Below are 72,089 nucleotides of genomic sequence, written 5' to 3'. Positions count from 1 at the left end.
TGACAAGCAATCCCACGCTCTGCGCTTGTCCGGACCTCAAATGACTTCTGCCTAACATTCAGATTATTAAACCACCTAACATGGAGTTGTATTTCAGCATTCTGGCAGATAAAGCATAAGCCATAGCAAACAGCTTGCAATATAATGTTTTCAGCATGGAGGCAAATGACAACATGATGGATAGTCCCAGACTGTACATGCTAGGGATGGGGCTGCCCATTACCTCCAGCCACTGACGCAACAGGCGAGGCCACCCTTGCTGGCTCAGAAGCACTTTCAGCAGTGGGCAGTACCTCAAACCTGTTGCGGAGGCGTAAGGGGTTCAGCCTTGCAACCAGCACCAACTTTCACCTTCTGCCCAGGGATTCGCCATCAGGCAAGTGTCGACCAGCAGAGACATCTGAATCCGAGGGCGCAGTGGCATCAGAGATCCCAAGTGATGCTACAGGTTCCCAAGGTGCCAAAGCACTCGCCTCAGATGTCCCAATGTCACCATGGCCCTGGGCAACTGCCTGGAGCCTGTCAACCACAGTTAACACGGCTTCCAGCTGCTTATGAATGGTGGCCAATTCCCCCTGAATACATACACAATAGGCGTAGTCCCCATCCATCCCTAACAATTATTTCTTTTCCTCTCTTTTATCTCACAAGCCACTCAAAACAAACAGATGACTGACAACTATGTGAATTTACACTATACCGGTACTAAAAAGTGATGCTAAAACTCTCAAATACTATAATACACCCAAATTTGTAAATTAAACTATGGAAGTACCCAAAATCACGCAAAGAAATTAAGAATTAAACTATGAAACAACTAAGTGAGCTAGGAGTATGATTTGCTGCTGGCTGCTGCTTATCCAACAGTGGCAGGGAGCTCACAGTGATGGCCACTTAGCAGAAGCACTTGAGTGACTGCTGGATGTCACACATTTTTAATCTTGCTTCCAAATCTTTGATGATACTGGCACCAGTTACTTCCCTCTACCCATTCCTTGTCTTCCTGTTCTTGAAGAACAGTTTTGGTATGGCACATGGGATGTAGTCTGGCATCTGTGTGTGTTCAAGTGCTGCTATTTGGATACTCAGCTCTTGCATGCTGACCACCAGCTAATTAGTTGTTAGCACACACACGCTGGAGGTAATGGGCAGCCCCATCCCTAGCATGTACAGTCTGGGACTATCCATCATGTCATTTGCCTCCATGCTGAAAACATTATATTGCAAGCTGTTTGCTATGGCTTATGCTTTATCTGCCAGAATGCTGAAACACAACTCCATGTTAGGTGGTTTAATAATCTGAATGTTAGGCAGAAGTCATTTGAGTCACAACATGTGGATGCAATTTTCTGGGAATAAATCTGTCTGTGCCAACAACTCAAGTTCCTTCAATAACTGTTTGGGATATTTGTCTCCTAATTATTCATCTCCAAGTAGTCTCTGAGCCATATCTGCACCATCAGTGAGAAATCTTTGATGAGACAGTTTTTAATTCAATGTATCACTGAGTTTGCAAGAGTTCTTTCACTTGAACTATATGTGTTTCATTTAAGTATGCCACAGTAAAGTCAAATGAATACGCACTATCCTTGACGCTATGCTGTTGGAAAATGCTCTTTGGTTGTTGAACCATAATCTGGTTTTGTTCACCATAATGGTGGCAATTTGAAGTGGGTAAGAGTCATACCCTTAGTTGGTGTTGTAAACGCCCAAAAGTGCTGAACAGTTGATAAATTTACGTCAGAGTACTGTATGGTTGGTGAGCTCTGCTATATTACCTCTTGCTTGACATAAGTTTTGGTATTGACATTAGTCATTGAGTAGCACTTCTGAATACACTTGCATTCGTTTTATTGGCTCGCCACTGTGGGACTTTTGCTTGTAAGGTATGTGGACACCTACTCTAACTAAATAAAACACTATCTTGAATAATCCACCTTCATCTCACAATAATTAAACATTGACAAAAGCATGTCATAACTGAGAACTGTGCTTCAAGCTGCTAGAAAAAAAGATAGTAATCTTAAAGATATTACACACTAAGTATGCTTCATTGTCCATGACTGATAGGTCGATCATTGAGTTCTAGATTAGATTAGTTTTTTGTTCCATAGATCCATGCTGAAGATATCCTCGTGAATGTAGAACATGTCAATTTTTTTTTTTTTTTTTTTTTTTATTCAGTTGGGAGGAGCACACTACAGAACTGCAGAAACGCCTTAACAAATCTGTATTTGCAATTCAAGTGTTAGCTGACATAAGTCACTAGAAGGGCATCCCTGGCCAAAAGAACTCTGCTAACGTCAAACAAAGGCCTTAATTTGAGGAAGAAATTTCTGCATGGTAAGAAAGGAGACATTAACAGGAGAAATGGAAATGAGCGTACTGCATTGTGGGCTGTGAGTCCCCCGTTCGGGGAAGTTTGGCCCAGGGCAAGTACTTATTGCAGTTGATGCCACATTGAGCGACTTGCATGTCAGAGATGGTGATGTAATGATGATGAGGACAACACAACACCCAGCCCCTGAGCAGAGAAAATCTCCTGCCCCAGCCAGGATTCAAACCCGGGCCCCTTGGCGTGGCATTCCGCCATGCTGACCATTCAGCTAATGGGGGCAGACACTGTAGGAGAACCAGAACAGAAGAGAGTCAAAGCACGTGAGATGTGGTGCTACAGAACGATGCTGAATACTGGAACATCTGAGAATGTATGTTTGGAACACAGTATTGTATGGTAGTGAATTGTGGACTGCAGGGAAACCAGAACAAAATAGAGTTAAAGTATATGAGATGTGGTGCTACAGAAGGATGCCGGGGATGGGGTGGACTGATAAGCTAAGAAATGAAGAAGTTCTCCTCAAAATTGCTGAAGAGAGAAACATATGGAAAATACTGAGAGGAAGAAGGGACAGGATGATAGGACGTGTGTTAACACATCAGGGAATAACTTCCATGGTACTAGAGGGAGCTGTAGAGGGTAAAAACTGTCGAGGAAGACAGAGATCGAAACACACATCAACAACAACTGAGTGAGGATTTAGGGTGCAAGTGCTACGAAGTGGTTGCACAGGGCAGGAGTTCATGGTGAGTTGCGCCAAACAGTCATAAGGCTGATGAAAAATACAGAGATAGGTGTGTGTGTGTCGGGAGGGCGGTGGGGATGGGGGAGTGAAACAGCTGTCTAGATCTAACCAGAAGCCCTGTATACAGATGAAACACTGAAACTTCCTGGCAGATTAAAACTGTGTGCCAGACCAAGACTCAAACTTGGGACCTTTGCCTTTCGGGGGCAAGTGCTCTACCACTGAGCTACCCAACCATGACTCATGACCCATCCTCACAGCTTTACTTCCAGCAGTACCTCATCTCCTGTGAGGATGGGTCATGAGTCGTGCTTGGGTAGCTCAGTGTTAGAGCACATGCCTGCAAAAGGCAAAGGTACCAAGTTCAAGTATCGGTCCAGCACACAGTTTTAATCTACCAGGAAGTTTTATATCAGTGCACACTCTGTTGCAGAATGAAAATTTTGTTCTGGAGATGAAACACTGTCTATCACCAATCATGGCCAAATTCTGTGGCTGGAGATCTAACAAAGGAAGATATTAAGAAAAATCCTAAGCCCACACTCCACAACGACAAACTAAACCACATCAGGAATGAAACCCCATACCAAAAAATTCCGACACAATGAGGAAAATAAGAATTGATTTTTATGGATATATCCTCAGAATGAACCCAAATTGACTACCCCAAATTTTTTGACTGCTTCCACAGCAGAAAAACCAAACTAAATTCATTTAAGGAAACAGAGAAGGACTTGTGGGAGTATCAATCATGATGCACTCTCCAGAGACCTTCTGCCACAACAAGAGAATGATCCTTGAACCATACAGAGAGTCTTGATCCGAGGCAGTTGCATATGTTTGTGTTGGCTAATAAAGTTTATGTAAATGTATACACTGCAATTTTTATTCATGGTGGTTATAAGTACCAGCTCATACTCTGATCTATCCACATTGATGCTCCATGTCAGTCATGAAATGCAGAGTTCTTCGAATTTTTGCCACTTTTCATCATGACAATACGGCTATCACTATCACAAAACATTCTGACCAGTGCACTGCATCTGGATTGCAGTGCAGAATGTGAAGTGTTCTCAGTGTACATAAAAAGTGTTGAAAACCAAGAGCACCGAGAACTCAAGACTTGCCCCTACCAACATCATCAAACCTTTGATACATCAGCAGTGCCTACCATTTATGAATCCATTCTCACACTGTGAGTAAAACTCCATTATTAATAGCGTTACCAGTGGACAATGATCCCAGAATGTTTGTAGGAACATTTTCACACCATCTGTGCTTTCTGCATTGTGTATACAATGGGAACATTTCCACAGCACCCCGCAACAACCATTTGTGTGTCACAAACAATGGCAGGCATGTTGCCTCAAACTAAGGACCTGCTTTTAGATTTGGAAGACAGTGCGTTTATGGGCAGTGTTCCTGTTCAAAACTTAGTGCAACATATATGTGACATAAAATGTATGTCTCCCACATCTTCCCCATCATGAATCACAAGCATCTAGATACTCACCATTCTGCTGCAACAAACCAGGCTCTATGCATAATCGGCAGCCTCCTTGCCTTCCGCAAGAGGCAATGTTGAAAATTCAGCCTTCGCTTTGCGTCTGGAGCTTAGTACACACCTCAAATTGCCACCTTTTGATGTCGCCAATTCCACCTTGTGGTTCATCAAGATTGGCAATTATTTTGTGGCACGAGGAGTCCTTGATAACGATGCTAGATGCATTACTTAACTCTGCCATCTAGTGGGTCAAGCAGAAATCGTTAGTGATGTCATAATGTCACTGCCCCAAATGAACAAGTACAACACAGTAAAGTTCGCAATCCTACAATGTGTCTATGTACCCCTGAACAACAAATACAGAAACCTATGTCCGATCAAAAGCTACACATCTTGCGACATCTCCAAGCAACCATGGACTGTGTCCCCACGCTGGGCATGGTATTATGGAATCTAACGATGGTTAAACTACCATTTGGACTACAACTAGTCATGATTATGAATGAGTCTGAACCTCTTGACAAACAACTCATGCTAGCCAACCTTACGTTCCCCATCATCCATTACCATCAATTAATAAATGAGAATGATGACATGACAGGCCGCACTCAGATGTTATCGTCTTCAATTCCAACCACTGCCATCAGAGCCAGCTCAACACAACCTGAAGGTGACATTATATCTCCACATCCAGCACCAATATGCCACAGCAAGAACACCCTGCCCCTACCACAGGACAAGGAAATGCGCAGTGACACAAAAAAACAAATGTGAAATTTTATTAATGCAAGTGAACACTCCAAATGTTAATAATTCACAGAAAGGCACAGCAGTTATGGAACAACAAACACCAGAAATAAGTGAAACAGCAGCAGCACCTTCATTATCAGTAGAAGCAGCAGCAGTAACAGAACCAACAATGACTGGAGCAGCAACACAGCAATGCTTAAGGAGGAGCCAAAGGAAAAATACATCTGTGTCATTCAGTGATAATTTTTTATGGTTTCAAGCCAAGAAGAAAATAAAAATGTGAAAAACCAGCCTGCTAACTCACAGATAAGTCACAACAACATCCTATTTTTAAACATTCAGGGTCTTGAAAATAAAGTTGAAATTCTGGATGAGTCATTGCCACAGAATAAGTATTCTTTTTTATGTATATCAGAACATTGGCTTAAACCAGAACAAATACAATACTATGTACCAGAAGGTTATAAATATGGAAACAGTTTTTGCAGATCTCAGTACCGTAATGGTGGTACTGTTATCTATGTTTCAAATGAAATAGAGTGTAGAGAACTAGATCTTGGTTGGGCATGTGTAGAGAAACACTTTGAAATTACCGGGATCATATGTGATATAATGAAACTTATCATAGTATGTATCTACCATTCCCCTGACTCAGATGATAAAACTTTTTTAGATAATTTAGACAGTGTACTCTGCTACATAACGAAATGGAAACAGTATGTAACTGTAATTGGGGGAGACTTTAATTCAAGCTTTGATGTAACATGTAACAAACCCAGTGTAAATAAGTTACTGAATATGCTGAGGCAGCACAACTTCCATCATGTAAATTCAGAACCAACAAGACTACAAGCGTGCTTGGATAATGCTTTTGTCAACTGTGCTCGTGATATGTACTCCACCAAGGTAAAGGAGTTTGTTTTCTCAGACCACTCCATGTTAACAGTAAAGTTAAGACATTTTATAAAAGGAGATGAGAGCAAGGCTGGACAAAAGTTAACAAAATCTAATACCTTAATATTAACAAAACACAATCTCATAAAACTAACACACCAGTTGAGCATAACAAACTGGGACAAATTATTTCAAAACTGTGATTCCAGTGCCCAAACAGTTTATGAAACATTCCACAATTACTTAACAGGTATTTTAAAAGCCCATCTTGTTCAAAAGAAATACCATAAAACAAGAAAAGGTAAATTTTGGTACACCAAAGAACTGGAGAATCTAAAAAATAAGCTACTGCTGTTGAAGCGCCTTGCCAAAGTAAACAATTGTAATGAAATTAAGGATCTTGAAAAAATCACTAAGAAACTGTATAAGAAAGAGTTGCAATTAGCGAAACTAAGATACAACACAAATTTCATAAAAAATAGTAAAAACCAATGCAAAACAGCCTGGTCAGTAATTAATACTGTTAAAGGTGAAGTCAGAAACTTCGACAAGACAGTCCCAATACCAGCAGATACATTCAATAAATATTTTGTAAGCTGTGCTGATGATATCAAAAAGCTGATCAGTAAACCCAATGTAACGTATATAGATTATCTGAAGAGAGCAAACCTAAATCATAATAGGGCCGGATCATCATTGAAACACTTCAGAGAGGTATGCCAACATGAAGTTCTTAAAATAGTCAAAGAAATGAAAAATTCATACAGTACAGATATTTTTAATATGTCAAACAATCTATTGAAAGAAATCATACATTACATTGCAGCACCATTAACGTATTCTATAAACCTGTGTCCCATAGAAGGGTTTTTTCCTGATCCTCTCAAACTATCCAAGGTAACTCCAGTCTTTAAGAAGGGTGTCAAATCAGATCCTGCAAACTACAGACCAATTTCACTAATTCCAGTACTAGGAAAAGTCTTTGAAGGCATAATATATAAGCAGATGTATGAGTACCTAGAACTAAATGGTATGTTAAGTGCATCACAGTTTGGTTACAGAAAAGGAAGGTCAGCTATACATGCCATAGAGCTCTTAGTCAGAGACATTCTAGCAGCATTTGAGGGCCATGCGCACGCACAGGTAACCTTATGTGATCTGAGCAAAGCTTTTGACTGTGTTGACCACTCACTTCTGCTCTCTAAACTTGAGTACTATGGAATATGTGATAAAAGTTTAAAACTCATCAAATCATACCTCTATAAAAGGAACCAGGTGGTGAGTTCAGGAAGTCATCTGTCAAACATACTCGAGGTTCAACATGGAGTGCCACAGGGATCTAAATTGGGACCACTTCTTTTCCTTGTACACATAAATGACTTACCAGGAAATATAGATGTAAAGACATATATGTATGCAGATGACACAACTTTTCTATCTGTAAACCATGTACTTGATAACCTTGTAAGTGATATGAAATTGGCAAAAGAAAATGCAACATCATGGTTTAATGCCAATGGTCTGCTATTAAATGAGGAAAAGACCCAGAATATGTGGTTCAGTCTATCAAAGTCTACAAAAATAGAAAAACAAAAGGCAAAGTTTTTAGGTATTGTGCTTGACAATAGTCTAACATGCAACTCTCATGTTGATCACATAGTGGTTAGGTTGTCAAGAGTTATATGTTTGTTGAAGAGACTGATGTGTTGTGTGACATTTGAGTACGTAAGGACAGCGTACTTTGCCTTTTTTCAATCTGTTTTAAGGTATGGGTTAATACTCTGGGGAAACAGCAGAAAAATAAATGAAATTATGGTGATCCAGAAGAAAGCAATCAGAGTAATGGCTAAGGTAGATAATAGAACACATTGTAAACCATTGTTCACTAAATATAGAATTTTAACAGTAATTAATTTATATATTCTTGACAGTGTTAACTACATACTTGCTGAACTACCTAATTTAAGTGTAACAAATGAAAGACATGGCTACTATACAAGAACGTGTACTTCTCTGCTGTTGCCACAAAATAGATTAGCCAAAACTAACAATAGTCATAAGTATATGGCAATTAAAATATATAACAAATTGTCTAAAAATGGGTCAATCAAGCCTGACAAATTATTTAAAGACAATGTTCATAACTTCTTGTTAACCAATCCATTCTATTCATTAGAAGAATTTTTAGAAATGCCTAATATCAACTTAAATGTGTAAAAAAATTTTTTTTTTTTTTTTGTAAAATTAATAAGTTAAGTGAACTGACGAAGTCTATTGCATGTAACAATGCTGAATGACTAATAAAGAATCTGAATCTGAACCTCTTCACAACTGTTATTCTGATGGTTTCATACTGCCTTTAGGCAGACAGCTCAGCAAAACATAGTTGCCTATCACCCTCGCATGTTGCACAGGCTCATGTCACTTCTATGGCACCCCTGAATGAATGCCTCTTCATTCGAAACCTAACTATGAAACAATTCTTCCTTGTGGATATGGGCTCTGATCTCAGTTCCTTACCCCATGACAGTACACCCAGTTTTGATCCATCATTGACTATTAGTCTACACTCCACAGATGACTCGGATATCTCCACCACCGCATACACTGTTCAGCTTACATTGGATTTACAATGCACAGTTTGTGTCATGGATGTGTGCAAGCCTATTATCAGCATGGACTTCCTATGCCATTGCAAACTTTCACCCAATGTAGTGCATATGACATTAACACACCACACTACCATGGCTTGGGTTTGAGGATGGTTCTCTAAGATTTCACCTATTACACATCATTCTGCAGGACATGTTTCTACACACAAGTCTATGACAGAAACAAATTGCCAGTGCATCTCTACAATTCAAAGCATTATCTCTACTCAGCAGCAATACAATGACTGCTTCACAGAAGCATGACTAATTCTCAATGAAAATTCTGACCTCTACCACCACATCAATGCATCAGAAGCTGAACTTCCAACAGCACACACACATATACTTGAGCTTGCTTCACAAAGGCCAGCTGTGACAAATGGGACGCAACCCCATGCCACACACCCACCTCACACTTACAGCCAGATTTCATAGGCATGCCATGTGCAAATGCCGGATGTCACCAATCACTTCAAAATGGTCACAGCATACAAGGTGCCTACTTCCTCCTCGTTACCTGCCACATCATCAGTCTCAATACAGCACTCAACTCATGCCACAGCCATTGGCGTTCCCTGACAACAACGCACACCTCAAGGTCAGTATGCCATTACCTGCAGTGTTAGTAAATAGTGCACTAGCCACTATTGGATACTCCAAAAAGGACTGCAGACATTTGTTATCTTGCTTCACGGTAAGTCCAAGATAATCTCCCTCTCCAGTCTCAATTATGACTGGGTCCTACAAGACACTCTGGATGCATCGCATCCCAAGGGCGACACTATTGTCAGCCAAAGCACATTCAAGCTCTGTTTGCCACCATCACAGTCATCTCTTAATGACTGATCTAATGATCTACCACCACACCCAACTTTGCTGTCCAGGTCACATTACGGCCACCCACAACATCCCCTGCAGCACCTGGTGCCGTACCACATCTACAATCTATTCATCAATTATGACAATCACTCAGGAAACGTGCTGGCCATGGCTACTCAAGCGCCAGCCGCAACACAACCAGTCAACCACACCTTCACCTCCTCACCTACCGCTATACCCGACGTCGCACCACAACATATGCAAGGTGCGGCCCCCACAAAAAAACGTCCTGCCATGTCTCCCAATGTGTCAGCAACGACATGATTGCTCAAGCGCAGCTGTGCCGACCACACATGAGGACGCAACTAGCCCACAGAGCTCTACATTCCCGGCGGAGGGTTCTGTGGGAGCATCAGTCTCCACACAGTTGCCAGAGACCCTGGGCCACGAGAAGAAAAAGATCTTTGGGCTGTGAAGAGAGTGGGTAGTACGACCTGAGTCTTGGTCTGAGTCAGTTGCGTGTGTTCTTGGTGGCTGATAAAGTTTACGCAGATGTATCTACTGCATTATTTATTTATGGTAGTTGTAAATATCAGGCCATCTAGTGATGAGGAGCTCGTGAATGAGTCGTTTAAATGAACGCTTCACTCCAGTGAAGTGTGAACTAACCACTCAATTTTAATGAACTGGTACTTCAAACTCTCCACAGATAGTACACTCCACACTTTTTTTCTAGTTCGTTCACTCACTCTCTTCCCCTCTCCCTCTCCCACTACATTGGCGCTACGTCACTCATTCTCCCTTCACTTCAATCCTCCCTGTACTCCCTGTCGACGAATCGCGCGGTGAAATACACCAAGAACAGCAGTTGCACTTTCCTTTCACATAACCTAAATCGGCGAAGAAACCCCAAATTTCACTACTTTTACGCGATCGCGTGTTGCTAGCCATTGTATAAGCGTGAACAGACACAAAAACTGCTTTCGAATAAAATAAAGAGGGATTTTACCTGAAATCGTACCAGTGACTACAGGTGACAGTTTATGTTTTGAATTTAGAGGGTTATTATTCTCAATAAAAATAAAATCTCCAGGAAAACTTCTGAATAATTACTTAACGTAGGTATATAGACTTTGTGACAGTGGTAAACATACTCATTCTATTTTGGATTAAATTTTAAAAGGAACATAAATTTTGACTGCATTTCGTTGGTAGCCCTAGTTTTCAGTCCATAAATACAACAAATAAGGTTTCACTTGGCAGATGAAGACTCTTTTTGGTGCTTCATGAGGAAATGTCGAGCAAGATTAAACGTAATACCTTCTTTATATGTGACAGGCTTCTCTGTTTCTCTTTCCTTTGTCCCCTTCGACCATCCTGTATTTAAGTTAACTCAGACGCTGTAAGACGCAAAACGTTGCGTGCACGTTACTGCATAGTTCGGCCATCTGTTGGTAAAAATATAAAGTATTACGAAGCTTTATTGTACGAGCGAGGCGAAGCGAGCGTGGCCGCGGCTGAACGGCGAACTGGGCAACTTCGTCAGGCTTCCGTACTTCATGAATGAACTACTTCATTTGAACGCTTCACGGCAAAGAGTGAAATGAATGAAGTACTTCACGGGAATGAACGAATTCGACCCATCTCTAGGCCATACTACGATCTACCCACAGACGTAAAAGAACTCCATGTCACAGAAAATATGCTCACAAATGAAAGCGAAAAAAAAGTAACCCAAGATAAGAGAGAGAATATTCTAGTGAAAATCAAAACCAAAGAATACTCCAAATATCTGTAGAAGAAAGTAAAGCCAGATCAGAAAGAATGAAACAATACTGGGCTAACAGTAATGCAAAGATCATTAAAAAGTGACTGACGTAGCGTAGGTGGTGGTGGTTAGTGTTTAACGTCCCGTCGACAACGAGGTCATTAGAGACGGAGCGCAAGCTCGGGTTAGGGAAGGAAATCGGCCGTGCCCTTTCAAAGGAACCATCCCGGCATTTGCCTGAAACGATTTAGGGAAATCACGGAAAACCTAAATCAGGATGGCCGGAGACGAGATTGAACCGTCGTCCTCCCGAATGCGAGTCCAGTGTGCTAATCACTGCGCCACCTCGCTCGGTGTAGCGTAGGTCTACCTCATAGACTGATAAAAGAAGAACATACTAATATTTTCAAAAACGTATGCTTAAGTTTCTTGGACTACATCCTCACAATGTATTTCCTCGGCAAGAAATGTGCTGCATTGTATGCTAGAAAGAGATATATTACAGTGCTATACCTGAGCTTCTTTACGGGCAGAACTATCTAACGTATTGATTTAACTTATCTGGCAGCAAACAATAATTAGACTTTCCTTATTTCTCAACAATAAACAAAGCGAAAATATGCAAAATATACCAACTCATACACAATGGGAAATGCTTCCACCAACACGGTGAGTGTCAATCTAGTATGCACAAACATTACTTCTGGTGTTAGCAGATCATTGTTGCTTGTTTGAAATCACATATATAGGTCTTTGTGAGACTAGGGCATGAAGTGTTCAATGTACTCCAGTTTTAGGACTCTCCAGCAGTCAGAACTGTACCGAAACAGTTCTACATCATTGGCAGATCTGCCGAAGTTGCCCGCCCCCACTCTTGTAAAATTAAAATAATTTCTTTCCGTAGTTTTTCCTACAGATTTAGCAAATTTTGTGAATTTGTTAATGGATTTAACGAGAATGCAGCTTTATTGAAAAATGTAACTGGAATCAGTTCCCATGAACAGCAATCTGTCGTTTCACTTGTACTTTGAAAGTCATGGGTCGAAATGCTGCTGTTTGTCGACGACGTTATCTGAATGCAATCCTGTAAGTAATCTGAACATTTGTCACAGAAGAAGCTCATGTTTCAGAGCAAAAGCACTGGCTGTGGGTGCGAGAATATTATTGCGGTCTGAGGTAAGGCTCCTTCTCGTAGGCAGAATGTAGGAACAAGAAGGACATGTAACCTAAATGTACCTCTCCTGATTGTTAAGCCAGTTTTCTTTCTTGCACTTTTTTCCGGGCAGTTTTGCGCCCCCTCTTTGCCTGCGCCCTTGGCGTGGTCCTATCTGGCCACGCTCTCGACACGGCCCAAAGACGTTGTACGACCCTGTCTGCCGTGTTATGATCTGAACTGTACCCGGGAAAAAGGTCGAGTGCTGTGCCTTGATTGTTGTGTCATCAGTAAACAGTTTTCACAAGCAAGTTTACAGCACGCATATGATCAGATCGATAGTCTACCCAAACTCTCGTTTCGCATGCCATGATATAAATTCCTCAGTCTTATTATTATAGAAGCAATAATTCGGGTACCACATTTTGACATATAGTTTACGAACTCTTGAATCAAGAATTTCGAAAACAGACATTGAAATTCCAACAAGACAAAAATTCATATTATCTTGAGACGTTACAGATTTAACCTAGTATCCCACATTCTAAGAGTTGCTTTATGTCGATAAATCTTGGTCATACTGAACAGCTTTGTATACCCTAAAAACTGACGGAGCATTTTGATTATATAAAAAAATCATGTGATTATAGTTGGCGGAAATCTCTCCTACTATCGTGAAAACGCTGTTTACAAAAGAAAATTGAGGTCACTGCATTTAAAAGAGAGTTTACAATTCTTTTAAATAAGGTATTCTACCTTTCAGGTACTGTTACGTTGTCGGCCTGCCACGAACCAACTTTTTCCACATTTTAATTTTCCCTATTGAGGGGACTGGACAGGCCACTGAGAGATTTCAAACTTTATTTTTTCTGTCTGGAGAGATTTCTTCCACTGAGAAATTCAAAGTATACACACTTCCGTTATTTACTGTTACGGGCGATACAGGACATCCAAAGAACTAGTAAAGCTAGGAGATTTTTAATGCCTTGGCCGCAAGTGACATTACTGGAGACGTCTGTTATTATTCTCACAATACTATCTTTGGCGAAATTTCGGTTCTGCTGCTGCAGTTGAAAATGTAGTTCTGCGGAAATTCACAATCGTATTGTTAACATTAGAAGCTGCTGGTTGGTAAACATTTACAACATTTTTGCGTATTTCAGTTGTTTCGTGTGCTAAATACGTCGTCGCAATATGCTTGATAGGCTGCTGTCATGGTCGGACAAATTTTAAGTCGTCAGTTGCCGTTACGCAGTTTACGTACAATAGCAGGTTAGTGCGACTGTTATTGTAAGAAATGTTATGAATTACAGCCGTCACTGTGTAAAATATGCAGTGTAGTTATATGAAACTTGCTATGTTTTTCTTCATAAAACCATATATAATGGTTTCAAAATCTTGCAGGTTAGCAGCTCCTATGACTCACTTCTTCGCTCTTGTTGCTGTAGGTTGTGTTTTTTACTTGAGCTTCAACCGGCAGTTCGCGATGGCTTGGAGGTCTCACGGAAAAAATAACAGTGACATGGTCCGCAATTTACGCGGTAATTATTTCAGTTTCGCAGTTGCGCACCGGCATTCAGTAATGTGTTTCTAGAATATTTTATTGTATATTGTTTGTCTGTGCAGCTAATGGAATAATTCGTAGTAAGATTGTGGAAGAAGTTATGGAGCAAGTGGACCGTGGAAAATACGCGAAATTTAACCCCTACATGGATGCACCTCAAGGGATTGGTTATGGCGTCACTATCAGCGCCCCTCACATGGTAATTTGGTACATTATATTCCTACTCTAAAGGGCAACCTATCTGTCTAGAATAATACTAAAATTTACGTACTTTTAAGAAATTACTAAGCATAAAGGTTTGTGCAAACAATATGTACCTTTTTACTGTTAAAATTCGATCGGTAAGCAGCGACATTCCATTTATTATTGAAATGTCGTGATTCAGCAGTAACAATACGTTTGTGTCGCTATTTTGTGTTCGTAAGGCAACATTGTTTGGTTGAGAGAAAGTAGTATCTGTATTTTGTTGCCACCCTCTTCCTTTATTAACTGCAGTTCAGAGGTATCACCTGCCAGTGTGTTACAATATGAGATTTTATCATTCTACATTAGCTACAAGGTAAGTAATAACTTCCGAATTTAACATAATGCTATTATTCTTAAAGGACTGTTTCATCTCAGATCATACATGTCAATAGCAAATGTGTCACATCTTTATTTTAAAGTTTTCTGAAAAACATATGTGTTGAAGTTCCCGAAGACACCTTTCCAAAATTAAAATATTTTGATTTTGTGATGCTTTGCTAAAACTGTAGACCCCTCTACATGAGAGTATTTGTAAAAATGTTAAAACAGGAGTAAAAAAAAAAAAACATGATTATAAAAAAATTAAAAGTGATAGAGATTTGAAATTATTTTTAATAAAAACTTTGTTCAATACTGTCAGATGTAATTAACCCATACACACTTTTGAGCTTTTTTTTCGTATTTCGTCTGGAAAAATGAGCTACGAAATTCTGTAACTCTCAGCAAACTTCACAAGTATGTTTTGAAAAGATGAACAGTCACTGGATGTTAATTGTCATGTAAAGTTATAAAGTGTAAAGACTGCTAAATGTGAGCTATGATATTAATGTTGGAAATTCTTAAACTGCCAAAAGTATTTTTATACAAAGATGAGAGAACTTTTTAAATAAATTATTTACTGTGAAACCCACAGCCTGAATATTCCCAAAATTGTGTTATGTTGGTCATTGTACTAATGGAAGGTACATTCAGATTGGGCAATATTTTGTGGTGCATAATTTGTTAAACCTAACTAAGATAAAGGGAAATACGGAAGCGTCCGATCCCACCCGTCTGCTTTGACCCAGGACGTCACAAATATGGCGGAAACAAAAACAAACACACACACTTTCCACAAGAAGCCTAATGACGCCAACGGGACAAGCGCGGGAAGTGGGGTGTTTTGGGTGGGGGGCAAACTAAATATAAACAAATTTAGACGCCTTGCGTAGCTACAACGTGTAAGTGAAGACAGCCATGCATGAATACCCACCCACCTCCCCAGGGGTTGTAACCCCTGCAATCCATAGAAGATAAAGATGCTTCAGTAGCTGATTAGTATTTTTTGTCTTTTTTTAAAAAAATCTCACGGGATAGAACGAACAGATCAGAAAGATAAATATAATAAACTAAAACATAAATTGGAGGAAACAGATAATTAAAATAAGTAATAAGTGTTTTTAAATTGTAAAAAAAATCTCACGAGATCGAACGAACAGATCAGAAAAGTAAATAAAGTAAGATAAAACAGAACTGGAGACAGCCACACTCAAACCAAACTCCGCGACGTCATGACGTCACACTCGACAACACCCTTACGTCACGGGTCAAAGCCGATGCGTGGGATCGGACGCTTCTGTCGACCCAGATTAAGTCCTGGAACTTAAAAATTTTAGTTGATTGCTGAAATTGAGTAAATGTAATGCAAAACTTCTATATCATAGTCAGAATAAGTACTTTACATCATTAGAAGTGAGTGGGAAAACAATGGTTCATTTTGTTCAAACATTATGTTAAAAAAATAGATGTAGAAAATTGCTTTGTGCACACACTTTTCTGGTTCCTATATTACTCACTTTTTTTTGTCATAATTTATGACATTACTTGAATTAAAATTGCCTACACTGTAACAATCAATGTTACACTGTTGAAAAGAGTTCATATATTTTTCCATCTGTTCCACATTGATCTTGTATAGCCGAACTGAATTTGCACATGGACAAGGGTGATTCAACAAGAGCAATGCTCGGGAACTGGAAGCTGCACACTGAACTGTTGATGCTGGCCATTTGAAAGAATTTGCTGGAACCATGAGATATCATAAGGAGACGGTTACACCTTGTAGCACATGCGAGATACTAATTATTTGTCCCACGCACCACTGCTTGTCACAGAGACAAGAAATGGAGTTACTCACAACAAAGTCTTCTAAAATATACTGAGGTCTCTGAATTTCACACACAGTGACAGGTTGCATTGCATGGAGAACTGTTCTTGGAATGTATATGCCACTCCAGGCTGCAACCCAGTAGGGACTTCACTGAATTCTTACCAGTGGTATCATAGTAGATTATCTTTTTTCCAATTCCCCTAATGTACGTTCATTTAGAAGCAAGAGTTCCATGTTTTGTAATAGTTTTGAAATGACCTATACGAATCCAATAGCACCTCTTATAGCATTAAGAGCTTCACGCTGGAGATAAAATCTTGTTGCTAGATGTATGAGGTCCCCGAGGTTCAATCTTAGGTCCACTACTGTTTCCCATATATTAAACTATCTTCTGTCTAGGATACAACAAGCAAGAATTCAGTTCTTTTGGCAGATGACACTAGTATTGGAATCAATCCAAGCATACATACAGAAACAGCAAAAAAGTTCTTCAAAGTACTAGTTTCTTGTAAATGGTCTCACCCTCAATTTTAAAGCGACACATCATATTCATTTTTGCATATCAAGAGGTATTTCATCAGTGACGAGTGTAACACATGGTGAGGAAATAATGAATAGCGTAGAAACTTCAAAATTCTTAGGGGTCTATATTGATGAGAATTTAAATTGGGGAAAAAACACATTTTGGAATCCCTAAGGCAACTTCGTTCAGCCACATTTGTGCTTGGAGTTGTTTCAAATCTTGGGGAGAGACAAATCAGTAAGTTAACATATTTTGCATATTTTCATTCGATAATGTCGTATGGAATAATGTTCTGGGATAGCTCTTCTTTAAGAAAGCCCCCATAGCACAAGAGTGCTGTAAGAATAAGAATAAAAGTAAAATCATCTTGTAGGCATCTGTTTAAGGAGTTGTGCATTCTGACTACTGCTTCACAGTATGAAAGCAAACCTGTTGCACATAAACATTATGTATATTGACCTTGGTTTCAACAACTACTGGGGGTATCAGCATTACATTGCTAAAAAGCAATAGTCAGAATTTGGAGCAGCAATGCTCAAGTCAAAAATAAAACAAAACATTGTCGCCTTTGCCATGTGTAGCCAGCTGGGAACATCAAGACAGTGTTCTTAAAGTTTATGTGCATCCAGTTGACTGTTTAATCTTACATTGAAACTAGTATATGGATGTTGTATAACAGCCATTTTCAAAACTGTAAGGCTTCACTCTATATTTATTCCCTCATGAGGTTTGTTGTTAATAATCCACTACAGTTCAAAAGGAACAATGAGGAACATAATTACAACACCAGAAGGAAAAACTATTTATTACTCCACATTAAGGTTTCTTTAGCAAAAAAGGGGTACACAGTGCTGCAACAAAAATTTTTGATAATTTACCCAGTGATATGAAATAAAATTTGATAACTAACTGATAAAGTTTCTCCGTGGCAGCACCTTCCATTCTGTAGAATCTGTTGCAGAATTTCAATTGTTGTTACGTGTAAAAGGTGGTGGGTAGGAATTACTAACTCACATATGTATGTCCTTTTGTAAAAATAAATAAAGTCTTAGAAATGTTCAGAATGTAACAGTATGTGAATGTTAAGTGATTCATTCCACATCATTACAATCTATCGTGCTGAATGATCCATGGAACATGTAACCAACAAACAAACGTTACAGAGGCCTCGTGCCCCATCACATGCACTTTTCCGATGACCTCTTGTAGAAAATATGCATTTTTTTTTTCTTTCCCCTGTACAGTGTTTTCCAGGCTCATAAAGCTGAAAGCGGTTTTTAAAATTTGATGCTACACCTTCAGTCACATACACATGTTTAGGAAATATATGACCTCTAGATGCTGTATTGTCAATTATCATGCTGCCAGCATAGCATGCATGTGCACTGTCATGAATGAGGTCACTGACAGTAGTAAAACTGTGTGATGTTCCAAAAAAGTGAGAAACCTCTGTGAATATTCACATTTGTGATGTGTGCCAATGGAAACATGGAACTTCATTCTGCAAAACATCAGATAACACTTCAGTGGTCATCCCTTAAACACCAAGACACACTGCACACTCTTCAACCATTTCTCTTGTGGCTCTTGACACCTACGCAAAAACATCTAAACAAAAGCATCGGGTCACCATCTCTGTGTACTTCTGTCCTGTGGCACTGCTTTTGGTGGAAAAAATAAGTTTCAGATTAGTGTAGTAAATACATGTGCATACTTCCTTCACTAGCTGGCATTTTACACATTTTGGTTGTAAGGAGAATTATTTTGTGAGACCACTTTATAAATTTGGGTTCTCCTTTTCCATTAGGAGATTGCTGCTTTTACTGATCTTGTTGTGTATCATTTTGCATTTTTAACTTTTTCACAATTTTCATTAACAGAGTAAATATCAGCCTGATTTGGCATCACTTGGGTAATATTCCAGAGCAACGTTAACCATATCATATTGCAATGGATGGTCACAGTAGGAATCTGACATGCCCAGATACCTTTTTTAGTCTTCATTTTATGAGCTTTCGAAGTAAATAATGTGAGGAAGTGGGTATGTATTTCTGTTTCTGCTGTTTTGCGTAACTATCTGGTATCAGAACAGTGTCGGTAATTGTACCTTCTCAGTATAGGTGGGTGCCAAGATAGCAGTGTCTAGGTTTTTCAGTGCATATATGACTACCTTCGGTTTCTGCACTAAATGCATCTACATTATACATTTCACAAAGTTTTGAAGATGTTGCTTGTGTAAAACTTATTTCGATTTCTTCTACTTTTCTTTGTACAAACTATTTTCTTCTTTTGCGTCTTACCTTGTCTGGGTGTTTAAGGGATGGAGGGGGGGGGGGGGGACATATGAGGGACTGAAACAGAAATGCTTACATTCAATGCATCAATAACTTCCCAGGAATATAAACATCTGCACTGTCTTCTTCAGTTTCACATTCCAGTGACTGTGATTGTTCAGGTGGGTTATCACTAAGTTTCTTGTTGGAGTGAGTAACTACTAACACATTAACCAAACAATATACATTTTGTGAGAGAGGTTTTAGAGTAAATAATTAAAAAAAACATAGAAATGCACTTTTTTAATTTTTTGTAATAAATATTTACATAATATAGATAGCTATAACAGAGAAGTGTTGTTTATATCAGTTGTCCCTGGTAACAGAATAAGGAAGTTCTGTGACTTTCCAAATTAGTAAAAAAAATTAAATTTTTTTGTGTTTACTACTTAGGTTTGTAAGTAAAAAGAAAATGCATAAGTAGGTATTTGTGTCAATTAAATTTGAGCATTTAAAGAGGGAGCTTTGAAACAAAACATCTGCCAGTTCTCTATACTATCAACCTTGGTTAATTAGTTATATTTCTTTTTAGTTCTGTACTGTTTTAAGAGTTATTTACAAAATATACATTTTTCGAAGAACTATACCATTTACAAAAACAAAGATAAAATGAAAATATCCTGTTTCGTAACACACTTTGTACAGAGGTCTAACTTTTTTTTTTGAGAAACTGACATGCCTTATATGATTTGAGATTAAATTGCCTGACTGCATTTTCTAATTACGTTTATTAGTGATCTATCCAACAATGTCTTGACAATCACATAAGAAGATCATAAATCAACCTGCTTCCCCCCTGCAGGTCCAAGGGTTCAAGGGTTAGAATAGGCCTGAGGTGTTCCTGCCCATCGTAAGAGACTACTAAAAGGAGTCTCACACATGTCGGCCTTTAAGTGGTGGTCCCCTGTCTGGTTTGACCTCCATCTTTCTAAATTTTCTTGAAGAGCGAGCCAATTGGTGAAGGGCGCCTTACATGGTGCATTGTGTCTATTGTGCATTGAGATCTTTAGCCCACTTTCTCGTCATTGCATTGCAGTCCCCCTCATTCTTCATCTCTTGGACGAGGACAGCTTCCTGGGTGTGTTTTCCACCATGCACTATGCAGTGTCGCTTTCTGTGCCGACGATGACCATGGACTTTTTAGCATCTCATCCAGCATGGTAGCCAGTCCATTGTGGTGGGGCCGCCATGTACCCTGTTGGTTGTAGCCCCTTACAACACAGTGATCGCTCTTTTGATACCTGTGCCGTTAACTCCCCACGTATGCCATGGAGTACCTAGATGCCCATATCCAAGGGGCATCGGGACTCCCGGCAATGGCCATCCTGCCAGGTGGCCCTTGCTGAGGCTGGGTGGCACCTATGTGGTGGGCCCCTGGTTGGAGTGGCTGGCATCAGGGCGGATGACATGCCATGAAGCATAGTACGTCATCTCTTGCTGGTGGTCCGCCGCCTGCAGTCTCTAAGCGGGCAAAGTCTTAACTTCAATGCTAAGAAATATTACCCCAAATTGTTCCCTTCCGTGGCCACACCATGGGAGGAATGCCAGGCTAAGGATGGCAGCGAAGATTATTCGCTCCGGTACCTCATATGTACGAGAGTTGATGGGGAATCTTTCATGTCCATGAAGCCTCAATTTTTTATGGAACATTTGGAGGACAAGTTTGGGGAGGTGGAGGGCTTGTCCAAAATGCACTCTGGATCAGTCTTGATAAAAACAGCATCCTCTGCTCGGTCAGGGGCATTATTCACTTGTGACAAGTTGAGGGCTGTTTCTGTTACCATCATGCCCCATAAGAGCTTAAATATGGTCCAGGGTATTACATTCCACCGGGACCTTCTTTTGCTGTCTGACAATGAGCTATGCGCCAATTTATAGGGGCGAGGTGTTCATTTTGTCTGGCATGTCCATCAAGTCCGAGGGATAATCAGGTTGCCACTGGTGCCTTCATATTGGCTTTCGAGGGTGACACGTTGACTGAGAAGGTCAAGGTGATGGTCGAAGGCTGTGACGTCAAGACATATATCCCTTCCCCGATGCAGTGCTGGAAGTTCAGCCATATGTCTTCCCGCTGTACTTCCAGCGTCACATGTCAAGATTGTGGATGTCCATCACATCCCAATACTCCACGTGCCCCACCTCCCATCTGTGTGACCTGCAAAGAGCCTCATTCAACTTGCTTGCCAGACTGCAGAATTTTACAGAAAGAGAGGAAGATCATGGAATATAAGACCCTGGACCGACTGACCTACACTGAGACTAAGAGGAAATTTCAGCACCTAGAACCTCTGGCTTTGACCTCCTCTTACACCGCCGCTATGAGAACAATTGTTGCCCCATCAGTTCCTCGCATTCCTGTCGCGTCTCAGAACCAGAAGACTACACCTGCCTCCTTGATGGTAGGGGGTACTTCCCTCCCTGTTGCTCCCGCACCACCTACTTCTGGAGCAACACCCCCCTCCCCCACCCCCTCCAACCATTGGGGACATCAGTCCCCACTTCTGAGCTGGAGAAGCACGAGTCTTCTTCAGCTCATCTCACTAGGAAGGGGTCCCTTGAGTTCAGTGACAACCTGTGTGATAGTGACCATTTCCCCATCTTCCTGCCACTGCCTCGGTGTCAGGCCCATGGAAGCCTGTCCAGATGGGCTTTAAACAAGGCAGACTGGGAAACTTTCATGTCTGCTGTCACTGTTGAATCTCTCCCACATGGTAACATCGATGTGATGGTTGCGCAGGTAACTACAGCAATTGTTCTGTGGCAGAAAATGCGATTCCTCGCTCTTTAGGATGCCCCTGGCGAAAGGCAGTCCCTTGGTGGCAGCCGGAAGTTGCTGAAGCAATTAAGGAGTGTCAACGAGCTCTACAGCGACATAAGTGGCATCCTTCCCTGGAGCACCTCATAGCCTTTAAACGGCTCCACGCCCGCATTTGCCGACTTGTCACATGACAGAATCAGGAGTGTTGGGAGTGATGTCTCCACCATTGGGTGCCACACGTCACCTTCCCAAGTCTGGGCAAAGATGAAACGTGTTTTCGGGTACCAGACCCCAACAGGTGTTCCTGGTGTTAACTTAAATGGTGTGTTATCTACCTATGCAAACTGCAAACATGATTGCTGAGCACTTTGCTCGAGCCTCTGCCTCGAAGAATTACCCCCCAGTCTTTCACTGCATGCTTCATTGAATCCTGTAACACCTCATTTACAGAGTGGGAGCTCCTCAGTGCCCTTGCACATTGCCCTGACACAGCTCCTGGGCCAGATCGGATCCACAGTCAGATGATTAAGCATCTCTCATCTGACTGCAAGCGACATTTCCTCGACATCTTCAACCGATCTGGTGTGATGGCATCTTTCCATCGTTCCATCGCAATGGCGGGAGAGCATCATCATTCCGGTGTTCAAACCTGGTTAAAACCCGCTTGATGTGGAAAGCTGACTGCCCATCAGCCTCACCAACGTTCTTTGTAAGCTGCTGGAACATATAGTGTGTCGGCGCTTGGGTTGGGTCCTGGAGTCACATGGCCTACTGGCTCCATGTCAGGCCGTCTTCTGTCAGGGTTGCTGTACCACTGATAATCTTGTGTCTGTCGAGTCTGCCATCCAAACGGCTTTTTCCAGATGCCAACACCTGGTTGCCATCTTTTTTTGATTTACGAAAAGTGTATGACACCATCTGGCGACATCATATCCTTGCCACATTGTACGAGTGTGGTCTCCAAGACCCGCTTCCGATTTTTATCCAGAATTTCGTGTCGCTTCGTACTTCCAACGTCCAAGTTGGAGCTTCCCATAATTCTCCCCATATCCAGGAGATTGGGGTCTCGCAGGTCTCTGTATTGAGTGTCTCTCTATTTTTATTGGGCATTAATGGTGTAGCAGCAGCTGTAGGGCCATCTGTCTCACCTTCTCTGTATGCAGAGGACTTCTGCATTTTGTACTGCTCCACCAGTACTCGTGTTGCTGAGCAGCACCTACAGGGAGCCATCCACAAGGTGCAGTCATGGGCTCTAGCTCAAGGTTTCCAGTTTTTGGCCGCAAAGTTGTGTGTTATGCATCGTACTGTTCATCCAGAACCAGAACTTTATCCTACTGATGATCCACTCACTGTCGTGGAAGCATATCGATTCTTAGGACTGGTTTTTGATGCCCAATTGACTTGGCTACCTCACCTTCGTCAGCTTAAGTGGAAATGCTGGCAGCACCTCAATGCCCTCCACTGCCTGAGCAACACCAACTGGGGTGCAGATCACTCTATGCTGCTGCAACTCTACAGAGCACTTGTTCAACCCCACCTCGACTATGGGAGTATGGTTTATGGTTCAGTGGCACACTCAGCATTGCGTTTACTTGTCCCAATGCACCACTGTGGCATTCGCCTAGTGACAGGTTCTTTTATAACGAGTCTGGTGACCGCTGTCCTTGCGGAGGCCGAAGTCCCTCTGTTGAAGGTTAGACATGCACAACTGCTCGCCAGTTATGTTGCACATGTTCTTAGATCTCCTGCACATCTGAATTACAGTCTCCTTTTCCCACCCGTGGCAGCCCGTCTCCCCCATCGGCAGCCCAGGTCATGGCTAATGATTGCAGTTTGCATGCGATCCCTTCTGTCTGAACTGTAGTCCTTCCCTTTACCACCTATGCTTGAGGTCCATTCACGTACACCTCTGTGGTGTACACCTAGGCCGCGGCTTCGCCTGGACCTTTCACGTGGCCCTAAAGACTCAGTTAACCCTGTGACTCTCCGCTGTCACTTCCTCTTGATTCTCGACATGTAGCAGGGCCATGACGTGGTTTACACTGATGGTTCGATGGCTGATGGTCACTTTCGCTTTGCCTGTGTTCATGGAGGACATATAGAATAGTACTCCATGGCCGATGGCTACAGTGTTTTCACTGCAGAGCTGGCGGCCATATTTCGTGCTCTTCAGCACATCTGCTCAAGCCCATGTGAGTCATTTCTCCTGCGTACTGACTCCTTGAGCAGCCTACAAGCTATCGACCAGTGGTACCCTTGTCATCCTTTGATAGCGACCATCCAGGAGTCCATCTATGCCCTAGAACAGTCCAGTCATTCAGTGGTGTTTGTCTGGACCCGAGGTCACGTCGGAATGCCAGGCAACGAACTTGCTGACAGGCCGGCAAAACAGACTACGTGGAAACCGCTTCTGGAGATGGGCATCTCTGAACCTGACCTACGTTCTGACTCACGCCGCAGGGTTTTTCGGCTTTGGGAGACAGAATGGCACAACAGTACACTTGTCCTCCGCCGGCTCCGCATTGGCCGTGCTTGGGCGACCACGGTTACCTCCTGCACCTTGAAGACCTGCCTCAGTGTTGGTGCGGCACCCGGTTGACAGTGGCCCATCTTCTGGTGCACTGTCCCACTTTGACTGCCGAGTGACGGAATCTTGGGTTGCTGGACTCATTGCTGCCAATTTTACCTGACAACGCCTCGTTGGCTGATTTAGTTTTGCGTTTTATTTGTGAGGGTGAGTTTTATCATTTGGCCCCCTGTGTCCTCCACCGTAGTGCTTTTGGGGTGGATGTTTTAATGTGTCACAGAGTGGCTGGCTTTTCATTTTTATTCTCGTGGTCGGCCAGTCATCTGCTCTTTCGTTTTTACCCCTTCTAAATGTTCTCTCTCTGTGTGTTGTTTTTTTTTTTTTTTTTTTTCTCCATAGTAGTGTTGGTTGTCCTGTCGTTCTTCTGGTTCTTCCTTTCTCCTGTTATTGTGCTGTATGTCTCCTTCTTTCTTTTCCTCTTTTCCTTGTGTAATTGTAGTTTGGTCCCCTTCCTCCACCCCCCCCCCCCCACCCCCCTCAGTAATTGTAGTTTGGTCCCCTTCCTCCCCCCCCTTACCCCCCCCCCCCCCCCATCTTTTAAACCAACCAATCGACCTGCTTGCCCAATAACTTCTGAATTTTTTTTGTCATAATATACTATGGAATGTTTTACTTAGGAGCTGTTTACTTCATAGAGAATCATCTCCTCGCCTAAATTTTCACAGCAGACCAAAGTATGGCACATACCTACATGAATAGACTCTCTTTATGGTGTCATCATACTTGACTCGTGTTCAGGAGGATAACAGTTCAAACCTCCACCCGACCATCCTGATTTAGGTTGTCCATGATTTCCCTAAATCACTTCAGGTAAATGCCAGGATAGTTCCTTTGAAACGGCATGGCTGACTTCCTACCCGGTCCTTCCATAATCCGATGGGACTGATGGTCTTTAGTAAGGCAGTCCTACTTATTGCTGAAGGTATACACTATGACACAGAGAAATTTGTTCTTCATAATTGTATTACATTTAAATTGAGTTATGTTTAACATCCACTTTACCAAGTACCTATCCTCTGCGTATGTTCATGAATCAGTAGTTGTTATGTGGGACTGTAACTATGGTTGATGTTGAAGTGACCTGAATGTTGCGTAGGTGGTGTTCCCTAAAACTATGAAACAGGATGGGAAATTCTCAAACCCTCACATAGGATATACTTCTTGACCCAGAAGTCATGAATGATTACATACCATGCTCAGTAAGTGAACTGAGAAACAAAATTAAGGGGGGTAGGACAACGGGCTGTCTTGGAGCAGGAGAGGCACCAGAGGACATTTTAATTTCCACTGTCTATACTTTTACAAGTAAATTCGTAAAACTTTGTCAGCATGACCAGGAAAGATTCAGGATTCACACTCGTAGCAGCGGAAGTTCAGAAACATAACAAAATAATTTTTTTACATGTGAAATTTCATCATTTTTTCACTTACTATTAGCTGCATTTGTTGCTATCGGTACACTTTTCTTCATAAGTAAGAGAGAATGTTCGATGAATTTTGCACAGCATACAAACCATACTTACAGGTGTCTGAAACTCTAGAATCTATTTGATTTATGAAAAAATGAATGAGCTGTTACGTTTTAAACTTTATGTTTAGAAAAAAAATCAAATTTTGTAGTTAATTATTTCAATTTTTACGACAGTTTTTAATAGATTTGGAAAATTCTAGAGGTTCATACACCTGTAAGTATGGTTTGTATGCTGTGCAAAATTCATCAAAGAATCTCTCTTACTTGTGAAGAAAAATGTACCTATAGCAACAAATGCAGCCAATAGTAAGTGAAAAAAATGATGAAATTTCATATCTAAAAAAAAAAAGTTATTTTGTTATGTTTTTGCTATGAGTGAATCCTGAATTCTTCCTGGTCATGCTGACAAAGTTTTATGAATTTATTTGTAAAAGTATAGACAGTAGAAAATAAAATGTCCTGTGGTGCCTCTCCTGCTCCAAGTCGGCCCGTTTGACGCCCTACCCCCCTTAAGGAAAATGACATATATGCATCAGATGTGTTTGCTGCTAAACTCCTAGAAAGGTTTCGAACTCCAGAACTGTAGAGTATTGTTGGTTGGTTGGGTGATTTCATGTTCTATTGATCATTTGCATGACAAATTGTAATGTGGAACAAATCATTTTATCACATCGCAAATTACTTTGTCAGTGTGGCTACATGTTGATCATTCACAAGTCTCTCTCTACATTATATTTCACTAATACAGGGTGCGGCAGAACCGACTAAGCAGTTTTAAGGAGCTGTAAAAAGTAAATCTGATTGTATAGAGAAAAAATGTTTTTATTTTTAAATTGGTACTATATAACATTTTACATTCATTTAGTTTTGAAAATAATGTCCTCAAGATGGTGGCTATTAGCATTAATACATTGTTGTGGGTGATCCCTGAAGTTTCGAGCAGCTCTTGCACACACAGTGCGGAGTATGGCATTCACTTTGTCAATAATCTGCTCTTTTAACTCTGGTAGGGTGTGAGGGTGGCTTTTGAAAACCTTTTCCTTCCTATATCCCCAAAGAAAGCAGTCACAAATGCTCAAATCTGGTGACAGCGCAGGCCACCCGACATCACCCCTTAAAGAGACAAGGCATCCCTCAAACATTCCTCTCAAAACATCAAGTGAAATTCAAGATATGTGAGCAGTAGCTCCATCCTGTTGGAACCACAAGTCCCCCAGTCCATGTTCTTCAACAATCTAGTCCATTCTGGGTTGCATGAAATTTTACAGCATTGAAGCATAACATGTGGAATTAACTGTCACGTTCACTCCTTCCTCCTCAAAAAAGTAAGGGCCTACCATACCAGATTGTGATACGGCACGCCACACTGTCACTCTAGGTGAATGTTGCGGTCTTCCATGAATAATTCGGGGGTTATTTTCAGCGAAAGTTTTGAGTGGAATGTTGAACAGTCGCTGAAAAGCTCATTGTGTAGCGATCACAGATATGTTGTTTCCATAATAAGCGCGAACGGCAAAACCACGATGTGCACTGGTGCAGACCATGTTGGCTACTGAAAGGGGGTCAATGACTGAACGAAGGCAGACCACGTGCAACTGCCTATCCCCACCACAGCCCCAGCGGTAATCGATAGAAACAGAATAGTCGGTTCTGCTGCACCCTGTACTTGTTCCATAGACCACGAATATGACATTCTGTAATGAACATGTCGGTTTAATTCATCTGTTGGATAAGAGGAGTTGTCATTCTGAAATTCTTTTAATTTGTTTTTAAATGTTGGTTGGCTACCTGTCAGACTTTTAATGCTATTTTTCTCAAATGACCAAAGATTTTTATGGCAGCACGGTTTCACCCCTTTCTGTGCCAAAGTCAGATTTAACCCAGAATAGCGAAGATCATCCTTTCCTCTAGTGATGTAGCTATGCACTTCACTATTATTTTTGAATTGGGATGGGTTATTTATAACAAACTTTGTATGTGAATATATGTATTGTGAATGTCTGAGTTTCTTACATAAATGTCTGCAAGGTGGTTTTTGTGGGCTCCAGCTATCATTCTGATTTCACACTTCTGTGCAATGAATACTTTTTCTCTTACTGATGAATTGTCCCAAAATATGATGCCATATGAAAATAGGCATAATAGGCTATTTTACTCTCTTGGCTCTGTGATCAAAAATTGTGGTTGCAGCATTGTGCACCTTTTTTGTGCTTAAGACAACCTTAATATGGCATAATGAATGTTATTTTCTTCTTCTGATATTGTAGTTATAAACAACATTGTTCCTTTTGAACTGCAGTTAATTGTTTACATAAACTTCACGAGGAAATAAGTACTGTAAAGCAGTAGACAAAACGCGTAACTCCTTAAACAGATTTCTACGAGATGATCATGGGTGAGCACCACATTTTATTCTTACAGTGCGTTTGTGGGCAATGAAGACTTTCTTTCTTAAAGATGAGTTACTCCATAACATTATTCTGTGTGACATTATTAAATGAAAATATGTCAGTTAATGATTTGCATCTCCCCAAGATTTGCAATGATTCTAAGTGCAAATGTTACTGAACTAAGTTATTTTAGTAGTCTGAAATATGTTTTTTTCCTGTTTAAAATCTCATCAATATGGAAACCCAATAATTTTGAAGTTTTTTGCCCTAAATTATTCATTTACCATGTGCTACAGGGCTCTAGTACATCTAGATGTGCAGAACTGAATATGTTGACTTAATAAAACTGCGAGTGAGATCATTTGCACAAAACCAGTCACTCATACTTTCCAAAATATTGTTTACTATTTCTTCTGCTTCTCAAATTTTGTAATTTTTTAAAAGAAGTTTCTGTCAACCACTTAATTTCATTTTTAATTAATGTTTGAAATCTGGTATTTTTCCTGGTAAACTCAAAATTTTTATGGTGATACAAATCTTCAGAAAGAAAGATAAGCAGGTGTCCAACTACTGACCAGTTTTTGTTGTTCCAGTATTCCAGTTTCTAATGTACAGCCAGCTTAATAAATATTTTATAAGCATGTTCTCTCCAACAGCCAATCTGTCTTTTAAGTTAACAACTAGGTGTTAACTGCATTTTGAAAATAAGGACCTGTTTGTCATACTTTGTGATCTCACTAAAGTCTGTATACCATTTAGCACTACACCCTACTTGCAAAACACGAAGTTTATGACACACACAACCCAACTTTAACTGTAATTAAGTCCTGTTTAAACAACAGGAGACAGTCTATCTTTATTCAGAATAGATGCTAGTTGCTGAAGGACGTTCAGACTGGCATGCCACCTAGCTTTTGGCTCTTGGTTCATTTCTTTCCATTATTGCAGTAACAATTTACCTTCCCACATAGGAGCTAATACAGTAGTATATTAAGCAGATGACACACTGCTTTACACATGCTGCGCCACCATAAAATTGCGGCAGGCAATTAAAGAAAAATTAAAACTAACAGTGAAGTGGTTTTATTCTAATGAACTCCTTTGTAAATGATAGATTGATACTTTACATAAAGATGACACGTTAAGTTGCAGATAGGCTCAATTAAGACACTTACAAATAAGCTTTCCACCACAGTCTTCATTAGAGAAAGAAATGGAATTAAATTGAAAGAACATCTGTGTAAAATTAAGATTATCAGTTGTGTATAGGATGATTAAAGCTTTTGCACTGTTAAGTGGCCAGTGGTTAATAAAGGGCATATTTACGTCTCCAAGACAAACACAGTGATGTGCTGGTTTGTCATGCAGGTTAGATTTTACCTCATAAATCAGCAATCCATCTTATCTGATACGCTCTAGGTCCATAACCTATTGAACGTATCATAGTGCACAACTTAATTTACAGTAAGCAACTGGCAGGCAAGAAACATACAATATTTATTTTTCCCTTCCATATGTATTCATTTCAGAGATGCTATGTAGTTCAGTAGTGCTTGAAATTCATCGTCATAGACTGTGTTTTGGATATTTCACTGTTATGTGAGACAACTGATTTTGCAAGAGAAGAAATACATAGCTTGTTTACATAAGTAACATTTACTTACATTAAATGTAATCTGCTTTTATAATTAATTTATTTATTTATTAATTCAGCTGTTTGATGCATTAAAGCATGACATTTTGATTGTACAATGAAATTTACGGAGTGTACTCTAGAATAAAGGTCTAGGTCAGGGCTAGTTGTGTACTTAACTGTGGTTGTGCGGGAATCCTATCAATACTTTCTGTGAGATATGGTGAGAAGGAAAGAGGGTGGGACAGCTGCTGGGTCCACACAGCCAATGAGAGAGCAGCGAACAGTTAATGCCTGTAGTCAAATCTTTTGACATACATACATACATATTCTAAAGGCTAATTCTTCGTCAATGCAATGACTCTCGTCTGTCATTGGCTGTTTGTTTTTAGTTCCCTTTTATTGTCTGATCTTATCCTTTCTCAGTGTCTTCGAAATACCCTTCATCCTAGGCCGTCTTATTCCTGTCCTTCTCACTTCTTCTTGTTCTTCTTCTTCTTCTTCTTCGGCACTACAGCCCTTGGTGGGCCTTGGTGTCCTCAACAATCTTCCTCCATATATATCTCTGTTCTCAGCCTTTTTCTTCCGTTCAAGGATCCCCATCTTGGCAAGGTCAGCCAGCATGTTGTCCATCCATCTAGCTCTTGGTCTGCCCTTCTTTGTGGTGGAATACAGTATGGCATTCATTATTCGTTTGGGTATCCTGTCTTCTGTCATCCTTTCCATATGTCCTAACCAACGTATTCTTTGAGATTTGATAAATTTCACTGCATCTTTCCCTTGTATAAGCTCTTGTATTTCATGGTTGTAACTCACTCTCCAACCTTCTGCCTCTCACAGGCCCATAGATTGTTTTTGTAAGATTTTCCTTTAAAATGCCCTTAGGCTGTTACTGTCTGCTTCTGTCATTGTCCACATTTCTGATCCATATGTGGCAACAGGTCACACAGTGTTCTAGAATATCTTTAGGTTTTCATAATAGGCTTTGTTTCCTGCTTGTTAAATAATGGAAGCATCTAACAGCTTTGAAACATTTATCAGAGATCTTCAGGTCCTGTGGTGTTCTTCTAGCTTCAGAATTGGACAAAACCATGTATTTTGTCATTTACAGTAAGTCGAATTCTTGTTCCTTCTGCTTCCATTTCTCCATATATTTCTTTAAGCGATGTTACATCCCTTGCCACTATGACAATATCATCTACATATGCACCTATCTGGCTGGACTTCATCATTATTGTTCCTTTTTTATCTACTTTTTGTATGATACTATGCAGTTCAAATGGTTCAAATGGCTCTGAGCACTATGGGACTTAACATCTATGGTCATCAGTCCCCTAGAACTTAGAACTACTTAAACCTAACTAACCTAAGGACAACACACAACACCCAGCCATCACGAGGCAGAGAAAATCCCTGACCCCGCCGGGAATCGAACCCGGGAACCCGGGCGTGGGATACTATGCAGTGCTAAGTTAAACAGGACTGCAAAGAGGCCATCATCCTGTTTCACTCTGTCCTCAAAGTCAAACTGCGTGGTCATTCTGTTATTCACTTTTACTTTTGTGTCCTTCATTGTTAGCTCGATTAACCTTCTTAGTTTATCAAGGATACCCAGTTCTTTCAGTCCTGGTCTATTAATACTATTAAAAACTTGTTTAAAGTCAATGAACAGGAAGTGGAGATCTATATCATATTCATAAGGTCTATTAATACTATCGAAAGCTTGTTTAAAGTCTATGAACAGGAAGTGGAGATCTATATCATATTCATAAAATTTTTCCATTATTTGTCTAACAACAAACAGCTGGTCAGATTTACCTCTGTTTGGCCAGAACCCACATTGGTATTCTCAGAGTATCTTTTTGGTGCACTTCTTTATTCTTTCATTGGGCAGTCCAGAGAAAGTCTTATATACTGCACTCAGTAGTGTTATGCCTCTATGGTTCTCACAATTGAGCTTTTCTCCTTTCTTATTCCAGTATTCCACTCCTCCGGCATGCTTTCATTATTTCACGTCCTAAAGGTCCCCCCCCCCCCCCCCCCCCCCCCACACACACACACACACACACACTACCAACCAATTTTATTGGTTGTGACATGATCCCATCTTCACTGGGTGCATCCTTATTTTTTAGTTTATTTATCACAGTTTCCACTTCCAGCATTGTTGGGTTTTGTGTCTCATCTCTTTCAATTTCTCTTGCCTCTGTGTTCTCTTCCTGTTTCTGTGTACCTCTTGGGGCCTGATCTGAGTTTTTGTTGGGTGTATCTTCAAAGTATTCTTCCCTCCTTTGCAATATTTCTTGTTCATCTCTTATTACCTGTTTCTTGTTCATCTCTTATTACCTTGCCGTTTCTGTTTTTGCATGCATGTTGTTTGTGTTGAAAATCTTTTTCTAATCTTTCCCACAGCATTATAGAGAATTTCTTCGTTTCATTCTGTTCCTTTAATTCTTCCATCTCTTTAAACTTTGATTTCAGCCATTACTTTTCCTTTTTCTTGCATATTCTTTGGGCATTGGATCTTATTTCTTAGTACACCTCCATGTTTCTTCTTGTTTCTCTCTGTATCATTGTCAGTCTTGCTGCATTTGTATGTTCTATACTAGCCTGCATTCATCATCAGACCACTCATTTCTTGCATTTCTTCTCATCCCAACTACATCTCCTGCTGCCTCTTTCACCGCTTTCTGGATCTTAGTCCATCTCTCTTGGATTCCCATTGTTCCTTGCTGGGAATCAGTGCATCTCTAACTTTTGCTTGGTATGCTCTCGTAACTTCTGGGCCATTCAGTTTTTCTGTGTCCCAGTTTGTATTTTTCTCCATTCCAGCTTTAGGTATTTCAGATAGTTTCTCTCACTACAGCTTTTACAGCATATTGGCCTGAGCCACAGTTCTGGCCCCTGCAGCTTCTTACATCGATAATTGATGCGGCATGTCGTGCCTTTACTAACACTTGGTCTGTTTGATTGACTGTTCCACTTGCATTTGATTTCGATGTTCTGAGATATATTCTTTTATGTGGGAAATGTGCTCCTGATGATTAGATTATTTCTAGCAGCAAACTTACATAACATTTCTCCATTCTCGTTACTTTCTTCATGTAATGTGCATATCCCAGATATTCTTCCATATTCGCTTCACCCAACCTGTGCATTAAAATCTCCCATAACTAAGAACAGATCATACTTTTGTACTTTACTGCATGCGCTTTCTAGATCTTCATGAAACTTTTCCTTTGTTTATTCTTCTGCTACCTCTGTTGGTATGTATGCTGTTATTATCTTTATATTTCTGAATTTCCCTTTCACTCTGTCTGCTAAGTCTGTCATATATGGGTTCAAATTCCAAAACACCAACCTCCTTTGTTATTATGAATCCCGCTCTAGCTTGTCCTGTTCTTCTGTCTGGTCCACTGTACAGCAGAGAATACTGGGGCATATCTATCTGTCCTTGTCCTTGGCTTCTTATTTCTTGTGGCGCTGCAATGTTGTAATTTAACTTCATGAACTCATCAGCTGTTTCTTTCATTTTTCCAGGTTTCAACATTGTTCGTACATTCCATGTTACTATTGCCAAATCTTTTGTCCTTTTTCTTTGCTGAAGTAGTGTTTTTTATGTCTCATCCATCATCCAAGGTTCTGTAATACGTCATTTTTACAGTGTGGCTTTATCGGCCCCATGCCCAACCCCCATCTTGGAGGACCTGGATTTCTTTACGGTTTACTTCCCTAGGGAGGCTGGCTTCCCTATGCCTACAGAGCTGCACCCTGCCCTATGTTGTGGGACACACTTCGTCTGGCTCCTCAGCCGAGACCAGTCCGGCTTGGATGACCCTGCCAGTGGCTACGCTACCGCCGGCATAGCTCTTGGCTTCATCGGGGCATGCAAACCCTCACACCTTGACACTGAAGGTGCCTATGATAAGGCAGTGTCGCTTGGGAGGAGTCCTTCCTACTAATTTCTCTTTAGAAATACTGATGATGAAGGTCTTGTATCGGATGACTCATACAATAAATTTTATTTTTCTCTCTTCCATATCATTTAGTAATTTTCTCTCTTTGTTTATTTTCCTTAAGACTTCAAGGTTGGTTTTCCTATTGGTGCCTATTGGCAACTCATGCTTTCTACTTTTCGGTGAGTAGTCTCCCTTCATCCAAAAGCATTTATAACTTATATTTTCTTGATACTCAAGGATAGAATAAAACAAATTTGAAAAAAGGAAGAAAATTACTATATAGCAGAGACGTTTGTCAGTAGATACATACATCAACAAGACAGAAAGCCCAATAGTTCAAAGAATTATTTTTCTCCAGAGTGAATGATTCAGGATTGGTCATATGCATTTTGAATTTCTCACTGATGGTGGTCCCAAGTGATTTTTATTTTTTTATTTATTTATTTTTTTCTCCATGCCAACTATTTATCTTTTACTTAGAGAATTTCAAAAGACAAATGTCGGAACAGAGCAGAAACTTACTGACAAAAATCAGCCCAAAGAGTGTGCTGTAAACTCTTGGGAAGAATAATTCTAGAAAGAATTAAGGGCAAGATCAGTGGATACATCCCTTCATATCAAGCCAGTTTCCTTGTTAGATGCTGCTGCACTGAACATTTATTTATTTAGTGTATGGCAAGTACAAATCACCTTTATAGAGAAATAAGCTGCTACAATAACTTTATAACTTTGGCACTAAAAAAACAAGACATCAAGAATTAAATACAGTTATGTCATGAACAACATATATATAATTACAAATTAACATTTAGGTTTTTAATGTATTGAAGTGCACTTTGAGTCGCATCCAGGAAGTCCGTTGTTTGACCTGAGTAGGCTCTCAGAGGGCACTCTGCAATGATGTGCTGGATCGTCTGCTTCTCAGTGCCGCAGTCGCACTTTGGGGATGGTGCTCTTTCCCATTTGTGTAGAGAGTCCGCACATCGACCGTGGCCTGTCCTGATCCTGTTGAGGATGGTCCAGGTTTTACGTGGTAAGCCAAAGCCTGGAGGTCTGTTCGACAGTTTCAGTAAGGTGTTTACCTGTGGTGGTGCTGATTCTTCCTATTCCACTTTCCAGCGTTCTTCAAGACAGAAACCATTTTCCTCCAGATCTTTGGCCCTTATAAGAGGTGGATGTCTAGAGTGCAATCTATCTCTGTCAATGCCATTGCTCAAAGCGTGAATCGGAAGTTGCGGGTTGTCTTGTATTTTTTTTAAATTCTCTGAGAAGCGCATGTTCTCTTCGTGAGTGAGGTGGCGGTATGTGGCTCAGTACAGGTAGCCAGTGAATGGGGGATGATTTTATTGTACCTGAAATAATCCTCATAGTTTGGTTCAGTACTGTGTCCACCATCTTGGTGTGAGCGCTCTTTAGCCAAACAGGGGAACAGTACTCTGCCGCAGAGTAGACAAGTCCCAAAGCAGAGCATCGCAAGGTAGAGGCAGAGGAGCCCCAGCTGGTACCACATAGTTTCTGAATGATATTGTTCCTAGTACGGATTTTTGCAGCAGTGTTGATGAGGTGTTGTTTGTAGCTCAGGGTTCTATCTAATGTCACTCCCAGGTATTTTGGATTTTTATTATAAGGCAGAATATTGTTATCAAAATATATCTTAAGGCATCTGTTAGCCAATTTATTATTCAGGTGGAAACACACAGCCTCAGTTTTAGTTGGACTAGGTTGTAGTCTCCATTCACGAAAGTACGTTCCCAGCAAGAACAAGTCGCTTGTCAGGACAGTCTCAGTATGCTCCATATCTCGATGTTGTGTAGCTGTGGCCCAGTCATCTGCATATCCCAACTTTTCAGATTTAGTATTAGGCATATTGGCTATATACATGCTGAAAAGTAACGGTGCCAGGACTGATCCTTGGGGCAAGCGATTATTGAGCTTCATTGTTTTGCTCCTATAATTTCCAAGTATCACCTGGAGTGATGTGTTGCAAAGCATCTCGTTGGTAAGGTTAGCCATTTTCAAACATGGCACGATGCGGAGTAGTTTGTAAATCAGATCTTGCCTCCATACAGTATCATAAGTTGCTGTCAGGTCTATAAATACCACAGATGTTTTTTCTTGTCTTTGGAAGCCTGCCTCGACGTAGGAAGTTAGTGAGAGGACTTGATCTGTGCTGCTCCTGTTTGGCCGGAAGCTTGTTTGTTCCACAGGGATACACTTTAGGATATCTGGATTTATTCTGTTACATATAAGTCTCTCCAGTAGTTTGTAGATCATGCTAAGAAGGGCAATTGGGCGGTAGCTGTTTGGTTGGTCATTCGGTTTACCTGGTTTGACCAACCAAACAGCTACCGCCCAATTGCCCTGAACAAATACTGAGCTACACCTCCTACAACTTCACAGGAGTAGATTTCCAAGCAGGCCTCAAAATATTAGCAGCATTCATAGACATGGTGACTGTATACAGCACAGGTAATGCATGGATTAGTCTGCTGATTTTTAAGTGTTTCATCTAATCAAAAATTGATCTAGTTCCTGAAAAATATGCCAAGAACCAGGCTATTTCAAGTGGTCATAGGTGACCAGATCAGTAACATGGGGCATCTACAAAAGAAACTGCCTCAAGACCATCCTAGTCACAGTCTTGTGTAACATATTTAAGATTTGAGCCAACAGAATGCTAGAATCCATAGTTTTAAACTTCTGCTGACATCGTGGTCCTAGTAATGAGAGGAACTTCTGTAGCAGCAATGGAACACATTATAATTAGTGAAAGTAGAACTCCAGGGATGCATTATTTTAAATGTAGACCAACATTCAACTTGTGTGAACCTGCTTTCATCATAACAACACAGATCAACCACCAATTGAAAATGTGCTTTAACAATAGCTTGCCTACACACAACACTCTCCTAAAATATTGTAAGTGTTACTTTAGGTAATACCTGAGCCTTCAAGCACTGGGGACGAACAGCAACACCCTGACACACTCAGCCTTTAACTCTTATGTATATCATAGCTGAGTTATCAATGGCTAAAAAGCACTTAAACATACTAGAGACTTCACATCTGACTGAACTGTCAGCTACAGTCCACCTTCCAGTACCTCTAACCTACCAACAGTCAGCTATATTGCTTTGCCTACTTAAAAGACAAGAAGCTTTGTTACCAATATTCCATAACTGCTGTCAGTACATGTGGATATAGGTGCAGCTGCTAGTTAAAGAGACTCAGGACCTGAAGCTTACCGATCTGGACTGGGGAGAAGCTTTGTATGAATGCTTTTGACTTGTAAAGTTTTAGGACATCTCTCCCAGAATAATGACAAATACCACACCCAGTTGATTCATTCATCTTTGCTTCATGTTGAAAGAATTGTAACAGGGTCTGCACTGGCTATGCTACACGAATGGTGTTTGTGCTTTCAGCTGAAAGGTTGTGTCTATGTTATTCTAACTATACAGTGTGTTGTACAGAACTGAATGGTTGGAAATATCCTAGAAACGTGTTTCTTTTTTCACCCACCTTACAAAGTCAGTTGGAACATGAAATTGTACTTTGTGCTGTGATAAAAATTAACATGATTATGATAATTATTTGTTTAAAATTATGAGATATTGTTATGTGATAGTAACTTTTGTTTCATATTACTTGTTTTGTACTATTATCATTGAAGTGAGACTAATTCACTTGGAAACACCTACTGTAAATAAAGGAAATAATAAATTTGTAGTAGTTATTTATCTATGCAAGAATGTAACAAAGGTGTGCATTATCTTACAATATTTCTTTAATTTAGCATGCTCATGCCCTGGAACTCTTGAAAGATCACCTGAAAGAAGGTGAGAGAGCATTGGATGTTGGATCAGGCAGTGGTTATCTTACTGTCTGCATGGCACTCATGGTGGGTGAAACAGGACGAGCTGTTGGCATAGATCACATCCCGGAGTTAGTTGAATTTTCACGAAATAATGTTCGCTCTGACAAGCCAGAGCTGTTAGATTCTGGAAGAGTCAAACTGGTTGGTAAGTTTCTCATATTTTCCTTTCATTTGTTGGCCCTTCGGGTATACTCTAACTATTAATATTTGACCCTCATAAGTATCACTTAATGAAATGTTTGATCTGAAAGTGCTGTTGTTCTTATAAAATTCTGGTTCAGTGAGGCCGATCTGACAGTGTTGAATCACTGTTTCACTGTTGAACTGGGAAAATGGGGCAACTGGCAATTCCTTATGAGCAGTCTTTTTTTTTTTTAATGTAGTATAGATGATTTGTACTTTTCTCTATGTGAAAAAACGGATAGTGAATGGACACACATGATGAATTCTGTAGGTCTGCTGAAATGCAGTTCCTACTTTGATGTATGATTGGTGCATGAGAGGAAGAACAAAATTTATGAGACTAGGAAATTATTTGAATTTGAGAGGGGGCTGTGTTTTTCTTTCTCCCCCCTTCCCCCTCCCCAAGAAAGTGTGAAGTGAATTGCTTAGTCATAACGTAATAAAATATATAAGAGAGATTTACAGTAGCTAGAGCACCATTTGGCTTGAAAGGGCTTTCACAGGGTAACGAAAATAGGACAAGGAGAAATAAAGGAAATGTCAAATAGACATGAATGGGATTCAGTCAGAAAATAAGTAAATAGCCCAACGTGAATTCTGAGAAGGCGAGTTCTGAGCTATGAGTATTTGTTACTGTAAGTGGCACATGAATTGCAGCATGCTACTTTCCTTTGTCCAATCATTCATACTTCATGAATGAAAAGGATGGGAGGCTAGATTGCTACTCACCATAAAGTCAGACACAACGAAATGACTGTTGCACATTACAGCTTGTGGTCAGTGTCTTCTTCACCAAAGGAAACACACACACTTTCACACAAACAAGGACACCTCATGCACACACGACCATTACCACTGGAAGCTCCAACCGGAATACAGCTCTCACGTAAATGGCCATTTGGAGTTGAACGAGGAAGGGGGAGGGGTAGCAAGGTGCGGGTGTGGGGGAGAGGGGGCTGGGGGTGTGAGAGAGTACTGCCTTCTGGTGGGGTGTGCAGGAACTAGAAACTGCCAGGTGCACAGTTGTGAGGTGGAGTGTGGCAGAAAAAATGGGGAACGGAAAAGGAGAGGGGCACGGAAGGGGAAAGAATGGGCAGGTGCATTGTCAGAGGGCAGCACACACAGAGGGTAAGGGAATGTGAAAAGGGAGGAGGTGATAGCATGAGGGCGTGGAAACTATTCGGTGAAGGGTGTGGGGGCAGTTGCTTACCATAGGTTGAGGCCGGGATAGTTTCAGGAGCAGAGAACGTGTTGGAACTCTCATCTGTGCATTTCAGAAAAGCTGATTGTGGAGGGAAGGATCCAGATGGCACAGGTTGTGTAGTGGCCATTGGAATCAAGCATATTAAAAGCTGCATGTTGTCCCACAGGTTGATCTGCTTTGCTCTTTGCCACAGTTTAATGGTGGCAGTGCGTCCTGGTGGACAGCCAATTGGTGGTAGTCACACCAATACAAGAATCTGTGAAATGGGTGCAATATTACTGATATACAACATGGCTGGTATCCTACCTGCAGTGTACCTCCTTGTCGAACCCGTCATAGCACCAGACTCTGCGTAATGGACCTTCTCAACTTGCCACATCCTCCAAAACTCTTTGCCAACACTCCAAATCCAGAGCACAAACAATCCCGCAACACTGTTCTTAACCTTTGCACCAAAATTCTCAGCCCCACAGAAGTTTCAGTTCCATCCAAAGGCCTCACCTTTAATCCTACACCCAGTTTCAGCCATTCTGGACTAGTCAAAGACCTACTCTCCTCCTCCCAATTCCTCAATTGAAACACTTCTTTGCCACCATCCCTCCAACCAAAGCCAACCCAATTCCAGCACTGAAACCTTCCTTTCCCAGCTCATACCACAATCCAACTGTAATCCTCCCCCACTCCCACCTAACCAACCCCCTGGTCACTTTCCAAGAATTCCTTGCCTCCAATTTGGCCTCACCATCCTTCCCCAGGTCCCTTCCTAGTAACACCAACCTTCAGCAAAGTAAAGGACAGCCACACAGTCTCAAAACATATACTGACCTATTCAACCTCCCTGCAGGCAAAGGCTCCACCACTGTTGGAAAAAGTTGCAGTGACTACTAAGCAGAAGGCATCTTCCAGTTGTCTGACTTGTCCACTTAACAAACTCTGCCAGAGTGATCCCATCCCAGAAGTCCAACATAACTTCCAGTCTATGTTTAAAGCCATAGGATCTTCCCAGAATCAGTCCACTGAATCCATTTCCGTCCTCAATCCTGCACTGCCCTGCAGACCCACCTTCCACATGCTCCCCGAAATTCACAAACCCAACAATCTTGGATGCCCCATTGTAGCTTGTTACTGTGCTCTCACTGAAAGGATTTCAGCTCTCATTGACCAACACCTCCAACCAGTTGCACATAATCTAACCTCCCATGTCAAAGATACCAACCATGTCCTTCACCAACTCTCCATCATCCCCACCCCTTTACCTCCTGTTCCCGTACTGGTCACTGTTGATGCCAGTTCTCTATATGCCAACATCCCTCATGCCCGTGGCCTTGCAGACATCCTTCAGACTCCAAACCCACTACCTCAGTCTTCATTCACCTAACAAACTTTATCCTAACATGTAACTACAACTCCATTGAAGAGAAAGTATACAAACAAAGCTGTGGTACAGCCATCAGCACCCTTAAGGCACCCTCTTGTGACAGCCTGTTTATGAGTCTCCAAGAGGAAACCGTCCTAGCCTCCCAAAACCCCAGACCTCTGGTCTGGTTCAGGTTAATTGACGATATCTTCATGATCTGGGCTCAAGTCAAAGACATTTTATCCTTACTCCTTCACAACCTCAACACATTCTCTCCCATCCGCTTCACCTTGTCCTCCTCAATCCATTGTGCCACCTTCCTAGATGTTGACCTCCTCCTCTCTGATGGCATCATCCTCACTTCTGTCCACATTAAACCCACCAACTAACAGTACCCAAATTTTGACAGCTGCCATCCTTCTGCATCAAAAAATTCCTCTCATAATGCCTTGCCCCTTTACCCATGATCCTGAAGGTCTCACCAAGATCTTCACGGTCATGTACCGTCCCCTGGACTTAATGTGCAAAAAGATTTCCCATGCCATTTCTCCACACACCCTCAATTCTGCCACCAGCCATCAGAGCCAGCTACAAATGAGTGCTTCCTTTGTCACCCAGTACCACCCCGGAGTGGAATAACTGAAACACATCCTTCGTCAGGATGTCGTGTATCAGTATGCCCTGAAATGAGGGACATCCTACCCAAGATCCTTCCTACTCCTCCTAAAGTGATGTTCCGTAGCCTACCCAACTTCCACAACATGCTCATCCATCCCTATGCACTTGCCAAACCCAACCCCTTGTCACGGAGACCATATCCCTATGGAAGACCCAAGTGCAGGATGTGCCCAATCCACCTACCCGCTACTTCGTATTTCAGTCATGTAAAAGGCTTATCTTACCCCATCAAAGGCTGGACCACTAGTGAAAGCAGCCAAATTGTATACCAGCTCTGCTGCAACCGTTGCATAGTTATATCAGTAGGACACCAACCAACTGTCCAAGAGATTGGTTGGCCCCAACCAAACTGTGACCATTATTCAAATTAAACAATTTTAATATGGAAGAATGGGAATGCAGATCAGTAACAGTAAACAGATGATGTACTGTATGCCAGTGCTATTGATTAGATGGCGTAAACTGTTTGTTCTAAAGACCCATAGTGAGGTGGTGATGGCCAAGGAGGTGGAAGATGACAGAAAAACAGAAACACGCAATACGTACTCATGTGAATAATGTATTCCTTCCACAGAGCTAAGTGAGATGGTCTTAAAGAGTGTGGAAAAACTAAAACAAAACAAAAGTTAGCTTTGTCATTTACACATTAGTTCAAGTTCTGGCCTCAAACACTTAAATCTATACATACAATGTGCATGTGCTAATTCTTACGCTAGTTTAACCAAGCATCACAAAACAACTATAGTATGAAAAGCTGATTTACACACATCACATTGCTGTGTAGCTGTGCCTAAGTCAGTATAGAATCCATGTGATATAGTAAGTGTATCAGTAGGTTCTACTGAAACATTCTCATTGGAGTAGAACAAATTGGCCTCCAGTAAATCACTTAGGCTCCTGTAAACTGTATTTTACTAGTAGCTAAACCTTTTATGGTTGCTGGTGAAGCTACTGAAAGTGTGTGTTCCTATAAGCTGACAACTTTCTGGACCAAAATATGACTTCAGCCTTTATGGGGATTTTGTGAATTGAGCTGTTGGTGCAACATTTTCACTTCGTGTCGTAATAGGATTACACAGGGTAATACTGATTCTGTGGCATGGAATTTATCAATCCATGCCAGGAAATTTGGTCTGCTGAATATGAAAATAATAATTTTTTTGTTGAATTGACTCTAATTCGTGAGGTAAAGGCATAGATTTATACTGGAAAGAGAAGACTTTTTAAAACTTTAAAATAAAAGTTATTAAATGATTTCAAAGAAACGAAGTGCTATAAATGATACAAAGAATAATAAAATTAATCATAACAAAAAACAAATCAATAAGAAGTAAGAAAACCATTTTCTATGGGATTTTTTTTTCGGCGTTTTTGGTCCGGGCAGTCTCTGTGCAAGTTCCAGGAGTAGTCTGTCGTCATATGGCGATCCCAATGATCTTTTTTCCAATTATCTTGATGTCTTGGTTGAACCATACCCTTTGTTCATGGCTGTAATCGCCCAAGTTGTCAGGATATTTATCTAAGTGACTGTGCAAAAAATGCAATTTTATACTCATTAGCTCCTAGTTTTTGGAAATTCTGGAGTGTTTTGTTTACATTTCAGAGTATTCTTCGATTCCCCCCAAAAAAATTGAGAACTGTTATAAAGTTTGTCTATGCTTCCAATCCACCGTGAATCATGTAGTTTGTGAAATCATCATTGTTTATAAAAGTACAGACTTGTGACCCACAATAAATTCCTGATTTTTACTTTTCTACACTGAGACCAGGAAATGATTGACAAATATATTTGAAGCAATCGCCATTCCTCTTTAAAGCTATAACAAACTGTTTTATAAGCCCAAGTTTAATATGTAATGGTGAAAGAATGATTTCTCCCTCGACTGATCAACAGTTCGTGAAGTGTTACCTTTTCCTATAGTCAGGTTCTTGGCTGCCAATCTTTAGTGCTCCAATGTTCATTTTTTGCATGACTGTCCCACAGACAAAGAAAATGGGGTTATCTAGTGTATCCACATTACTGAGCCAATAAAAAATTCACCATTTTTAAATCTACACACACTGACCACTGCTGTTGGTAAAATGAAATTGTTACTAAAACAAGATTAACATTTTTATACTCTTCCTTAAAATTAGTTGACCGAGCTATCGGGATCGAAGCTAATTTATTTTCATTATGCAGTAACATACATATAAACCTTTTTTAAAGCTATCTAGGAAAAGTGACCAGTCTTTGGTTGGTATATTATAAGATGCATTTAATTTAAAAGTCCAGAAATATCACTGCACTATACGATTTCATTCGTCTCATTAGAATATGGAAGAATGTCACGCTCTCTAGTTTGATAGGCTGTTATTGATATGCCAGGCTGAAGGCAATGTTTTTCTTTTAGTCTTGATGCAAGAAGCTCAGCTAATTTCTTACGTAAATTTAAAACTCGAATAAAGTTGTTTAGTTTGCCCTGAGTAAAGCCTTGCAGTCTAGGACTGCATTCTTCAAATTCCCTTTAACCATTGTGTTTACTCTGACTGTTTAACATTCCAACATCATCACAGTAATTGTCTGATAAGGAAGTAAATACCAGTACTGGCAAATCTTTACTATCCAGAATGAGATTTTCACTCTGCAGTGGAGTGTGCGCTGATATGAAACTTCCTGGCAGATTAAAACTATGTGCCGGACCGAGACTTGAACTCGGGACGGGGCGTGAGTCGTGCTTTGGTAGCTCAGGTGGTAGAGCACTTGCCCACGAAAGGCAAAGGTCCCGAGTTCGAGTCTCGGTCCGGCATGTAGTTTTAATCTGCCAGGAAGTTTCAAATCTTTACTTTGCAAGATTGGTGGCTTAGCGGATTGTACGTTTGGGTAAATCCAAGAGTGCTTTTTTTAATCAATTTATACCTTTTACATTCATACCACAAAAGTGGCAATCGTCAAGGTGGTTTCTTGGCTCTGTCCATGTCATTGGTATTCCAAACAGAAGCCCTTTTCATCCTCCATCTTCAATATCAAAGTGACTTCACTTAAGTTTTACAAATGTTGTGTGGGACCCAACATTTATCTTGTTGTCAAAATTGTTTTACAAAATTATTTATATTCTGTTGTTGCTTTTCTTGACAATATTTACCACATACATAGCAGAAATGGTCAGGATTATTAACACATGACTTCTGTGAAGAACTCATACTTTCTGTAACAAAAACGCCCAAATAGGACAGTTGCATGAAGTAACTGACACAGTATCATGTTTGAAGAAAAATTGTAAAGAACGAGTAATGTGAGAAGCTTACCTGCACAAAATAACAACTGAATGGCAAACAACAAAAGCTCACCTGTGAAATGGCTGATGGTCACGGCATTATCTGTGAGAAGCAGAAATAGTTAACGTAGTTTGTCAAATGCGTGCCATCTGATGGATTCATATCATAGTCACCAAGACAAAGGCACTAGGCCACTTGAGTTCAGTTACCTTACTTCAAAAAAGGCACATTAATGGGGGTAGATTAGTAAACAACATGTATTTTTTATAGAACGGTTTATCATGAGAACCAGAGTCTATTCAAACAAAGTAATTTATAGGCTAAGTACTTCATTATCATATGTATCTAAATAGACTCCGTAAACTTATACTACAGAAAAAAAATTTTTTATTGCTCTCTGTTATCAGAACAGCAAGCACTCGAACATTGGCAAAGAGCTGTGATCTGATGACAGTTTGGCTCCACTGATAGACTTCTAAATCAAGTTGTTTTAAATGTACCTTGCACATAGACATAAAAGGTTGGCTATCATTGTATATGTAAGAAACCATTCGGTCCCCATGAGCACCACTTTTTATGAGAGGTTATGTTGTTTCAATATATCTTATCGGCAAAATTAAAATGGAGACATAAATTTGCTCATTAATGGCATCTGAAATATCATATGGTAGGCATGTAGATAATATATTTTGTATGTTGTCTGTATCGCATTTAAAAAGTTATACTTGTGGAAGTTGCGTAGTAAAAATTTATCCTGCACTAATCATTGTTCTGAATTCTGTGAAACAGATGTACTGGGAATTATTTTTGCTGCAGGAAGCATTTCTACTTTTTAACTGTATTCTGAAGTTTGTCTTTGATGTGAATGTATCTTAATATTACAGTTGGTGATGGCCGTTTGGGATGGCCGGAGGATGCTCCATACAATGCTATCCATGTTGGTGCTGCTGCTGCAACATTGCCACAGGCTGTAAGTTTGGATTTTCCTTATTTTTGTCTCTGTTATGTTTGGAGCTTTCATATATCCTATAAGCGCATTATTTCCTCGTATGTTGGTGAAGTGTACATTGACTCAGTATAAATTTAGCACTTAGATAAAGGTATCAGAGTGTATAAAGCATTGTGTGTGTGTGTGTGTGTAGGTTTTAATGTTTCCTGTGGCACATAGCAACCCCTTCATTGGTCTATTTGTGTGAATTAGCGTGTGGGCATGATACAGTGGTAAACCAGCTGCCTGCATGAGATAACAGAAGAAAGGGAGAAAGAGGAACTGCACAGAAGATACGTTGTTTGTCTGCTAATGAGTATTCTTGCCTACTTCAGCGAAGTGCCCTAGTCTGATACCACAAACAATACAAAAATGTGCTTTAAGAAGAAGTATGTCAGTTAATTGTGTAAGTAATAATGGGGGACAAAACCTGCAGCAAATTGTTTTCTCACTAGCTATAGATGCTCACTGGCACTCACACCAGGTAAAAGGAAAGTTCTAAATTTAGCCTTCATGTTTTTAAAATACAGCTGAACAAATCTGTGCGTCTGTCACTTAAAAAGGCAGTGCTGTTGTTTGAGCTGACCGGGGTGCATAGGGTGGTGTACTTTTTCATCTAAATGTCAAAGTACTTGTGGCCTATAATTCTTGGAGACATTACTGTAAGACTCCACGAGAATACAAAAGCGCTCTGTATTTTACCATTAGAGGGTAAGCAAACCAGGACATAAGCTTCATGGGTGACTAGTCTACATAAATATGGCCCTAATAGTTCTATTAAGAAAAATGTTATCCATGAAATAAGATGTGACAGTTCTGGAACAACTTGTTTTTTAGTTGTCAAGTGTAGCTAAATACCCAAGTACTAAACTAGTTTGCTGTCGATCAGCAGTGGTGCTATTTGAAACGAAGCTTTTTTCCTCTATTTCTTTCTTTTCAGTGGATGGCGCATAGGTGCATGTGTGCTTATGCAGGAATTCTGAGGGAATAACATTTTACCTGTAAATAAAAAAAAAACAGGGAATTTTAGGAATTTCGTAAAAACTGAGGGACTTCTGTATTTTTAACCTAGCATTGAAATTGAATTTTATAAAACGCACATTTAAAGTACTTAATATTTCAGCGTGTTTTCATTATATGAATAGTATTCCATATAAATTACCGATGTTCAAAAACTACAGTTAAAATGCTGCTTATGGCTGATATAAAGCTCAGTTGAGAGGAAAGAAAAGTCATTATTGTGGTATGCTGCCCATTCCCCTACTCGCCATTGATTTCCATTATTTTATCAGAAGCTTCTTGACACATTCTTCCTCATCAACACCTGGATTTCTCAGGAAATTTTTGCCCAAGTTTGAGTAGCCACCCTGTTATGCATCATTCACAATTGTGAGTGAGTTGTTTTTCTTATCTTCAACCTAGATTTTACATTATGGTAATATGTGGTTTCCTATTCTTTAAATTAGAAGCTTTTCTGTACACCAAATAAGATAAAAGGTTATTATTTCTTATGGCCCTTGGATTTTTTATTTATGTTTGTTTTTTGATGGTATGACTTGTTTATTGTAGTCTGTGCAAAAGCTTTTGTTCTTCAAATCATTGCATTCTTTTATAAAATCGTAAATTACTTGAGAAGAATATATCTAAAAACAAAGATGATGTGACTTACCAAACGAGAGTGCTGGCAGGTCAATAGACACACAAACATACACAAAATGTCTGCTTGTGTCTGTGTATGTGCGGATGGATATGTGTGTGTGTGCGCGAATGTATACCTGTCCTTTTTTTTCCCCCTAAGGTAAGTCTTTCGCTCCCGGGATTGAAATGACTCCTTACCCTTTCCCTTAAAACCCACATCCTTTCGTCTTTCTCTCTCCTTCCCTCTTTCCTGATGGTTGCGGAAGCTTGAATTTTGTGTGTGTGTTTGTGTGTCTATCGACCTGCCAGCACTTTCGTTTGGTAAGTCACATCATCTTTGTTTTTGGATATATTTTTCCCACGTGGAATGTTTCCCTCTATTATATTCATAAATTACTTGGGATAGATAATGCTGCAGATACCTGGTTTCACCTTCCTTAAAAGGAAGTAAATGCAAATAAGTTCTCCCTTAACTTCGCTGGAAATAATGGGGGACATTGAAACAACAGCTTCATATCTCATTTGTTAACTGTTGAAATATAACATAAAACATCCATCGCAATTTGGAAATAAGTGATATTCATAAATATAGTATTACTCTTTGTTAGAGTTGTTTGTAACTCGGTAATGATTGCATTATGTGGACACAAAAAGGGCTCATTTATGCAGCAATATAAAATCTGACTAAACAGGAAAAATACAAATTTTTATACCCCCAGAGAATTACTCGTGATGCTGCAGATAAAATTTTTAATTAGAGATGCTAGCATGTGACACATAGAATTCACTGGCGTGTTGACATTGTGTAAAAGAAATTTGTTTGGCAGCTAATAGACCAGCTGAAGCCAGGTGGTCGACTGGTAGTTCCTGTTGGGCCAGAAGGAGGAAACCAACAGTTGGAGCAGGTTGACAAGCTGCCAGATGGATCAGTACGGAGGACACCACTCATGGGTGTTGTCTATGTGCCACTCACGGACAAGGACCATCAGTGGCCTGGCAGGTAGGAAAGACTTATCTCATATATGCGTACATCCTTGAGTGTGAAACATGTCATTGCTGTTTCTCCAGTTTTTGTGTAAAATATATTGCAATAACCCTTTCTGTTCCTCCACCACCCTCATAATGGCTTATTTATGTAACACATTCCAGTCATAATGATGTCTTAACAAAATCATCAGAGCTGTGATAATTAATGTTCCTTCTTCACCTTGTTCTCACCAAACCTGCAATTGGTGTTAATTTTGTTATAGTGAACTGTGAGTGGTAGAACATGTGTAACGAACTGTGAACGGTAGAAAATGGTGTACAAAAAATTATTAAGAAAGTAGAAGAAATTAACCTGCATTTTTCTGCACACGGCGCACGCACGAGCTTACACACACACACACACACACACACACACACACACACACACACACACTGTTGAAGATTTAGTCTCCTGTGATTCGATTCTATCTGTGTTCCATCTCTTTAATCCTTGTTATCTGTACATACTGTGCTTATTTTAGCTGTGTAAGTATTTAACACAAGCACTCTTTCTTTTGCTTTTGGGCTCAAAATTACTGGCCACAAGCAGACGTCCAGTTACTGCAGGACGTGTCAGGCTGGAAAAAGCACTGGTGAGCATATTTGGGTGTGTGTGTGTTTTTATTCTCAGTTAGTGTTCGTGAAATCAGTCAGAAATCTAAAATTGATTTATCTTTGCATACATAAGCTTTTTTAGTACAAAACAAGAACAGAACACTACACTCACGAATAGTATTGAAATTAACACTCGCATCAAATATTAAATGTTTCAATGATTATGATATTCCAAAGTAAATTTATCATTAAACTTTAGCGATCCATTATTGAGATGTTCTGTTTTTGCCTTTATATAATGAACTTTTACAATACTTTTGGTTTAGTGCCTTGTACTGATTTTATTATGGATGGGGGCTATATTCAGTTCAAATACTTAGTTAAATACTTCAGTTTCTTATCAGTCATATTTGCGCAGAATACAGTAGGCGTACCTACCTGAGGAGATTACTCTTTAGTAACTAGTTTTGACATAAGGCTAAAAACTGCAACACAGTTGGTGAGTTCTCAGAGAGGAATGTGTTTAGGCCACATTTGACCTATACTGCATTCAAACAAACTGGAATGCACAGAACAGTAAAACATTAGGTGCACAAAATCAGTGTGCTTAATGCTGTCACTACACCCAGTAACAGAAAATCTGACAGGCTATGTCGTAGCAACTGTTGGATGAGAATCACATTGTAGTGTTGCACCTGCACTGCCCACCAGTTTCTGTAAAGTGGAATCCAGGGAAAGAAATTTTGATCCATATAGATCCGAAAACATCATACTTGTTCTTATTTACAGATGTGAAATAAACAATGAAGTCTTTAGGTGACTGAACAAATTCATATACTGGTATATACGTGAACAAAAGGGCAGTATTGTAATCATAACAATACGAAGAGCTTTAATTTGACTCTATAACTGCAATATATTGTGCATTAAACAGTTAAATTTTCGGAAACACAGCTGATGAATAATTTGTGCGTGAATTGTAGGATAAAATTTCCCTTACGTTGATTATCAGGCTTCAATTTTAGCAAAGGATCAGATCTTGGAACATTATGAAATGAATATCAGACTTTCAGGAAATGTGGGGTTAAGGTGAGCTAGAAAGAGAAGTGACAGTGGAGTATACGAGATGTCACCTGGCCTGTAGGGGGTAGGGTCGTGACACACAGCACCAGAGTATGAGCCAGTGGTTAGTCTTCAGATCAAGTAAATTACACAAGTGATATACATCTCACAAATCATAAACATCATTACCTATGTTAGGGATTTCATTACTCCCCGACTTATGTCCTGTTCAGATTGTGATGCACTTACATTGCTATTGTGTTCGATCTGTTTCATAATTCGTTAATAGTTCTGACTGGAATATCTTGTGGCATGGTCTGTGCACCATAGAGCAACACTTTTCCATCTCTCAGTGTGCAATATTTAGAGATCTTGGATATTGAAAGAACCCAACTTCTAAACGCAGGATAGATGACATATTTCTACACCGAAACATGAATTCCTCCTCCTCCCCCATTCCTCCCTGTTTTCTTTCCTGTCGAGAGTAATAATGTGTGGCCATACTTTTGTCAATTTTCAGATTTTTCCGGCAGAACATTATTTGAAACTGGAGTTATTTAAAAAAATAAATAAAAAATTAAAAGTGCACTTTGTGTAAGATGGTTCACAATACCAGATAAAAGAATTGTTTGCAAGTCTTCTGGTCAACTTAAAAGTAACATTCAGCATTTTTTAAATGAAGAGTGTGGTTATAATCTCAAGCACTTGTGTTCAAACCACCAGGGGGGAGGGGGGGGGGGGGGGGGGAGACCCCGTCAAGTGTGCTGCCGCCCCGCCCCCCCCCCCCCCCCCCCCCCCCCACACACACACACACGGTCATAATTAACATTCCTCAGAAGAGTAAAATCACATTATGATGGCATTTCCTGGATTCCAGTAGTTACCATCAACCATTTAAGTGTTGTTAACACCTTGGAAGGATTTTAGGAGAAGCACATTTCACTTTTGGCCATCATTTTCATGAACCATTCTGGACAAATGTGTGAATAGTTCCCCCAAGAAGCTTCCAGCTTGTCCTTCCTCAGGCTTTGTCCAGGCATAATCCATATCACTTCAGGCAGGGGGGTTACCTTCATAGTCCCGGATGTTATTGAATATAGCATATGTTACAATTCAGGAGTAAGTAAGAAACACGTATTCCTTTGTTTTCTCCAAAAAAATTCCTGCCCTGAGATACTGGCCTCCTAAGATGACACTGCGAACACCATTTTGAAGATGTGAATTTTGGAAAAAATTTTAAATTGCTGTATCTCTGGAACAGTTCTAGATATTTTGTTGTTTTATTTTTGTTATTATTATTATTTGAAAGATAATTGCTTTATGATTACAGAGAGATCCTCCACTTGGGCTTATCTGTCTAAGTCCTTTTACTATAGCATTCTGAACTTTTTTTTATAATTTATGCATTTTATTTTTCCAAAAATACCAGTTCATAAAATTTTGATTTTTTTCTGTGGGATAGTACCATATAGTTATACATTCCCTGAAAAAGAGAACTTCCACTTGTAAGTTGGACAGGTTTTATTTTAAAAAATATTTTTTTGTTTAGCTTTAAAGGGCAATGTATGTCTTCACTAAAATTGTTTCTTACTGATTTCTTTGTTGCAATGTTTATTTCTATTGTCTTTGTTGCAGTTATTTCTTATCACTTTCTTTGTTGCAGTTATTTCTTTTCACTTTCATTGTTGCATATATTTCTTACACTTTGTTGTAGTTTTTTGTCAGTTTCTTTGTTGTGGTTGTTCATTGCAGGTTTCTGTATTGTAGTTGTTCAGTGCTAATTTGTTTACTGAAGAGGCTTCTAAGAAATCTGAGAGCATCCAGTGAGCTCTATGTTTTCGTGAGGAATTTGCCAATTGACACAGTTACAGTGTGTTTTGTGAAAAGGACTGTTTGAAATGTCTTCTGGCTGGGGTACAGGAGAGTGAAGTGTGCTGACTATTTGCATATTCATAAAAGAATGATATATAAGACAAACAAAAAAAAACAGGCTTTGTTCAGGTTGGGAATAAGTGTTCTCATTTGAAAACTGTTTCAAAGTGAAGATGTTTCCAGTGATGACTTTTTGTGTTCTAAATGTTTGACAGAATAACAATGATAGTATCTGAACAAGGTGAAGCCTCCTACGGTGCAGGTGATGCAGATTTTACATCAATAGAGGAAGAATTAAGTACCCTGAATCAGTCACCTACAGAGGTGGGTGTTAGTCCTGTTAAGAAACCATTTGTGTGTGTACTGTGCGAATTTTGAACTTTGTGTGGTAACTTTGAAGAACTTACTGGAGCACATGACATATGACACCTTTGTTGGGTGTGTGAAGTCATTAGTGGTCTGTGACGTAAAGCGAGAGACTTGTTTGTTTCAAGAATGTGGTGACTGCCGTAGAAAGGCAGGACTGTCTTTACAGACACATGGCCTGGAAGACTCTGCAGAAATAACATATGCAATGTTGGAGGAAAATAAACGAATTAATAAAATTGTTGCCATTGACAATTTCATTGATGAACTTGGTAAATGGTCAGTGAAAGCAGTAACTCACCAGCTTCTGAAGAAATTGCAACTACACGTTGCAGAAGTGAAAAGGTGTGTACAGGCTGAAGAACTATGTTTAGTACTTCACTGTGATTTAGCTGAGAACTGGTCTGTGATTCTCCCACAAGAAGTACAAGGGTATCATTGGAATAATGACCATGTTTCAATTTTTACAGGAGTGACATATTTTCAAAACAAGATCACAAGTGTTGCAGTTGAAAGTGATGACACAGGACATGACTCAGCATGTGCTTTGCTAGCAATGTACAAAATTCTTCAACTGCAAACAGGGGCAGAGAAATCTTCATTATTTCTGGTGGTGCTTCTAGTCATTTAAAAAATTGTTACCAGCTGTTTGAATTGAGTAAGTTGCTGTGCCCACTGAGTGGGTATACAGTGCTACTGGTCATGGAGGGGCCTTGTGATGGTGTAGGCGGCCTGCTGAAGCACTATGCTACAAAACATAATCTTTCCAGACCAAAAGCAGCTGCGATTCAGAATGCTGAGGATTTTACACGAGTCATGAAATCTTACACATCCACAACTCTCATTTTTTGTCCAGAGAGGAAATAGAATAATTCCGTAAGCAGAAAAAGGAGAATGGTCCAAACAAAAAACTCCTGTGAAAGGAATTCAGAAGACACATTTTTGGAGTCAAAGTGATGGTTGAACTCATATTGTAAGACTTTAAAGAGTAAGAAAGAAGAAATTTTGTTCGTTCGGCCAACACCTCAAAAACAGCAGGATAACATTCAGATTCACAACCTGAGAAGGGGTATGTTTGTGGCGTGTGTGTATGACCGTGACTGGTGGATTGCAGAGATTATAGGCACCAGTTATGAGTTAAACAAAATTGTAGTGAACTTTATGCTACCACGTGGACCAGCTGCTGGATATAGGTTTTCAGCTGAAGGACAGCAACAATGCCATCAGTGCTCACTTCCTGTTCACAATGTTTTGAAGATTGTAAGTGCTCCAGTTCCTATTGTTTCAACAGGGCAGCATCACTCTACGTCAAAGGAAGATACTGAAGCAGTGGAGCACATTTTTAGTTCATTGTCTGGTTAATTTCAGTACAAAACAGAGTGCACAGAAGTTGTATACATAGAAACGTTTAAGTCTTTGGACCTTTCATATACATTTTGGAACCATTTAAAATGCTTGAAAAATGAGTTTCTTACTCATCTTTTAAAACTAAAATTATGTTGAAAAAATCTAGGTTTTGATTTTTATGAGCCTGTTTTGTGATAATGTGGTAATAAAACAGGTTTTGTGTATGGCATTAATTTCAATTGTTTATAAAACCTGTTTGACTTAAAAGGGGAAGATCTCCTTTTTAGGAAATGTAGAACTATATGTTACTAATCAACAGAAAAAAGGTCAAAATTTTATAGATTAGCATTTTTGAAAAAAAAATTTCATAAATTAAAAAAAAAGTTCAGAATGCTTTAATAAAAGAACTTTGACAGATAAGCCCAAATGGAGGATTTCTTTGTAATCATAAAGCAATTATCTTCCAAATAAAAAAGAACAACAAAATATCTAGAACTGTTCCAGAGATACAGCACTTTAAATTTTTTCCCGAAATTCACATCTTCAAATGGCATGTACAGTGTCATCTTTGGAAGGCTGTATCTCAGAGCAGAAATTATTTTGGAGAAAAAAAAAAGTGTTCCTTCATTTTAACATATGCTAAATTCAATAACATCCGAGACTATGAAGGTAAGTTTTTTTCCTAGCCTGCTTGAATTTATATGGACTATGCCCCCAGTACCACTTCTGATCCATCTCAAAGGTCCTGTCAGAGAGTTGGTATCCTGAATGCTGACAGATGGTTAGTATGACTTCAGAGAACTCTACACTTAGCTGCTTTGCATGATACAGAGTAGACACAGGTGACCTATTCTGTCCAGTCTCGTGTCACACCACACGGTATCCAAATTCCACATTTGGGTGAATCTAGTGGCTGTGGGAAGGAGCATGTTAAACACATCATGTGGCTATTTTTAACATAGGAAGTCGCTCTGTCAGTGATGCGGGCTGTGTTGTGGGCTTAATCTGTAGCTTATTATGTGGCAAAAGGACAAAGTGGAATTTGTTAATGTAGCTTGTAGCATAGTTGTTAATCATCATTAATGATGTGTCCTGTCAGGGATTCTGTCTATACTCATTGATAGAGGCAGCTGTGACCTTTTTTCATGAAACTGATTTAGTACTGTATATGCTGAAGTAATTTCAGTGGATAAAAAGTTTTCTCCCTGATTTGAATTGTGGGGAACACATTAATACAGGAATGACCCTTGGTAAAACTTTGGTTTGCTATGGCATGAGCAGGACAGCATCCAAATGAAAGTGTAGGACGTTTCGACTACTACTGCCACAAAATGCGATACATGCTGGCTGTATACTTGAATTCTGTATACACTTGTAACACTGTTCCAGGGATTGAAATGTACCCATAACTTCACAGAGCCATCTATAGCATGCCCAGACCTTCAAAGCATTTTGCTGTGATGAACAAACTTTTGCTACTCGATCCAGTGTAGGTGAAAAACTATTTACAACGTAGGTACCCAACTTATAGGAATGATATTCAGCCTGTGGGCTGCAGGATTTGCGTTGTTATAGTGTTAAGTGTCATGACTTGCCATTTGGTACCAGTACTGGCATGGCGATGTAGGTTTGAAACACAAGCATCAGTCCACATTACAGCTGCTGACAGTTAATGTGGGTCTGGGCAAGGTGAGCAGGGCTTTACTCGTAAAGCTGTTGTGTTAAAACAATAATAATAATAGTGCTGCTGCTCTTTGTGAGTATCAACACATTAAAGGAATACAGAGAGTTCCTCTTTCCACACTGGGGTTGAAGAATACGATTCGGAAGTTGGAATTAAATTGTTGTTTGGGAATTGCTCTCTGGAGAGGCTGAAGACCAATTGCAGTACAGACTGCTGAAAAAGTTACTGTTGCCATGGCTGAGATTGTTGGACACAATGTGCGGTCTTCAAGCAGTACACAAGCTTTGTCGTGACAGCCAGCATCCCACCTGAGATGTTTTAGGTAGCAATAAAGCAGTCTGGAGCGTGGTTCCAGGCTGTCGTGGATGCAGATAGTCCTCACATTGCGCACTGTTTGTAACATGGAACATAAAAATGGTGCACAGTTAACAAATGTTACTCTCTCAGGTGGAAATTAAGATGTGTTTCTGTCAATGGTTTATTCGTTATTTCTCTACAGCAAGTTGCTACATATGTTTCAACATAGTTCCATTGTACTACAACAGGATCTCTCATGTAGCGAACGTTTAGTTATAACCACCTTGTATTATTCATGTTCAAGCAAAATGTGACTTGTCAAGTATGTATGAAGGTTGTCCAGAAAGTAACGCTCTATATTCTTTTTTTCTCAGCGGAAAACAATGCTACGAATATGAAATATTGTATATGTATTACTGGAAGTCTCCAGAGTGAACTCGCCAAGTTTCCATCACTTCTGACAGATAGTGTAGCTGCAGGACAGTTTCAAAATGGTGTCTGTAGGTGATGTGCATTACAAGCAACATGCCAACATTGAATTTCTCACTGCGGAGAAAGAAACTGGGGAATATTCATAAACACTTCTGCAAAGTCTATGCAGCATCTGCTGTTGACAGAAGTACAGTCAGTCACTGGGCACGGAGGGCAAGGTCATCAGAAGGCGGTTCGGCGGGGCTCCACAATTTTCAGTGGCTGGGGAGACCATCCGTGACTGTCACACCTGACATGTTGCAGTGAGCTGATGTTGTCATTCACCACTAAAAGATGCAATTCATAGAAGACATTTTCAAGACAATAAGGAGTTGATTCACACAGTGAAGCACTGGCTTCGCCACCAGGACAAGGATTGGTACCGACAGGTTGCACACGCTCTTGTTTCACGCTGGAGAAAGGCCATAGAAAGGGATGGAGATTACGTGGAAAAATTGGGTGTGTAGATAAAACACCATTCTTTCGTGTGTGTAATTCTCATTATGTTCAATAAAGAATTGTTGAAGGAAAAAAATGTGGTACATTACTTTCTGGGCAACGCTAGTAACTCACTTCCATCCTTTCATGCCCTACTGTTAGTGTTTCTTGTCATTTGTAATGAGGCAGCTTTGTGGAAGTAAATGATAGTCTCTTCTGTGGAACTCACTAAGTGAGGTAACACAGCTGGTAGCACACTGGACTCTCATTTGGGAGGATGACAGCTCACATCAGCATCTGGCCATCCCGATTTAAGTTTTCCATGATTTCCCTGAATTGAGTTAAGGCAAATGGTGGTTCTCTTGGCAAGGGCATGACCGATCTCCTTCCCATCCGTCCCTAATCCATCTCTAATGATGTTTATGTCGACATGATCTGAAATACTAATACCCTCCTCCTCCTCCTCCTCCTCCTCCTCTTCTGTGGAACTTCACTCTAAATGGCCTCACAATGTTTTTTCCTTCAAAGCACCAACTCAGGAATGGTTCAGGAAGACTGGCTATTTGGGAATTACGCAGTAAGGATCAGCTGTGACATACTGCTTCATAGTGAAACAGTTTTTACCTGTTTGGGACGTGCTGGCAGTTCCAGTCTGCAGTTGTGTTTCTGTCAAAGTTTGGATTTGTGTTCCTAGTTTCAGTTGCCTATTCATGTGAAATTTCTGTCAGTAGCTGTTGTGATGCTTATAAAGTAGCTATTAATTCTTTTGAGGGTGCAGTCTCACCTATGTATTTGCAAGGCAATTTTGTATCATTGGTTGCATCTTCAAGGCAGCATTACGCCCACATCTCAAGCAGTTGTATGTGTAACAGTGAACAATTTTTTGGATATGTCATGTGGGTAATATTGGAGGTGTCCACAATGATCGAGAAGCCACATGTATGAGGGGACTTCAAAAAGTAAGTTACACATTACTGTGGCAGGCCAAGTAACTTTTATTGAATGTTGCATTACATTTCAAAGTGACACAGATACATGATCTATTTTTCATTGTAGTCACAAAGTCTCCGTAAACAACAGTCAGAACGTTCTATCACATCACTTCCAAATGATAGATACCCATTTCTTGGTCATGGAGCCATTCGAGAACTGCTGTATCAGTGTCCTCATTGTTGGACTCACTTTCCTGCCAGATGTTCTTTCAGCTTGCCGAAAAAAATGAAAATCACATAGTGCAGAACTGGACTTACTGATCAGCATCACCCGTGTCTGTGTATCCTTGGTCAAATTGTCAGCACAATTTCACTATGGCTGGACATGACATTGCATTTAGTCAGTAAATCATCAGAATTCAACGATGAATCTGTGTGTAAATTAGATTTTCACTCACAAGGATTTTACTGCCTCGCGCACTTCAGCTTAGATGCACATATCCAATTGCCACACCATTTCACTTCCGCACTTTGATGCATCTGTTGCCGGTACTGCAGCAGAACTGTGTCTGCAGGACACACAGAACATATGGTTTTTTGTTGTGCAGTGTTCATAACATGGGACAGCATGTGTAATTTACTTTCTGAAATCCTTACATATAAGTTGCATATACCACCTCAGGTTATTTGACATATGCTTTGTTTGTTCGAGTGTTCAAGTAGTGTATATGTGCTCACTCACAAATAATGGTACAATTCAGTTAGCATGATTAGCTCATGTCCTAACAAAAAGGCCTGTTTCCAAAAAAATATCAATGCTATAATCGGTTTAAAGAAACTGTTACTTGCCACCGGCATCAGTGAAATTGTTTTGTGACAGCTTGTAAAAAATTGTTATTACACTTGGCACTTTTCCTAAAATGTGCTTGTGTGTATGGGAGGGGGGGGGGGGGCGGGAGATGTAGGCTAAGTGTGCCATTGGAATCTAGTATCTTGTACAGTGACATGTCGTGAGTGTACATTCTGGGTGTTCCCAAATCTTTAGGTTCAGATAAATGTGAGAGTGTGGATTAATAGCGTCTGCTGTATAACAGTTATGCTTACAACAAGTTTATACAACTGCAGCCACTACCAATAATAATAATAGTAGTAATAAGGTGCGTAACTTATCTGACAAAATAAAGAATTGTTTTCTGGAATTTTGTTGTTTTGTGAATAATTATATACAGTTCAGGGAAATAATGAAATTATATGTAAGCTTTCAAAACTCTCCATTTCTCGTTTTTGTTTAAGTGGGAGTTTTCGTGCTTTTCCATTTTTTTGGACAAGTGTAAGAGATTCCCAACAGATGTATTAGTGCACAAATTTATGTTCATTGAAAATCAGATATTTTTTACACTGCACTCAAACAGTAACTTGTGCTAACTGTAGACTTCCTTGTTAAATGTGTGCTTGTAGTCACACTTATTTGATTTCGTCACTCTCCCGGTCCAAGAATCTGTTGTCGGAGGCCCTAGTTCCTTTGTGGCTATCTTTTCCTGGTAATTTACTTTTCTGTTCTCTCCCCCAAATCAACCAACCAACCAGAATGAGATTTTTGCCCTGTAGCAGAGTGTGCACTGATATGAAACTTCCTGATAGATTAAAGCTTTGTGCCAGACTGAAACTCGAACTCGGGACCTTTGCCTTTTGTGGGCAAGTGCTCTACTGACTGAGCTATCCAAGTGTGACTTACGATTCATTCTCACAGCTTTACTTTTCTGTTAGCATTTAAAAGAGATTCAACATAGTCATGTTAACACTGCACACGAAAGCCAATTCCCACTTAGTAAACAAGCAACTCCAAAGACAAAGTGCCATTTGTGGAAGTGATTAATAGTAATGTGCTGTAGGCCACATTGTACACATGAAAATTGATGAAAAGTTTTAACACTGGTTTCTCTGATATTTCCTTGAATGTGGGATCGACAGTGGCGTGCTTTAGGCCCTTATGGATCTCAGTGCCACAGTTGTATTCTACTCAAGTGACCTTGTTGGTTGACATTACTATTTCGACAACTTGCAGATTTAGTGGTATATAAATAACAACACAGGTTCCATAACTTTTATAATGGCTGTGTGTTAGTGTTGCGCAACGCTACGTAAGGCAGGTGACCTTGAACGAGTTTTCGCTCGCCGCCACCAGAGCCGCGCAGGATCGTGCTCTAGTTTTAACAGTGCGCAATCCGCTGCTAAAAAGCGTGCTTCTGGTGACGCCCATCCGGTTGCTCGTGCACGCGCCTGACGGCGTGCGCTTATCAGGGGCCACATCCGCTGAGGGCCCAATCTCGCTCGTGAGGCAACAGCATGTTCATTCGACTCGAAGCAGCCGCACGACACACAGCCATGCCTTACCGTCGCAGAAGATATAGTAGGAGGAGTAGGATGCCAGTTTATAAAACCGTAGACAGCTTCAGTTTCACTCCTAACGAAGTTGCTCCACAATGAGGTTGTAACAGGTAATTCATGGTTGACTGTAGCCGTAGTACGAGGAGGAGATCGTGGTTATTTATATAACACTAAATCTGCAAGTTGTCGAAATAGTAATGTCAACCAACAAGGTCACTTGAGTAGAATACAACTGTGGCACTGAGATTCATAAGGGCCTAAAGCACACCACTGTCAATCCCACATTCAAGGGAATATCAGAGAAACCAGTGTTAAAACTTTTCACCAATGTTCATGTGTACAATGTGGCCTACAGCACAGAAAACCTGATTCACTTTAAGATCAACCGATTCCAGAAGCATGAGTAACTTCAACAATCTCACAATAGACGGTGATGTGTGTTTGGACCTTATGATTCTCAGTGTCTCAAATGGGTTACTGTGTGATAAAATTCATAACTTCATGCACTATAACTCACTCAGAAACCTACAAAATTGGTTTACTGTCAATACACCTTTAACATATACTGGCGTCTGATCTAATTTTACTATACTATATAGAGTGTTGTTGTCTTCCATTGGCACTACATCCCGGGATGGGACTTGCCTTCTCACTATATAGTGAGTGAATTAGCATATCTGAGGAGTGTGCCATCATCTAGCAGGATTTATGTTGAGCGAACAGGGATAAGTTTGCCACAGTGTGCTACCACCTGGTGGCACATCGTGAACCATGCACTTTGTTTATCAAATCTGTATATATTTGGCCCATAAGGCAATTATGTCATGCAAGTTAGGCATGAGCAAAACTTCCTTAAAATGTGCAAAACTGAAGGTGTGCTCACAACCTTGTTGCCAAGTTTCATGGGATCTAGAGAAGCAGTAGCACGGTAGATTTAAGTGCTGTATCTTTCAGATTGCAGCATCTATGTCACGTTTAACAGCATTCAAAGAAAAATAACCACTAAATCTGCAAGTTGTCGAAAGTTAGGGTGTTCACATTCTCTTGTGCTCTTACAGCACTGGTCCCATATCTGAAAAGGCTCAGGAATATAGGGGGCAAATGTTTACTTTTATATTTCATGTTGAAGTACCAGTTGCTTCAATTCCAATTGTTAATGTTCTGGAAATTTAGTAGATGTTATTCTCGCTTTGCGTTTTCTTGCATGTATTTATGCAATTTTGTGTCAGCACTGGTCTAGCCCTCCATAATAGGCAATAATGAGACAGGGGTTATCTGGTAAGAATAAGATTTACACGTAGGGATACTGTGTTTAGTAGATGACTAAATTAAAAATGTTGATTCAGTATTCTGTTGTACTACTTGAAATTTATTCTGATTACTTTCAGAAACTTTTGTGAATTGGAATAAATAAATTTGTCATTGTATTGCATAGAGACAGTAATTTTTTCCAAAGCATATTGGAGAATTGTTTCAGTTTCTGCACACTTCTTTGGATTTCTATTTTACAGTTGAGCTGTATGCTAATTAAGTGTATACTGTGCTTAGTGAAAGTCAATATTCGGTGTTCTTATTTGAGACAGGGGTTCATTAGCTGCGCCTTCATTCAGTTCAAAATTTATTTGTGAAATTCCTGTTTTTCGTGTTAAAAATGTTTATGTAGTTTGTAACAAAACAGGAAAGAAAGACTAGAAAAGGAAAAACATAAACTTCTTAGACATAATTAAGTGTTCAAAACATAGGATCTTATTGGTTTGTGTACTTAGTATTTTAATTTGCAATAATCATGTTTGTTATAGTTTCCACAATATTAATTTCATTTTCATTTCTACATAGGTCATAGCAGAAATGCTCCTACATTCCAGCCGACAGAAAAGGGCTGATGACTGAGTACTACACGCATATGATCATCTAGTCTTATTCTGAGAGTTGTGTAGGAATCTATGCTGTTCTCCACTTGGAATTCATTCTAACAAAGCCGCACTTAACATTGCTTCCTTGCTGTGTGTAGCATTGCATGTGCAGTTATCAGTGCTGTCAGACAAAGGGAACATGGCTTTCATGCGTGCCAGTTTTCATTGCTGTTGTATTGTGAAAAATGTGGATGGTGTGAAATGTGAACTAATATGTATGTAGATAATGGTACATTTTCCTCTCTTTTCTTCCCTGCTGGTGTTTTTACCAGTTAGGAACTACAGTAAAAATGTGTTTCCTTTTCTAAGACATGTTGTACTTCAGTACAAATCCATAGACAAAAACTATCAGTTGATGATGAAGCAATGTTGACAGGATTAATCCCAAGAATACCGCTTTCATTATCTCATTTCAAGTGTTAATCTAATGTCATCCATTGATCAATACCTGTTTGCAAGTGTTGCTAAGCCTGGAAAGTTAATATTCCTATTTTGATAAAATTTTCCAAAAGTGCAATTTCTCATGAAGTGGAATTAGTAGCTAGTGACATTTATCTGCACTTGATGCACATCTCTTGTTTACTGGTGTTGGAAATGTGTGTTCATTATTCTCATGATAGGCCACTGTTTTGGAGTTTATTTGAATAAATAACTTTCAGAGTAATAAATCGTAATACTGTGTTTTGCTTAACTAAATTAAAGACAAAATTTCATAAGCACACAACTGACTCCTGTCTAAAGAAAGTACTGTAATGGTGTGCTCTTTTCTTTCAGTATGACCTACTGTTCTTTTTTGGAGATTTCATATAGACGGTTCTACTCACAGTGTAAGCGTATGATAAGTCAGTTATTCACCGAAAGTGCTTTATGTGTTACATTTCTAACAGCAGGTTATAGTGTGGTTGCAGTTGTTGTATGTTGGTGTTTACATAAGTTTTCCGTGTGATCTTGACAACGTAACATTGCGCTGTTGCATGTTCGTAATACCAAAAAACTATGGTTATTCATAATTTGTGTGTGATGGGCACCATTGTATTTCATTCAGTTTCTGATTTTGAAAACCGTAAAGTTATGGGGAATGTTTGTTGTTAAAATATGTGATTGCTTTTAGCTTTGCATTTTATTTACAGTAGTTTTGGTTCTTCATTATGTGTCACTTCCCAGATAATGTGATAGTGGAAAGATCAGTGTTGAAACAGGACTCAAAGTTAATATTGGCAGCAAGTGCCAAAAACGGACCCATTGTAATCTTTAATTGTCCTCCCGTTAATATAAGTCTGCATTAGTTGCACTGTTTGCATCTGACCATCATCCATAATTATGTTGTGTTGTAGTAAATTTTTAAAAATCTGTGAAGATCTGATTTTTTTCTTTTGAAAATTCAGTAATGAACGTTTTAGTAGCTTGGAAGCTTTGTTACCTGTCATTTAATTTATATGTCTGTAAACAATGCTATATATTTTTTAAGTATCACTAAATGGCAGGAATTTTCGTAAGGATATTGACATGTTAATTTCAAGTTTTTTTTCTGTTGTTTGCCGTTTTCAACATAGTAACACAGAAATCTTTGATGGCTGGCGTGACTCGTTGCAAAAATTTTCTGAGTTACGAAAATAAATTTTGTATGTGATAGCAACAGAACAACTTTTAAATGCTGCTATATTATGCCACATCAGTATCAAATGTTAGGCTCAAGATTTATTTATTAGTTAATATTCAAGTAAGTTATTTTGTTGAAGTCTTATGTGAAATAAGCCATCTGTCTAGTTTTGTATTGCACCAGTAGAACTGAAGAAGAAAGGCTTGTCAAGATAGTTTCTCATTCCTAAAATCATATAAGCTGAAGAATAAATGCATTGATCACAGAGATAAATGTAATTTACAGTGATCAGCGTTATGGTCGGAATACAGAAAGTTTGTCTAACTGGATATTTCAAAAGGAATGTTCTCTCCTAAGTAAAAACTGAAAAATAAGTGAAGATAGGAAGCAGAGGTCGTGATATTGAGAATAATGCGACAGGGTTTTGATACATGACTTGCAATATGTACAATCCGAGGCCAGTTATCTATATGCCAGCACAGCATTAATTCTCTCTCTCTCTCTCTCTCTCTCTCTCTCTCTCTCTCTCCCCCTCTCTCTCTCTCTCTCTCTCCCCCTCTCTCTCTCTCTCTCTCTCTCCCCCTCTCTCTCTCCCTCCCTCTTTCCTCTTTCCTCCTCCTCGCCCCCCCCCCCCCACCCATATTATTTTCTTTTGTTCTTCAATTCTTAGGCTGTGAGGAAGATGCATCTACTATGGAGCTCTTTACGTTAATTTTGTAATTATTCTCTGTATTATTCGTGAACTTTTTGTATTTGTTTTTACTCCTAATAAATTTTGTAGAAATGGTTTAATTTTTCCACCAATTCCTTTGTATTAATTTTTCATGTGCTGTTGTTTAGTTTGTGGTTCCTAATATAAACTTGTAATATGTCGTATGTGTTGAGGCTTTTAGTTTCCATGTTCAGTTACGTAAGGTACTGCGTAGCTCTTCATGAGTGGAACCTAAATAAAAATATACTGTTATCAGAATTGTCAGTTGTAGAAAATGCTAGTACCAGAGCATTTATCTGCATCATTTTGCTGTTTACTTGCAACAAGAAAAGATAAATTCTCAGGCACAAGTTTTGTTTTAAGTTATATAGTCCCTAAGAAACATATGTAATGAAGGTTTTATTCTTCCAGATTTGTTTGAGAAGATAGGTCTCAAAGAACTGCTTACTGTTCAGCATCTGATTGGACTATATAAGTATTTAACAGAGCTGTAGGATAACCAATTAATTAAAAGAAGTTTATTGAATTCCTTACTATCAGATTGATGTTTCTGCAGTTGACTGTTACAGCATGTGCATAGATTTTAATAATGAAACAGGTATTATTCCAGTTTCCATACTACTTGACTGTTTCTGTAGTGTATGCTTAAAACTGTGAAGCATCATCATATAAAATGCAACAAATCGTACACGAGTACACAGCGGAAGTTCCTGCATGTAGCGATCACAACAAACTCTTTATTGACATTGTAAAGGTGCTGCACATTGTATTTTGATGAAAGTGTGCAAGGGAAATGCAGTTTCAAAAGGAATATTTGACACTAAGATTTGCTACCATGAGTCAGCGCCGTGTATGTTAGGTTATTACAAAATTTCCTTCAAGACTATTCCTGTCCTCATTTTTTCGTTTGTTTTATGACTCCTCCATACCCCTTCCATCACCCCCATCCATTGTTATTCCAGAAAAGAGCTGTGATGATGCGTGCGTGACCCCACAAATTTGGTCACCCAGGTCCAAGGATGGTGGCAGCAGTGCCCAGTTGGGCGCCGGCGGGCAGGGACATGCGGGGAGCGGCATGGCGGTGCAGCCCCATTGGCAAATCCCCACACTGCTCATGACTGTCTTACTACCAATGTTGTTTGCGTTTACTTAACTGCAGAGAGTGGTTTAATGTGTAGCATGATACTGACATCCTTTGCTTAAAAAATCCTTTCTTCATTTTTAAAAACTGTGGGAACTGATTTGTGTCCATTGATGTTTACTTGAACGAGTTTTGTTTCCTGAAGAAGCAGTAATATGTCAAAACAGTAGTGGCAGATTTTGATTGTGTTATTGCCACAAGAAGTGGTATTCAGTTCCCAAGTTAGATGTTAAATTTTTATCTCTGATACATGTTTGTATGTAGGTATACTTGCAGCAGGTTTATTACTCATGTATGCTCCCACAAACAATGAATTACATGACTGCCAATGAAATAATTGCTGGGAATAATTAACCTGGTGGCATAGTTAATTTTTGCATTCCAGCTCCTTGTGCTTGGTATGCAACCAGGTGTGTATACCATTTTGGATGATGGTGTCTCATTTCTTCTGTGCACTTACCACATCGTGCAAAATACTGTCATGCAGATTGCTTACTTATACCTAAACATTATATATATCAGTGATTTCACTATCAGTTCCCTTTTTACGGCTGTCCTTCTGTAAGAAGTAAGTGTAATAATGATTTGCAGTGATATGTTGCACAAAGTAATTTGAATCATTGGCCAATGGCCAATACAGGTCAAAAAATCAGTTGAAATGTTTATCTCTGGTGGGCAACCTGCTGCTAGAATACCATTCCATAGCTAATAACAAGGAATTTTGTTTTGCTATTTTGTATATATTAGGTATTAGCAATATAAGTGTCTTATGTGTGAACAGAATGGAACTGTTGGTCACTAGCATATTAAAATATGGCTAGAGCATTGAGTATTCCTTTCTCTTGTCAGAGTCTTGTTGCGCATGGATGACTAGCAAGACTTGGTATGGTTTTCTTTCATCCATATGTAATTGTGTCAGATGTTCAGAATAAACATTTACAAGGTTTTCTTTTCCTTAAAAATGATTGCAGTTTGATTAATTTCCTTGTTAATAATAGTATACACACCAATGAAATTCTAGTTTCTACATTTGTTTTGTAGGTGTTCGGTTCACTAAAGGGGCAACCAAACTTCATTCAGAAGGCACTTCTGTATTATTTTTGGTGCTTATTCTTGAGTATTTTATTGTAGTTCTCTAGAGTTTGCTCAGCTCATTCTCTTACAGTCCAACATTTATGTTGGGTTTTTTACTATGACTGGAGTTTACATGACAGTTGTGAAATAATCATGTAGATTGAATAAATATAAGAAAATATTGTGTAACTTGTGAGCCAAGTAATAGGGAAGACTAGGAGAGAACTTAAAACTTAATGTATTATCTTCATAATGATTGTCCTTCAGTGTTGTTGACTGAATGATATCACTTTTTCTTGTATAAGCAGCTAGTATTTGTACTGATTACCTTTATGTAAATATCTTTGTTCATTAACCATATTGATCTTTTGTTAACCTTCTTAAGCTCCTAAAATTTCAGAAGTTGATAACATTTTTAAGTTCACTGTCCAAAATACAGTGTTATCAACACTACAGAAAAATAAATTTCTGAAGTTAGTAAGGTTACAATGTTAGTAGAGTAAATATGAAATTTATGCCCCATTCCAGTAGTGGACAGAAGTTGATAGCAGATGGACATGTATTGTTTTATTTAAAATCGGTGCAGCAGTTTTGGTGAATATAAATGTTATTTAAGTTCTTTACACTGTTCCATATATATAATCATTCTGTATTATCTGAAGTTTCTTGTCTTGTTAACAATTATGACTTTTTTCTTTAAAATATCACTTGAATGAAAAAAATATTTACTGATATTTAATCAAGAAACATATGCATATTATTCATAAGGTGTCTAAAATTTGAATACTGTTCAGCATTAATTAAAAAGAGTTTCTGTCAAGGATTATTGTTTTTTATGCAAGCTCATGTACTTCCATTAATTATGCAATGAAAATGTTACTGTGCGTGAAGTAGACTAGGCTTCATAACTATTTTCTCCAAGGCACAGTCAATGCTCACTTACACAAGTGAACTGAAGAGGCAGACTTTGATAAATCCACCACACACATTGCATAGTTGTAGAAAAAAGTATTGCAAAAATCTCTTCCTGTTGCATTGTTTTACTCACATAGCATTGAGCACATGAATTGTAGAAGTTTACCAAATTAAAATAAAAAAATAGTGTTATTAATGTGCTCATGAGTATTGTGCTGTGTTGCACTCTATTTTTGGTCTCTATAACAAATAAAAACTAGTCAGCAATTGAGAAAAGTGTATTTTAATGTTTGCTTCCAAAGCAAGTTGAAGATACAAATAAAACACAAAATTTTGTTTGCGGGCAAAAACAGTATTCATATCCAAAAGTATTTCATCCTAGAAGTCACATAAAGTAAGTTATTTGTGAGAATCCACCTGGTGGTATGCATTATACACAGTTTTGTGTGCTAGTTTTGTCTTGATAAATTGTTAACTTTTTCTGCAGAATTTGTATTAATACAAGCACAATCTTGGCTGTTTCATTTATTGTATTTTGTGTAGTTAAGTTTAATGTACTAATAAAATTCTTCTGTGAGCGATATAATTTTTTTTCTACTGTAGATTTCAATTTTAACATCCTTTTACTCTTAATTCAGATAAAATATGTGCATGTGCCTCTGCAAAACTATGGAGTGTGACTTGTGATAGTATATTGCAGCTTGAAAAGGAATCAGTACTTTCTGAATATTGTAAATAATTTAGGAGTAAAGGAGACCGCCCACTGACCAGTAGAAACACTGAGTCATCAACAGGCACACATAAAAAGAGAATGAAAACTTTGGTAGCATTCAGAAGGAGTCCTTTGACAGTGCATTGTGTGTCCAGCTAACGTGTGTGTGTGTGTGGGTGTTTTTTTTTTTTTTGAATGGACTCCTTTAGTACTAAGTTATTTACAGCATTGTTTGAATTACCTGTATCGTAAGTCCAGTTGTTGAAGATGACCAGATGAACCCCTGCTTGATGCAGTGATGATGTAGTGCTGACTCGTATTATTTGATATTGTTGGTATATCAGATTGAAACATGTACACGTCAGATATATCTTCATACTCTTAAACTTTTCTGACAGAATTTTCAGTAAAAAAAAAAAGTCAACTTTGGCATGATCCCATGCATTCAGCATATGCTAAAATGAACTTACCTGGTTCGGCAGGCACAGCCACCCAAGTATAAGTAAATTTTTAACAGTCAGGCTCAGTTCACCCATTGTTTGCAGGCGTATTTTAACTATAATTACAGAAAATGGTTACCGAGTTAGTGAATGCACCACGGATTACTTCAAGAAATATATGGATTTTGTTGCTAGAATTAAGTAATTTACATTCTTTCAGCTCCAAATTTCAGTTGTGAGTGTTTTTAACAGTCATATTATCAGATTTTAACTAAGTACACAATTACTTTACCTATAATTTTACTAACATTTGAGTCTGAATGTGCATTGTATTGAGTCATGTTGTATCTTTAACTCTATGTGGAATATGAAAAGACTAAGAATATATCAGTGTTTATGTGACAGACAAACACTGGGTCTACGAAATCTGATGATAATGATTTTAATTATGCTTACATATAACATAATGAATCAGTAGTTACAATGTGAAGAAGGTAAAAATTGCAAAATCATTTATGAACAAAGTACAAGGTGCATCAACTTGTTTACTGAAAGGGTTTATTGTATTCTACAATTAGTTCGTCTCAGTCTGTACATTTTACACACACACACACACACAGCAGAATTTATTGCGTAGATGAGATTCTTCCACTGTATGAGTTGTCTTCTCAAATTTGTGTTGTGTATAATACATATGATGCGATCTTAAAAAATATCATTAATTATTTTTTCCAATCATCTTTTTTGTCTCTTGTCTCTTTGCTCTTGATCATTCACCCGTCATCACCTACTTCACTCAAGCTCTTGATAGCCTCCAGGTTCATTTAGTCTCCTCATTTTTTGGTACAAAATTGTACGAGTTGATGAGTTCTCACATATCATAAACAGTATAAAATGTAAACAGTGAATCTCACGAGAGCTTCACACTAGTAAATACAAAATTGGTTTTAAAATCAGTTTTTGCACTTAACATTATGTATTTACTTATCAATATACTCAAGTACTAGATAGAAGAAAATAAATCTTGTATTTTTGATTAGTGCAATCCTAGTTTAAATAGATGATTACTTAATGTATGCACTAGTTACACGCATTATGTTAACTGTGGGTAGCATTTATGGTATAAAGAATTATGAGCAAGTATCAAAGAAAATTACATACATCATCTGCAAAGCATTATAAATTCCTGCAAAAATTATATCACAGTTGTACTTAATAAGTAACCACTTCAGTAATAATAGCAGTGCTGGAAGAGATACATGATTATTGCAAAACAATTTCACACTTTGATTATCCTACAGGTAACAACTTAGTGTTACTATGTACAACATATGACATCAAATTAGCTTTGAATCATTATCACAAATACTGCTCAAAATAAGTGCTACAGTCACCTGATCAGTTAGAATCTTGTGACCATTGGACAGAGTGCTCTCATAGTGTGGCATCTGCCAGGTTGCCAGACAAATGTGCCTGGAACACTAGCAGTCTGTGCTGCAACACAATAATTTAGTTTAGTTTTTGTTTTCACTTACTTCTGTGAAGATGTGAATTATAACTGTGTATTTCAGTATGTGGTCATGTTTGATAACTTATTCCAAGATTTTTGCTCAAATTCTAGTTCATTATCTTTGTGCGAGTCAACTTTTTTAGTGTAATAGAAACCAGAGGTAGTGTCCAGTAAAATTTAGACTGCACCCAGTGCCTTTTTCATATTTGTGTTACATTACTTGTTGCATAGACAAAAACTGATTAAAGATGGATAGGGACTGCACCTGTTGTGTGCAGATGTAGAATTGGCCACTGTCTGTAAACATATGGAAGCTGTGTAGGCCACAGTTGACAGGCTTCAGGCTGCTGCCCAGGGCTGCAATGTCATTTGGGTACCTGAGACTAAAGCTTTGGCACCTCTGCAATTCCTGATACCCTTGCACCTTCAAAATTGTGTTACCGATCGATCAACTTATACCTGACTGGGATTGGGAACCAATGGCAGGGTTGCAAATCTCCAGGTGGAAGTGGCTACCAGTTGCACGGCTGTCCCCTTATGCCTCAAAAGTAGGTGTCAGGTATTGCCCACAAAGTATGTCTGAGCCAGCATCGGATGCCTTGCCTGTTGGGGCAGAGGCCAATCTTCTTGATATGTCCAGACAAGTGCAGAGGGTGAGATTTCTTGTTATTGGGAGCTCCAATGTTAAACAGGTGATTGAACCCCCTAGATAAATAGTGTGCAAGTTGGGAAAGACTGCCATGTGCATTCTGTTTACATGTTGGGGTCTTGCCAGAGATATGGAGAGGATCTTCCAGCAGCAGTTGAATGCACTGGGTGCACTTTGCTGTAAATTGTGTTTCAAGGCAGCACAAGTGATACCTGTGCCTGAGTTCAGATGCTGCCATCCTCAAATCGTACAGGCAGTTGACTGATTTGGTGGGGACAGCTAGCTTGGCATATGGGGTGGAAGCAGAGCTACAGTTTTGTATCATAGTTTCCGGAACTGATGGCAGTTTGGTGCTGAGTGGAAGGTTTAAATCATACGTTGAGACGATTCTGAGACAGTCTTGCTTGCTGATTTCTGAACCTCTGCTATTGGACTGAGAAATTTAGGACCCCTAAAACCTAGGGTAGTGGAGTACATGTGGCTTGCACAATGCGGGTTTATTAGAAAAGAGAAATCCCTCCGCAGGCCTGAAAAGATGCGTTCTGAGTTCAGACAGGGTAACATTCATCACAGCAGATCAGAGAAAGAAAATGTTAATATAGTATTAGTTGAAGTCAGGAACATCAATGGAAAGATCCCAGAACTAATCTCACGCATAAATGGTAACAATGCCCCGATAATAGGAGCAAAAAGCTGGACAAAAACTTCATTAATACCAATGAAATTCTAAACTCACCTGGGGTGTATATTGCAAAGATAGGTGAACTGCTGGTGATGGAGGCATGTTTATAGCTTTAAAAAATATAGTAATATCAAGTGAGATTAGTACAGGTGTGGAATGTGAAATAATTTATATGATAAGTATTAAAGGTGGATCAAACATAACAATAGTGTACTTTTGTATTGACCCCTGCCTTAGCAGCAGTAGCAGTGGTGGATCAGATGGCAGGAAACTTTGAGAGTATTTCACATAAATTTGCTGGTCATATTATAGCTTTAGGTGGAGATTTTGACTTGCCAGCTATAGAATGGGAGACAAATGGTTTGAGCAGGTGGTAGGGATAGGGATGTCTTACATGAAAATTACATTCAGCAGTTAATCAGGACAGACTCATGAGAATAGCATCTTAGGTCTCCTGGTGACAGACACATCCAGACTTTTCGACTCAGAAGAGGGAGTCGGCAATCATAAGACCTTTAGAGAGTCGCTGAATACTGCTGTAAATAGGAATACAAAGGAAGGTAGGATGATCTTTCTGTTTAGCAAGAGCAACCAGAAACAATTTCAGATTACCTTACAACTCAACATGAAAATTGCATCTCCAGCACTGCCAATGTTAATCATCAATGGACAAAATTCAGTAGCATTGTATGATTCATATTGCTTTTCGGAACACACTGGCAGCTCTGCTCCGTTGCAATCAGCTGTTGCCAAATAGACAACCAAGTTTAAATTTGGTTGCCAAGACAGCTGAGATGATGATCCACATAGTAGTCAACTAATATGTGTCACAGTGCCAGAAATTACAGTAAAAATGTATTAAATGGTCATTAAGGATTGCCAACT

The 72,089-nt window shown here is 39.4% G+C and overlaps 1 protein-coding gene across 10 annotated transcripts; it reads left to right on the top strand.

The window, feature by feature from the left end:
* The first annotated feature begins 13,470 nt into the window (after nt 1-13,470).
* On the top strand, nt 13,471-67,792 carry LOC124619939 (protein-L-isoaspartate(D-aspartate) O-methyltransferase). 10 transcript variants are annotated; one of them, XM_047146595.1, is made up of 9 exons: nt 13,472-13,894; nt 14,071-14,163; nt 14,249-14,385; nt 38,032-38,257; nt 45,677-45,762; nt 48,246-48,418; nt 48,995-49,037; nt 61,693-61,789; nt 66,264-67,792. In XM_047146595.1, the coding sequence occupies exons 1-8, from the start codon at nt 13,837-13,839 to the stop codon at nt 61,744-61,746; spliced, it is 870 nt and encodes a 289-aa protein (XP_047002551.1). In that variant the 5' UTR covers nt 13,472-13,836; the 3' UTR covers nt 61,747-61,789; nt 66,264-67,792. The 10 variants fall into 10 exon arrangements, with proteins under 10 accessions (XP_047002548.1, XP_047002551.1, XP_047002550.1 ...); XM_047146594.1 differs by lacking the exon at nt 66,264-67,792 and adding an exon at nt 64,493-65,235; XM_047146590.1 differs by lacking the exon at nt 61,693-61,789 and having other exon boundaries at nt 13,473-13,894; nt 65,093-67,792.
* The last annotated feature ends 4,297 nt before the right edge of the window (nt 67,793-72,089 follow it).

Source organism: Schistocerca americana, chromosome 6 (assembly GCF_021461395.2).
Source record: "Schistocerca americana isolate TAMUIC-IGC-003095 chromosome 6, iqSchAmer2.1, whole genome shotgun sequence".
NCBI classification, from domain to species: domain Eukaryota; kingdom Metazoa; phylum Arthropoda; class Insecta; order Orthoptera; family Acrididae; genus Schistocerca; species Schistocerca americana.
This window is presented reverse-complemented; position numbering and strand designations above follow the sequence as displayed.

Bases quoted from the DNA above. Each gene is read 5' to 3' on its own strand.
- LOC124619939 (XM_047146590.1), top strand. From the start codon at position 13,837: ATGGTCGGACAAATTTTAAGTCGTCAGTTGCCGTTACGCAGTTTACGT. The intron at 14,386-38,031 runs GTAATTTGGTAC...TCTTTAATTTAG, and splicing joins CTATCAGCGCCCCTCACATG to CATGCTCATGCCCTGGAACT. The intron at 48,419-48,994 runs GTAGGAAAGACT...GGCCACAAGCAG, and splicing joins GACCATCAGTGGCCTGGCAG to ACGTCCAGTTACTGCAGGAC.